Below are 72089 nucleotides of genomic sequence, written 5' to 3'. Positions count from 1 at the left end.
AGCTGAAGAAAAGTGACAGTTGGGTGTTGAGCCGGTATGCGGAGAGGTAGATGGTAAAGGGACCCCAGAGAGATGATATACTGGAGAACACCTCTGTGTCCAATCTCCAGTCGCTGGTGTCTGAAAGATATCGTGACCCCCAGTCCGCTTGAACGTTGTGCAGACCAGGTAAGTATTCCGCGTGGACCATCAGGTTCTGTTCCAGGCAAAAGTCCCAAAAGTCTTTCGCTAAGGTGGCCAACACTGCCGACTGCGTATCTCCCAGGTGGTTGACATACCTCACTGCTGAGACGTTGTCCATGCGGAGTCGGATGCAAGTCAGGGCTCGGTCCCTCACGAAGCTGCGGATGGCGAAGGAACCTGCTAGGAGTTCCAGCGCGTTGATGTGCAGCCGGGATTCGGATGCCGACCAACGGCCTCCTGTTGAAACTCCCTCGCAAAGGGCCCCCCAGCCATGGAGACTTGCATCTGAGTCGATCGTGAACTCTGGCAGAGAGCCGAAGATCGCTTTGCCGTTCCATGCGGACAGGTTGAGAATCCACCATCGCAATTCATCCCTCTTTTCGTTGTCCAGTGACACCAGGTCCGTGTAGGATGCACCGGCTCTCAGGTGCGCAATCTTCAGGCGTTGCAGTGCTCGGTAGTGGAGCGGGCCTGGAAACATCGCCTGTATCTATGAGGCCAGTAGGCCGATGAGCCGTGCAAGCTGTCGCAAGGTGAGCCGGGGCCGGTTGAGGGCCCTGCGTAGCTCTTTGCGGATGGAACGAATCTTGGACATCGGCAGGCTCAGAGTCACCTCCCCCGAATCCACGAGGAATCCTAGGAACTCCATGTGAGTGGCGGGGGTTAGGCACGACTTTTCCCAGTTGATAACGAAACCCAAGCGGGAAAGGAGGCTTATGGCCAGCCGTAGTTGGGTAAGGAGAGTGGAGCGGTCCTGAACCATGAGGAGGATGTCGTCTAGGTATACGATTAGACAAACTCCCCGACTGCGTAACCAGGCCATCACAGGTCGTAGAAGCTTAGTGAAGCACCACGGTGCCGAGGAGAGGCCGAAAGGTAGGCAGGTAAACCGCCAAGTCTCGTGTCGCCAGTGAAATGTCACCGAAATCGGTACCATCAGGTATGCGTCTTTGAGATCTAACTTCGCTAGCCAGTCTCCGTGAAGGAGAAGATCTCGTAGCAGGTGAATACCTTCCATCTTGAAATGGCGGTACCGGACTATGGCATTGAGGGGGCGCAGATTTATGATGGGCCTCAGTTGACCGCCTTTCTTTTTCACCAGGAAAATGTTGCTTATGACATCTGCGGGGTTAAAAGGCGCCCGTTCTATAGCCCCTTTGATAAGAAGGGTGGAGAGTTCCTCGTTGATCAGTCTGTGATCCTGGAGTGAAAAGCAGATCGGTCGAGGAGGGGGAATGTGTATCAGGTGTTCTATTAGTTCTATGTGGAAACCCCGAATAGTGGCCAACACCCAGGGGTCTGATGTTATTTGTGACCAAGCTGGGAAAAAATGTCGGAGTCTGCCCCCTACACAAACAGGAGAAGAAATATGAGGTATGAGGTAACTCACCATAGGGTCGTCTGGAACTGGAGTGGCCCGGAAACCTCTGGATCGCCACGGGCATCCGCGTGACGGGAAAAAGGTGGGACGGGGATTAGTCTCCTGGTACTGTGTACGCTGTTGGAAGGAGCCTCTTCCCGTGGCACGGGATTGGAAGTAGTTACGGCCGGACAGACGGCTCCTGAATCTGCCGGCCCTGGTGGAGACCCGCCCCTGGAAAACTCGCCTCATGGAGGCTTGGGCCTTATCAAGGGCAGTAAATGCCCCAACAAAATGCCCTAAATCTTTAATAAAGGAATCGCCGAAGAGTAGACCTTGGGCATCCTTACCAGCTTCTGTGAGGGCGAGATTGGCCAGTTTAGGTTCGATCTTAAATAAGATGGCTTTACGCCGTTCAATCGAGAGGGAGGTATTAACGCTCCCAGCAATACAGATCTGGACCCAACCACGTAGGTCTTCAGGGTCAACCATGCGGTTCTCCGCTCTGGCGTCTTCCGCCAAGTCAAATAATTTGTCCAGAGGGCTGAATATATCCAGGTGTTTATCCTGGCAAGATTTTAAGGCAGATTCAAGCCCCTTACGGGGTTCCAGCCTAATTTTGTGAGAAATTGTGTCATCTTGGGGTCTACCTCAGGAGTGTTGCAGACTTTATTGGGCACTACAGGCCTTGGACATTCCGCCCTCAATTTGTTGCGGGCCACTTTGCTAAGAGGGCGCCGTACCCAATTCTCTAGATACGTGGCAACGTGGTCAGTCGGGAGCCACTCTGCCGATCTCGGATGGTGTAAGTCATCCGGGTCGAAGAGTGGGACACCCGACGGATCCACAATGGTGGACCCCGCAGTCGCGGAGTGCCTAGTCCCTGTATCACCTCCGGGTGTCTCTGCATGAGCAGAGGAAAGGAGGTCAAAGCCTCTATCAGCGGCATCCACATCAGAGTCACTGTCCGACTCAATCTTAGCCTCCTCACTTGACCCGATTTCTGTGTCAGAGTCGCTCTCTAACTGTGCTCTGGCACATTTCCATAGCCGCGCCCGTTCTGCCTGACGCGGAAAGGCTCTTTTGCGTGGGTGGGACACGCTTTCTGGGGCGACCTTAGGTATGCCAGTCATGGTGTTTCTGGAGGCAGAGGGGTGTTTAGACCTATGGGTAGCCTTCTTGGGTGTTTCTCCCTGTGGGTCCACAGTAGGACGTGACAGAGGCATCGTGGAGCCCGAATAGTGCTCGTCCGAAGGACGTGGCAAGAGGGCCTGAGAAATAGTATGGGAGAGGGTATATGACATGGACCCCATGGCCGCCATAATGGCGTCTGTCACCGAGCGCTGTAGCGCTAAGAACTGTGCCCCATCAGAGTGGGTAGTTCTGTCTGTCAGAGTGGGTGAATTGCCCGAGGTGACAGGGGCTTCACCTCTACTGAGTGGGGTATCAGACTCCCCAGAGGGAGGGGAACCAGAAGTTAGTCTGGGTTTAGGCATGATAAATATATCAGGGTTTTAATAAGGATAGCAGGAATTAATCCCTAATAAGCTAGTAGGAATAGTATGGGTTAGTCACCCAAAACAGAAGCAACAAGAAAAAACGATCTCACTAGGGCCCAGACCAGTGGCACACTCAGACACAGGAAGTCAGAAAATGGCCGCCGGTAATCTCGCGAGATTCGCGGCAAAAAATGCGAAGTTCGTTAATGATAGAAGAAACCGAAAGTTCGGCAGATAAAAGAAGCGAATTTGCGGGGAAAATAGGTAAGTATAAGAAAAAACTTAAAACAGGCGAACTAGCCGTTCGCGTAAATTAAGCGAATGCGGCAAACAGGCGAATGGCGCTATCTGCCGAATGGTGAGCGGTATGTATGCGTGACGAATCAGCCGAATGGGCTTAATTCGTGCGCGCATACAGCTAAAAATCTGAGAAAAAAACGTGCGCAAAATGGCGCTGAGGGTTACAGGGAGGATAAGAGGAAAAAGGATTCAGAGGTAAAAGGGGGAAATAAGCAGAATAGCATAACAGGGGAGGTCTGGATCCTGGGCACAAGAAGTAAACATCTAGAAGTAAAAAGCAAGAAAAACTCTAAATAAAATAGCATCAACAATAGATAAAGTTATACCAATATAATACCAGTTATTAATAAAATAAAGCTATATAGTATAATACCAGTTAATAATAAATATCAATAATAATAAAATCAATAAGGAATAATAGCATGAAACAATATCAATAGTAAATAACAGGACAAAAATGTGACATTTACTTATCTTTGTGTCGGAGCAACAAAGAAAGAGGGAAATGGAAGGGAAGTGCTGCCTATTATACTGGGTCCTGAGCGGGGAGGGGCCTATGTTACTGTATGTTCATTATTTTTTCATTCTGTTTGTATTCTTTGCTGCTATTGGTGGACAGTAAAGAAAGGGATATGCAATATGAGCCTCCGTGTCTTGTTATAAAATCAAACTTTCTCTGCACAACATACTTTTAATTGTTATATATATCTGCCGACCTAGAATACTCATAGTCTGCAACCTCACGCTCCTCTTCTTTGAAAAACTGTACAAAGCTTTTATCTGCATACCTTGTGTTTCCCTTATTGGCGAAGCTAAATAATGTAAGTAATGCAAGTAGTAATAATGTAAATAAAACAAAAATTTAGTAAACAACTTACGTTCTTTTGCAGCCACTGCATTGATAGATGTACTTATAGTGTATTTGATAATTGTGGTACTGAGTAATTTTTGGAAGCTCTGGATGGAGAGCAGTAGCTTTCATGGCATAATATTTCCATATTAAGCCGTGACCGTTGGGGACTTTATTAATCAACCATGCAGCCGCATGACAGACCTCATGGATCAATGTATCCCGAACACGATCTGGAGGTTAGAAAATATAATTCAGTCAAGTAGAACAGAATAAAGTAAACACCACCAACATGGCATGGTATAGTAAGTATCTTACCTGCAGAGTCACAGACTTTGTCTGACAGTTGTATAACAGAGTAGCGTCCCGAATAGGGTTTATTAATGGCATCATTTTTACATAAACCAGCAGTTTTCGTTAACCTCTTATTCCATTGAATTTCTAGGTCTTCAGGAAGCTGAAACAAAAATGACCGTACTTGGTCAGTACAATGCCTGATGTTTTTGTTCAGAACCAGCCACCAAGTTCTATAAGTGCTTTTTTCACAGCATATAGAATAGTTATAGGTTAATACTAATTAATGCACCTAGTTGGTAAATTTTCATAAGAAAAAACAAAACAACACCTGGTCATTGAAAATGGTGCGATTATAGTAAGCATAAAGCTTTCTTGACAACTCTTTTTTCTTTCTTTTGAATTTTTTCACATAAACAGAGTTGGGTGAGGAGAGGTCTGCTAAGAAGCAGTTAGCATCTCCACAATGAACCTTCCTATAAAAGAAGGAGAAACAGTGTTAGTCAATCAAACAACTACCTACTGAAAATGACACTACTAATAAAAATGTTACACTTGAGATTATATTATATCAGTCCTTTTAAATGATAATGCTGTACTGAAAATACAATTGCATTGCACATAAATTACACACCTATCAGAATCAAATCTCAATATTTAAATATTTGATGCCAAATGATCCATGTTCATAGAAGCTGTCATGCTTTTAAGAGTAACTGAAAGGGACATTCTAGGCACCTAGACCACTTCAGCTAATTGAAGTGGTCTGGGTGCTGTGCCCCTGTTGCACTTAGTGCTACAATGTAAAACATTGCAGTTCCAGAGAACTGCAATGTTTACATTGCAGCTCTAAGTCTGCCCTCTGTGGCTGTCTGACAGACAGCCACTGGGGGTGCTTCTGGATTCGTAACGGACTTTCGGTCCGTTATCTGATGCTGGACGTCCTCTCAGACCTTCAGCGTTAGATTTTCCCCCATAGGAAAGTATTGAATAATGCTTTCCTATGGGGAGGACTAATGCACACGTGGTCTCCCCTGCCGGCTGACGTCGACGGGGAGGAGTGTGGGCGGAGCCTTACCCAGCGCCAATGGACATCAACGCTGGATTCAGGTAAGTAGCTGAAGGTGTTTTAACCCCGTCAGCGACATGGGATGGGGGATGGGAGGGGTGGGGCACTCCAGGATTCTCTAGTGCCAGGGAAACGGGTTTGTTTTCCTGGCACTGGAGAATCCCTTTAAAAGTAGCTAGTCCCACTAGACCAATCCATTTATGTTATTTGCAAATTAAGCTCATTAAGTTATGATTGCTGCATCAACACTATGGGCTTCATGTAATATTTTTGGCTAAGCTTTTCAAATAATTTTGTATTTTTGCATAAACTTTTAAAATAATGTCACATTTAGATTTTGTTCGATATATTAATATATTTGAAAATCATTTGAAACTTTCATCCAAAAATATGAAATCATTTGATAAGCTTATCCAAAAATATTAAATCAAGGTGTATAATAGAGCATCTCAGAGGTGATTAGAAATGCAGCGCCACATCAATGTAAAAACATATACAGAGAAAATAAAATAGTAAGAAGCAAAATTGTATAAGTTAAATGATAAAATGTGTGATAAACTTACATAGTTGGTTTGTATAAATTCCAATTAATTAATTAATAAAAGAGATCAATAGCACAGAGTCGCCAAACAAACTCTCTCACACGAGAAATCACTTTGGCACTGATTTAGGTTATACTCTGTCTTGTGCTGTGATGTCATATCAATAACCAAGATTGCATAAGACCTACAGAGTGATGTAACAATAGATATCACAGAGAGTATAGCTGAAACCGGAAAAAAATCTCCATTACCCTTAAGGTGTTCATTAGGCAGTTTCATTAGGTCAAAAGCGATGCTTATATAGCCCTTGAAGATGGCATGTAATGTTGTCTGGATAAAATAAAGGACAATGGGTCCAATGCAAAAGGTCTGTGAAAGACATCAGAGAAAAGACTCTTAAATTGTAAAAAGTACCTTTCAGACAACAGGTTCTCCAACATAAATCTATTGGAGTCCTCTCCATATTGAGCAATATCTTGAGTATTTGTTCTTGAGTTTTGCACAATCTGAAATTCCACCATAGGACTGCCACAGTCATTTCTTCCCATATGTCCACCTCCAACATCTTGTTACGGTCATGTTCCTATTTTTGGCAATATTGAGATCCCCCAATCCCCTCACACAAGCAAAATACCTTATAAATAAGGGTAATAAGACCCGTCTCCCCTGCACCTCAATTGCAAAGTGCTACATAAAAGGTCATCTGTACCTGGGATTCTCTCATAATGTTATCTTGAAGCAAATAGCAAAATAAATCAATATGTGACAAGGAAGCCTTATTCAGGTCAGCAAAACTAATAACTGAGCTCCCTTTATACAGCTGATAGTACCTCTGCAAGCCAGCTTTTACCAACCCTCTAAAATTTTAGGGGACAATATTTTCATAACAAAGAAGTAATAGGGGACAAAGGTGACTGGAGAGCAAACTTATACTTTAGCTTGTCCCACTGCCCCAAAGAATGTCATATGACACAATCCTAACGAGAGCCCTGTGAAATTTATCCAGAGAGAGAGACACACACACTCTCTCTCTCCCTCTCTGTCTGTCCCTCTCCCCCCTGTTTTGGGCTTACATTTGAAATCTACTTTGAATTCACTTTTATTTTCCTTTTTGTATGATCTTTATGATTTAAAAAAATATAAATACAATCTTTTACATTAAATATTGCGTGATAAGTGTACTTTAACATATAAATACATATAGAGTATGTATTATATACATTAACCATTAAGAAGCATAAATCATGAAACAAATGTATTTTTGGATATAATTATATCAAAATCCTTATAATCTAAACAAACAAACAAAAGGCAAAATGATAGACTATAGCAGTGGTTCCAAAACCTTTTAGATTCAAGGCGCCCTTAATATTTCAAGATTTTTCCAAGGTGCCCCAAGTAAAAACATTTTTTAGGGGTTCCGTGTGTGTGGGAGGGGGAGGGGGCAGGTTGTGTGAGGGGTACAGTGTATGTGTTTGGGGGCCAATGTGTGTGTATCGTGGGGTAATTTTATGTATTGGGGCAGTGTGTGTGTATGGGGGGTGTAATTGTGTCTCTGTGGGGGTAGGAGGGCAAATTCATAAATATATTAAAAAAAATTTTTAATTAAAAATAATTATTTTAATATCCCCCCTCAATGCTTACCTTTGCCTGGGCGTACTGACATTTCCTGCAATCCCTGGTGGTCTGGTGGGGAAGCCCTGGCGGTCCTAGTGGTGACAGTGAACTCTAGCAGCCTCAGGAGCTCTTTACTCTTGTGAGATTTGGAGCATTGCCACGGTAACCACGGCAATGCTCCGAGCTTGCAAGAAGAGAATTGTTTTACGGATTTGCTAGGTTTCTACAATAGATTACAACTGCTTTAATTTCCTTATTATATAATCTATAAGAGTAACATTATATAGTTCTGCCTTTCTTATATAGACCACCTAAAATGAATTCCTATGAAAAATATTTGACCTTTCCTTACAAATATAATCGTTTGTATTCCACTTTATTTAGCAGGAATCTCATTTTTCTATATCACATTGTATAGTTAGCAGATTTAGTATGGTAGATTTAGGCTAGTATGGTACCATTGGAGATTTCCATTTTTTGTAATTAATACCGAAACATCAGACAAAATGTGATTTTTTTTTTTTTTTTTTTAAACCCAAGTGTAAAAGAGCCCTTTCAGGTGTTGAATTCCAATCAAATCCGAATCTTTTAATTAAACTCTGAGATATATCTATCCATACTGGTTGTATTTTTGTCCATTCCACCATATATGTAAATAATTAGCATGTGGGAAACCACATCTCAAACAATCTTGAGAAATATTTGGATATATTTTATTAATTACAGAGGGAACTCTATACCAATGATTTACAAGTTTATATTGTACTTCATTAAGGTTCAAACAATGTACCGATTTATAGCACACACATAATGAACTATTCTATTCATCTGGATTAATCGTAACCTGTAGGTCCTTTTCCCATCTAGTTATTATATATATCAGCGGAGTATCCTTTTTACTAATTCTAATCATTTCTAGGCGATGGTTATAATCAGTTTGGATGAGATTTTTATTAAGAGTGTCAATAAGTTTATGATTCTCATTAAAGATTAGATTACTATTTAAAAACCCTTTAATGCTATGATATTTCAATATCTCATTGTCCGATTATATTCAGATTATATTTCGGTTGAACCCTAAAGAAAGATTTAACAGTCCTTCATTATATTAAGTTCTTGATTTGCACAATCTGTTTTTCTGACCAGGGTATTACACCTATAGTTTCCATTAATCTGTTAACTATTTATTGAGGGCAAACATGGACAAATTTTATCGATAGCTTATTTTATTTTTTTAAATTTCAACCAATTTAACAAAATATGGTTAACGGGACACTATAGTCACCTGAACAACTACAGCTTAATGTAGTTGTTCAGGTGAGATCTATAGCTCCCTGCAGGCAATCTAATGTAAACACTGTATTTTCTGAGAAAACGCGCGGTAGTGCGCTCAGGACTTCATAGGGCGGCATGAATGCCGCCCTATGAAGTATGTGTGCATATTCTGCGAAGCCGCGCATGCGCACAAGGGAGCAATGGCGCTTCTGAATGGAAGCGTCTGATTGCTCCCTGCTCGTGCCCGCCTATTTCTTCATTTTGACGAAATAGAGGGCGCGTCTTCAAGAGGCTCCCGTGGCAGGAACCAGGTGAGTAAAAAGGGCTGCCTGGAGTGTCCCTTTAAGAGACAGACCCCAATCAATTTTAGTTGCAATTTCCTGGGGAATCTCTGGTTTCCTTAATTGAGTCAACATATCTTGAATCTTCGAACATTTCTCTCTATTGTATACCAATCTTTCAGATGTTGCTATACACTAGCAACATGTGTATAATCATGAAAAATTGGAATCCCCAATACTCCCAGGTGTTTGTCTGAAGCTAATACTGTAAATGTATTCTAGTTTTTTTTTTCCCTGCCCATATAAAACAAAGTCTGAATCATACTAAGCCATGATATCAGAACTTCTTTGTTTTTTTACAATAAAAAATTGATAATTAACACCTTAAAAACGGCATATATCATTTTCCGCCAATATTACTCAAAAGATCTGATTAGAATGTAATTGGAAGTTGAAAAAAAACTTTCTCTTTTACGTTTTGTGTAGAGGCTACATAGTTCGATAGGTTAATGTGTCCATCAAGTTCAGCATTTCTAACATCTGTTTTTTGCTGTTGATCCAAAAGAAGGGAAAAAAACTGTTTGAAGCACTTCCAGTTTTGCAACAAATTTGGAAAAAAATCCTTCTTCAACCAAGAATGGCAGTCAGATTTATCCTTGGATCATAGGTTATAAATCTTATGATTCAAGTTGTGAAAACTAGCACCTTTCTCCATTTCTAATCAAAACACTAGTTGTTTTCTAACTAGGCTTTGGTAATAAATCACAGATTGTTTCCAGTTTCTCACTATAAGAGTTTTTGCAGCCATAAAACTGTAAATATGACAGCTCCACCAAATATGTTTCATAATTTCTTCAAATAGAACATCTGCAGAATGTTCAGAGGAGATATTAGCAAGTCTAGTTGGGACTAAATCCTGAAATGACATTATGTAATTTCTATCATAGAAATCCTTCAATGTGGTGCCGTCTATCATTTTTCCAATTCTTGAATGGAAAGTGAGGGATAAAACTTTCCAAGATTGCAGTGTTAGTACCCTCATATATTTTACCAAAAATATTAGTTTTTTTGTTTTTTTATATAGTCATCCACTGACTTATTGTTTCTAATACAAATTTGCTATTATTAACATCTATCTGTCACGCCGCCTGCCGGGTCCGCTCCTGCCAGAGAGCAGTATAGGTGCCGGCGGGCACTTCTCCACTCACAGCGGCCAGGTCTGTAATTATTAGAGACGCATGCCGCTGCAAGTAGGAACCTTTTAAGGTTCTTGCTAAACCCTATGAGTGCTTAACTTTGGAAACATGTGTGTAACGTCTCACACACAAATGTTCACTGTCACATGCTACCCTGCAGCCAAGGCTATTTAAACCTTTTCCCTTCATTTCTCTGTGCCCTGTTGTGGTTTTCATTCTGGTTATCCGAGTGTGCGTTTCTGGTATTGTTTCTTGTGTCATTTGACCTTGGCTTTCTTAAAGACTATTCTGATCTCTGCATCCCTTGAACTTTGGCTTGGCTCCTGACTATTCTGACTTCTATATTCCTTGACCTTTGGCTTACATATCGTTTACGTAATATCTGTATTCTTGACCTCAGTCTGTCTTGTGCTTTTCTTTTTATATGTTAAATCTGCTAAGGCCCGGTAATATGTCTTAGGGTTTTCTTTATTTTTACTTAGGTTCTGCGTGTTATGCATATTAGTGTATCCTGACACTATCCATAACAAATTCTCGAGATTTCTTTCCTTTGCATACTCTAACTCCCAACTTATACCAAGCTTCTTTTTTTGAACTTTCTCTTTGAAATGTATGTATGTATACAAGCATATTAGCTTTAAAAAAAATCTCCTTTATCAGTGGGTATCCCAGTCCTCCCTGGTAGCCCTTCTATGCTATTATAAAAGTGCTTATTTGGGGTCTTTTGCCCCACCATATAAATGCTGTAAGACTTGCTTGTATCAGATCCAGTCAGTTGTTATGCTTTACAAGGGGTATCATTTGAAAAAGGTAAACCCATTTAGGTATTATGTATGACTTAATTATGTTAATCCTACACCACCAAGATTCACTATATCTCCTCCATTCTTTGTATTTTATTTGTATAATTTAAGAGGTTCGAAATGTTGGTTTCCATCATTTCCATGTTACCTTTTTTTTACCTGTTATACCCAAATATTGAAAAAAATATTGAATGCACTGTAACCTATATTTATCTTATAGGCTCAACAAATCTTTTTCTGTAATATGTTTTGGTTTAGACTATAGTTTTGTCAATTATTTAGCTTCTAAATGGAAACCGAATTGCAACATGTTTTATTTTTGTCATTTTCAATAAAGAATCTAACGGTTTCGTAATTGTAATAAGCACGTCATCTGCGTATAAACAGATTTTAAGATTGTCCGTTTTTGTTACTATTCCTTCAATAGATTTGTTTTGTTTCTGATATTAACTGCTAGTGGTTCTATAGAAATAATATGTAAAAGAGTAGACAATGTGTATTCTTGCCTGGACAATGGGAACTAGCCTAGTGCAGTTGGAAAGATGGAACAAATTTGAACAAAAATTAAAACCAGTGACTCTAGCAGATCTTTCTAAATAACCCCATCCAACCCTGTTGAAAGCTTTCTTGGCATTGATCAACAGGGTCAGAAGGGGGCGAGAGACTCAACTTCCGCCACTTCTATTATATATATAATTCTGCACGTATTGTTACAAGATGACCAGATTGATCTGACTGTATTACTGATGAAACAATTGGTTTAAGTTTCTCCACCAGGATGGAAGTATATAATTTGATATTTACATTGATTAATGAAACTGGGCAATAATTAGAGACTTCAATTGGAGATTCTCCCTGCCTTGTGATTGGAACTATATTAGTGCTCAATAACTCATGAGAGGCTCTGTCCATCCCTGCAATCTAATTAAAATGGGGGGAAATAACTTTTTTAAAACTCTTATACAAAAGATTGGGATTTCCATCTTGTCCAGGAAACTTGTAATTATTAAGTATATTAATAGCATTTCCAACTAGTTCCAATTCAAACTGTCAATTTAAAATATATCTTTAAATATGGATATCTTGGATACATTGGAGTTAAGCAGATATTTGTTAATTTTGTCCAGGGACGCCTTTACTGGGAGGTTATCTAATTTTTCTTAAAAGTTCCCAAAAATGTTTCCTATGTCTTTAGAGGTGGAATATACATTCTCCAATATATTATCCTCTATCAATTTGGAAATTTTGTTTTCCTTTTTACCTTTTTTAAATCTTTCTGTCAATAATTTATCTGACTTATTATTTTTCTGATAATATATATACGAAGTTTGTGGAGATTATTTTCCATTTTTTTTCTCTTAGATATGTATTAATTTGTTCTTTGTAGAATTAAATATATGTGTTTTATATCTTACCGCTTTTTTTTTCTGATTAGTGAGTTTAATCCAGTAACCTCTAGTTACTGCCTTTTAAGAACCCCATAATGTGTCTTTAGAAATTTTGTAAGAGGAGTTAAAAAAAAAATAATAATAATAATTCAGACATCTTGTTTATATACGTTCTGTACTTTTCTTAATAGATTAGAGATTTAAATAATTTTCATGGAGACAGACATTTCTTATCATGTTCTTTCGACTCTATGATTAAAATCATGGTCAGACCATTTATTATCTCTTTTAATGATCTTATTATTGGAATTAATTTAATTGAGATCCCTACAACTCATTTCAATCTTTGCAGATGATCCATGGACTTTTGATCCGTGAGTGAAATCTCTAACATTAGGATGAAAAAGTTTCCAACAATCGTTTAAATCATGGCTTTTACTAATTTTTTGTTTTTTTTAATGACGCAGATTTTTTATTTTTATTTTATATTTTGCAGCATTACAAAATTTAGACTGTCCCCCCCCCCCATAAATACATTGAAAACAAAATTTATGAAAGCTTGCAATTGTGTATAGCAACCTTTCTACCACACAATCATACACACAAAAATACAATAGATGAGAAGTACTGGACAGTATTAGATAACGTTCATAGATATATATTTATAGTGATTTAATAAGTATTCTGGGTTGAAGGCCCACTCAGCAGTCAGGTTATTTATGGCCTTCTACATCATGAACGAAAAAAAAAGAAAAAGAGAAGAACAAAACGTTGGGACTCATGTGGGGGTAGAGGAATCTAGAATCTTATTCCACTTATCCCATGTTTTATACCTATAAGGGCTAATACAAAACACATATGCAATGCCTCTTTCCATTTTGCATTGCCATTTGATGGCTTCTAGAATCTGGGGCCAAGTATCTATTGCTGTTTTTTTTTCCCAGTTTTTGGTAATGGAGATCTTAAAGGCCATCAGAGCATGGGTCAAAACCATTTTGTATCTTTTGGTAATTGAGGTAGTTTTAAGCATAACAATGCCATTTCTGGGAGCCAAGATTGTGTCAGACCTAATAGATTATTAATTTCGGCATTCTTAATAAAGGGGCAATACCACCATAGATGCATCTCATTTGTCTCAACTGAGCCACACCTCCAGCACTAGTGGAGAGAATTTAGCCATTTTAGCCAAAGTTAAATATTACCTGTTCATTAACTTAGAGTGAGACTCCATTATATTTAGACAACCAGAGAGTTAACAGATTGTAATGCGGCATACCATTCTTTCACATCAATACGAATGTGTAAATCCTTTTCCCATCTAGTTTTAACACTGGTATTACATGGCTTTTTATGGATCTGAGCATATCTGCACACTTCATAGCTTAGTAATTTTGTCATTTTTAATTGTCTCATTTAATTGATAAACTGCTGTTGATATAGTTTGATATTGTACTGTGGCCAGAAGGTTGCTTTTTATTCTAATATAAGTAAATTTCTGTTCAGTCGGTAACATTAAAGAATGTTGAATATCCTGAAAAGACATTAACTTAGAACTCTTTAAAATATCTGATATTATTTTAATGTCCTGCCTTGCCATATTCTTAGATCCAAGTTTTCGATCAAATCTTGATCGTTTTTTTATAGACTCGGTGGGCAAAATTTGATTCTTCATATGCAGTTGTTTTTCAAAATGCCCCCAGAATCTAATTGCAGGATTCTAAATTAGATGATTAATCTGTCCTGGCTTATTTATGTTTTTTTGTGTTTTTTTTTGCTCTAGTTGGACTGAGTAGAATGAAAACATTAGGTGGTTCTCCAATATCATTTGACTCTATCTCGTACTTACTTTCAGTATTATTATCCTGTTTAATTGTTATAATGGTGTGCCTTAAAAGAGCAGCCTGATGGTATAAGAAGATATTTGTGAAGCCTATCCCACCCTGTTTTTGCTTTAGATATAAGAGATGAATTCTGTTTTTTTTTAAAGCCATGTATAGTTTCTTAAAATTGTATTTATAGTATTTAACCATAAAAGAGGTATAGCCATTGGACTCATCATAAGAATATAAAAAATGTTGGGAAAGATATAAGATTTTACAGAATTTACTCTGCCCCACCAGGATAGTGAGCTCCTCTGCTTTAAAAGGAGACTGACATCTCTTACCAATGGCATTTAATTGGCCTTTATTATATTGGTGGGATAATATGAAATAGTTTTACCCAAGTATTTAAATATTTTCTTTTCCCATTTAAAATCGTATTGCTCATTTAGTTAATAGTTATCTTTTATTTTAAAGTACATTGGTAGTACAACGTTTTTGAACATTCAACTTATATTTGGAAAGAAGACTATATTGATGTATACCAGACATTATTTCTGGCACAGAGGAGACCGGATCTGCCAGGGTTACCAGAGGTCCTGGTATACAGAAGAAACAAATGTGACAACAGACATATTAAAAACCTATTTGGACTCATTATTCCAAAAGATAAAATCTGAAATTTAAATTAAAACAAATCTGAAGTCAAGGAAGAAATTGCAATATTTACCAAAGATGTGAAAAACCTTGAAGTAGAGATGGAATGCTTGGTGATGGAGGTAGAGACTCAAGAAGAGAAAGAAAAACTGCACTTAAAACAAATTAACCCTGGAAAATAGACTGGTGGATATTATATATAAATCAAGGCAAAGCAATCTGCGCATTAGAAATGTCCCTGAAGATATCACACAAAACAAGTTTCCTAGGATTCTTAGAAGAGTTTCTTAAAGAAATAAGAGTGGAAATGGATAAAAATAAATTATTTGAAAGATATCATAGAATAGAAAAACCTAAAGGAATTGCGAAGGACATTCCAAGAGACATAATAGTCTGCTGCCACTCCTACCTGATGAGAGAAAAAAAACCTTAATGCATCCAGAGATATAAGAGAAGGAAAATACTCTAATCTATAGATATATCATATCACACAAGAAAAATAAGAAAATCATTTTACCCAGCCACAAGTATCCTAAGAAAACAGAACATTAAATATAAGTGGGGATACAAAAGTACTCTACTAATACCATATGAGGAAAAAATTTAATCTTTAAATTCTGTAAAATCAATTATGAACTGGTTGACAAATAAAGGTTTACAGTAAGTCAAGAAGATTAAGAAAAATAATTGAAGAGGAAAGAGAAGGGAGGTAGATGAAAGAGGAAGAAAAATACTTATTTTTTTTCTTAATACACAAGTGACCCATGAAAAACACACTATGGGACATTAAAAGAAAACGTATGAATCTGTCGCAAGCAAGACGCGTAAGTTAAAAAAATGGATACATCAAAAATAAGTTTGCAATAAGATGGAGTTATTAATTTTTTTTGTTCTTCTCCTTTTGGAATGGAGGTAGTTAAAAAAACACAAGAAACAATATAAAGGATGGTTTGAGAAATATAACCGAACAAACATTGGGTAAATGATACATATTAATAAGTTAGAGAAAGGAAATTAAAAATAAAAAATGTTCTTTTTCTCCTTCCTTTAAAAATCACTATAGGTAAAATTGTTTAAAATCAGAGGAACGTATATTATATTATGAATTATTATTATATTATTATATTATACTGTTATAAAAGTGCTTTTTCTGGGTCTTTTGCCCCGCCATATAAAGTTTGTAAGACTGGTTTGAATCAGATCCAGTCAGCTTTTAGGTATTATAAAGGGTATCATTTGGAAAAGGTAAACCCATTTACGTATTATGTATGCCTTAATTATGTTAATGCTATCCCACCAAGATACACCATATCCCCTTCATTCTTTGTGTTTTATATGTATAATTTAAGAGGATCCAAATGTTGGTTTCTATAATTTCCATGTTTCTTATTTTACCTGTTATAGTAATACACAAATATAATTTTATTTTTGTTTTTTTAGTCCACTGGAACATATATTTATCTTTCAGACTCAACAAATCTTTTTCTGTCACATTTTTGGTTTAGACTATAGTTTTGTCAATATTTAGCTTATAACTAGAAAACGCAATGTAAAAATTAAATTCCTACGTAAATTTTGATAAAGAATCTAACGGTTTCATCATCTGCGTATAAACAGATTTTCAGATTGTCCATTTTTGCTACTATTCCTTTACTAGATATGTTGTTTCTGATATTAACTGTCAGTGGTTCTATAGAAACAATATATAAAAGAGTAGACAGTGGGTATCCATTCCTAGTGCCATTGGAAAGATGGAACAAATTTGAACAAAAATTTAAACCAGTGCCACTAGCAGATGGTGATAAGTAAAGAGCACCAGTTGCCTTATGGATCCAACCTTCGAAACCAAATGCCAACAAAGTTATTTCTAAATAATCCCATGCAACCCTGTCAAAAGCTTTCTCTGCATCAATCAACAGGGTCGGGAGGGCAAGAGTCTCAACTTCTGTCACTTCAATTATATCTATAATTCTATAGTTACAAGATGACCAGATTGGTATGAAGCCAATCTGATCTGAATGTATTACTTATGAAACAATTGGTTTAATCTTATATCTTCCTTGATAATGAAATTGGGCTATAATTAGAGACTTAAAATTGGAGGTTTTCCCTGCTTTGGGATTGGAATAATATTGGTGCTCAATAACTCAAGAGAAGCTCTGCCGTCCCTGCAATCTCATTGAAAAGGAGGAAATAACATTTTTAAAACTCTTATACAAAAGATTGTGATACCCATATTGTCCAGGAGACTTGTAAATGTCCAAGTCTATTAATAACCTGTTAAACGTCTTCCTATTCAAGCTGTCAATTTAAAATATATCTTTAAATATGGATATTTTGGATACATTGGAGTTAAGCAGATATTAGTTAATTTTGTCCAGGGAAACCTTTACTGGGAGGTTATATATTTTTTCTTAAAGTTCCCAAAAATGTTTCCTATGTCTTTAGGGGTGGAGTATACAGTATTCTCCTCTACCAATTTGGAAATCTTGTTTTCCTTTTTAGTTTTTTTTTATCTTTCTATCAATTTATCTGACTTATTATTTTTCTAATAATATTTTATACAAAGTTTGTGGAGAATATTTTCCATTTTTTTTCTCTTAGATATTTATTAATTTGTTCTTCGCGTTCTTCAATTTTACTCAGATTATCCAGTGTAGGATAGTCAGCAGACAATTTGTATAATTGAATATATGTCTTTTTTCCTGAGTAGTGAGTTTAATCCAATAACCTCTAGTTACTGCCCTTTAAGAATGCCATAATGTGTCTTTAGAAATGTCAGAGGAGTTCACAATAAAAAATAATTTAGACAACTTGTTTATATACTTTCTGCTCTTTTCTGAATAGATTAGAGATTGAGATTATTTTCATGGAGACAGACATTTCTTCTCATGTTCTTTCATCTCTGTGATTAAAATCATGTTTAGACCATTTATTATTTCTTATTATGATCGTATTATTGGAATTAATGTAATTGACATCCTCACAGCACATTTCAATTCTTGCAGATTATTATTATTATGGACTTTTGATCTGTGAGTGGAATCTCTAATGTTAGGATGAAATAGTCTCCAACTATTGTTTAAATCATGACTTTTACAAAAGATTTTAATGAAGCAGATCTGTTTTGTTTTTTATACATATTTTTTTATTTTAATACTTTTTAAATAAAATGTGCAGACTCCCCATCCCCCCTTTCCACCCCAATACATTGAAGACAAAATATATGAAAGGTTGCATTTGTGTATAGCAACCTTTCTACCACACAATCATACACACAAAAATACAATAGATGAGAAGTACTGGACTGTATTAGATAACGTGCATTGATATATATTTATAGTGATTTACTAAATATTCTGGGTTGAAGGCTCACTCGGAAGCCAGGTTATTTATGGCCTGCTACATAATGAAAGAAAAAGAGAAGAACAAAACATTGGCACTCGTGGGGGCAGAGGAATCTAGAATCTTAATCAATTTATCCCATATTGTATACCTATAAAGGTTAATACAAAATACAAATGCAATGCCTCTTTCCATTTTGCATTGCCATTTGATGGCTTCTAGAATCTGGGTCCAAGTATCTGTTGCTGTTTTTTTCCAGTTTTTGGTAATGGAGATCTAAAAGGCCATCAGTCAATGGGTCATTGGTCATAAACATTTTATATTTTATGGTAATCAAGGTAGTTTTAAGTGTAACAATGCCATCTCTGGGAGCTATGCCTGTGTCAGACCTACCAGATTATTAATTTCGGCATTCTTAATAAAGGGGCAATACCACCATAGATGCCTCTCATCTGCCTCAAAAGAATGTTGAATATCCAGAAAGGACATTAACCTAGAGTCCTGTAAAATATCTGATATTATGATGTATCATGGACAGGATGGGTAAAATTTAGTTTTTCATATTCACTTGTTTTTTCAAATGCCCCCAGAATCTAATTAAAGGATTCAATATAGATTATTAATCTGTCCTGTTTTATTTATGTTTTTACTTTAGTTGAACAGAGTAGAATGAAAACATTAGATGGTTCTCCAAAATTATTTGACTCTATCTCATACCAACTTTGTTTAATCGTTATAATGACGTGCATTAAAAGATCAGCCTGATGGTATAAGAATATATTTGTGAAGCCTATCCCACCCTGGTTTTGCTTTAGATATACGTGATTAATCCCTACTCTGGGGGTCTTGTTAAGCCATATATCGTTTCTAAAAATCGTATTTAGCCATGGAAGAGATATTACCATTGAAATCATCCTAAGAATATAAATAATGTTGGGAAAGATATAATATTTTACAGAATGTACTCTTCCCCACCAGGATAGTTCCAGTGAGGTCCATTGTTTTAAAAGGAGACTGACATATCTTACTAATGGTGTTACATTGGCCTTTATTATGTTGGTGGGATAATCTGAAATATTTTTACCAAAATATTTAAATCCTTTCTTTTCCCATTTAAAACCATAATGCTTATTTGGTAAATAATGGTCTCTTTTTTAAAGCACTTTGGTAGCACAACAGTTTTTGAACATTCAACTAATAATTGGAAAGAAGACTATATTGATGTATAACAGTCATGACTTCTGGCACAGAGGAGAGAGGATCTGCCCGGGTTAGCATAGTGTTATCTGCATACTGACTAATTTTAAGTTCTTTATTGTTGATTTCAAAACCCTTTATTTTCAAAGTGGTTCAGATTTCAAAAGCCAGAGGTTCGGCAACTAAAATATATAAAAGAGGGCAATTGGGTGAGAGGATGTATGTGTTTTTGCCACGCACTCCAATGGAGCACAACACCAGGGAACTAGGTGGGGCCAATCTGAAGTAGCCCGAAGGAGTAATCTAGAGAAACCCCAACAGAGACTGGAACCTCTGAAATATGAAGATGGAATTGTAAGTCGGAAAACTTATACACGACCCATGACTTATGACCCACCTTGCTGCCGAATAGCAGGATCAGTAGAAGTGGAGAGCTTACAATTCCATCTTCATATTTCATAGCTTCCAGTCTCTTGCGAAGGGCATTCCAAGAGACATAATAGTCTGCTGCCACTCCTACCTGATGAGTGAAAGCAATCCTTAGTGCATCCAGAGATATAAGAGAAGGAAAATACTCTAATCTATAGATATATCATTTCACACAAGAAAAAGAAGAAAATCCTTTTACCCAGTCACAAGTATCCTAGGAAAACAGAACATACAATAAAAGTGGGGATACCCAAGTACTCTACTAATACCATGTGAGAATAATAGAGAATATTTTGATCCTGTAAAATTAATTATGAACTGGTTGATAAATAAAGGCCTACTGTAAGTCAAGAAGGTTGAGAAAAAATAATAGAAGGGAGGTAGATGAAAGAGGAAGAAAAATACATTTGTTTTCTTAATACAGAAGGGATCCATGAAGAACATACTTTGGGACATTAAAAGAAAATGTATAAATCTTGCGTAAGATAAAAACGTGGATACATCAAACAGAAGTTTGCAATAAGTAGGAGTTATTAATTTTTTTTTTTTATATTGTTCTCTTCCTTTTGGAAGGGAGGTAGTTTAAAAACCACAAGAAACAATACAAAGGATGGTTTGAGAAATATAACAGAACAAACATTTGGGTAATTGATACATATTAATAAGTTCAAGAAAGAAAATTGTAAAAAAGAATTTTTTTCTCCTTCCTAAAAATCAATAAGGGTAGAATTGTTTAAAATCAGGAGAAAGTATAACAAATGGGTATGCAGTAACATATATTATTAAAGGTTGCTATTTGATGCACATTAACCCCTTAAGGACACATGACATGTGTGACATGTCATGATTCCCTTTTATTCCAGAAGTTTGGTCCTTAAGGGGTTAATTAGCAAAGGGTTATTAGCACTTACATGGAGGAAGAAGAGGAGATAAGAAGACAAAGTAAATAAAGTAACTATTGTCTTGGATATATAAAATAGAAGAATTAAGAAACTGATAAGTGATATTGATGGCCAATGTAAGCGTTCGTATTTGTTTGTGTGTGAAAAATCAAAAAAACTAATTTGAACGCTAATTTTGGCCAGTATGTGTGACTAAGTGGCTACTAAAAACGAATGGACATACCCCATTTGCAATACCTTGGGTTGTCTACTTTTGCAAATGGTATGTCATCATGGTTGTAATTCTAATTCCTGGGCTACCATACGGTCTCAAAGGGAACATAACCAAATGTAAAAAAAATGGAAATGCAAGCCTGTTTTACTTGAGAGACTTCACTGAACACAAATATTAGTGTTTCAAAAAAGCAAAACGTATCACAACAGTTATATCGTCAGTGAAAGTGCCATTTATATGTGAAAATTGCAAAGAAAATGGCACGTTCACTGACAATATCATCCTTGTGAGTATGTTAAACTCCCCCCCCCCCCCCCATGTACAGGTTTTTTTATGTCTTGGAAAGTTACAGAGTTAAATATAGGGCTTGCGAACCAAATTCTCTGGACTTTCTGCCTGGGTTGTCAGGCAGGTCCCTCAAATTTTGATTAATAAAATGACTTAATTATGTCAAAGTATTATATAAATATATATGTATAATTTAAATATATATGCAAATATATATATATATATATATATATATATATGTATAGTTAATACAATGTTAAACAAAAGTCTGCACACCAGTCAAGCAGTAAGACTTATTTTTCCCACAGAAATTATTAATAATTTTTAAATATATATATATATATATATATATATATATATATATTTGATATTTGATATATATATATATATATATATATATTATTTTTTCAATTTTTTTTCAATTAATCTATTGACTATTTTTATTTCATATATATATATATATATATATATATACACAGATGAAAAGAGTGCACTCGAAAGGTCTTCTTAAAGATATAAACAATTTATTGTGCCAAACTTCAAAGACATACAAGTCGACGTTTCAGTCCTCGTGGGACTTTTTTCAAGACAATGAAAGGCGGAAAAAAGTGATTTAAATATACCTTACAGGTGATTTGATTGGAGAGAAGGTTATATGAAAGAGAGGCTGTGCAAACGTGAAAGTGATTACTCAACTTTGAAATAGGGATTAACCCCTTAAGTGCCTAATAGAAAGGCCTGGAGGTGAGTGTGGTTACGGCCAAAAGTCTAATAATCTGCACTCGCAGACATATTAAAATTCAAGGATAAGAAATATCGAAGCCACCTTAGATTGACTAAGTGTTTAAGACTCTATTTGAATATTTAAACAAATTTGTTAAACAAAGTTAAACAATACCTTACGATTGCTACATTTTTAAATTTTTAAACAATAGCATAAGGTGGCTACGTTTTTACATTGGAATTCCAAGTGCCAAGTGGTTGCAGACCTAGTTATAGACACATTGTAGAAAAAAACTTCAAAGTATATTTGAATAACCCTAGGGATACTATGTATATACTTACTTAATTGTATTACAAACTAACGGCCATACAGTCTATGGAATATAACAGGAGCATCTATAAGCTAACATACCCAGCTAAATAAAAATTAATATATAATTAATATATAATTGATTTAACAAAAAGTCTCATGAGTTAATCACCAATAATGGTTTTTCTGTGACCTTTAGTACAGATATGTATCCGTTACTATTATTTACGAAACTGTGGCTTCTTTATCTTTTCGGGATGAAGCAGCTGAGTGGGTTGATTTCATTAAGTCCCCCCGGGGACAAAGTTCCTAATGTGAAGATCCAAAAGGCTTCTCTTTGAAGCAGTAGGACATCTCTGTCACCCCCCCTGTTCGGGGCCGGAACATGTTCAATGCCCATAAATTTCAATGTGGGCAGTGTGTGCCCTATTTCCAGAAAATGTTTGGCTATGGGGGTGGTTGCTGTGCCGCTAGATAACGCAGTCCTGATGGTAGATCTGTGTCCCCTCATGCGCTCCCTGAGGTCATTAGACGTTTTGCCGATGTACATGAGTCCACATGGGCAGGTGATGCGATAGACTACGTGTGTAGTGGTGCACGTGATCCTTTGCCGTATCCTGTATTCTTTACCTGAGCGAGGGTGGTAAAACGCTTTACCCGGGGTCATACTATTGCAAGCCATGCACTTCAAACAACGATAACAGCCTGGACTTTGAACAGACTGATGCGCCATAGATGTATCTGTATGAACCAGATAATCTCTCAGGTTCCTGTTTCTCCTATAACTAATCATAGGGGTATTTTGGAATATCGTCGGTAGTGTCTTGTCTTTTTTAAGAACCTCCCAGTTGTGTCTTATTTTCTGGGACATCTCGCCCGATAGTGAATGGAACGTTTGGGGGAAGATCATTCTATTTTGGTTGCTTTTAATTTTAGGGCCATCAGTGTAGTTTTTGAGTGCTTTTGAATATGCACTCTCCAGCATCTGTCTTGGATATCCACGTTGTGAAAATTTTTCAAACATTTCTTGTACCTGGTTTGCTGCTTTTATAGAATCAGAGTTGTTCCTCAGTATTCTCATAAATTGAGATACCGGTAAAGATTTTATGAGATTGGGTGGGTGGTGACTGCTGGCGTGTAGTAACGTATTGCGGTCAGTTTCCTTTGCAAATAAAGTATACCCCAGCTTGTTATTTTCTATAAAGATACGAAGATCCAGGAAGTCGATTTGTTTGTTGTTAATTTGGTGTTAAACTTTGTTTAACAAATTTGTTTAAATATTCAAATAGAGTCTTAAACACTTAGTCAATCTAAGGTGGCTTCGATATTTCTTATCCTTGAATTTTAATATGTCTGCGAGTGCAGATTATTAGACTTTTGGCCGTAACCACACTCACCTCCAGGCCTTTCTATTAGGCACTTAAGGGGTTAATCCCTATTTCAAAGTTGAGTAATCACTTTCACGTTTGCACAGCCTCTCTTTCATATAACCTTCTCTCCAATCAAATCACCTGTAAGGTATATTTAAATCACTTTTTTCCGCCTTTCATTGTCTTGAAAAAAGTCCCACGAGGACTGAAACGTCGACTTGTATGTCTTTGAAGTTTGGCACAATAAATTGTTTATATCTTTAAGAAGACCTTTCGAGTGCACTCTTTTCATCTGTATATATTGAAGGCTGAGGCAGCACCGAGGCAAGCACAAGACCGGTACATTGAGTGCGGGACATTTGCAGTTTGTATTGATTACGGAGAGCTCGTCAAGCCAGGGCTCAATCCACGCACCAGACCCAGGAGAGTCATATCGTTTTCAAGGATTTGATTTATGGAGGAATTCCTGACTAGAGCCGGAGCGTATGCAGACCACGCAGAGGTGCTGCAATACACAGAAGCAGAAGCCGCGGCGATTTTGTGGCCGCAAACGGACTCGGACCTACCAGTATCTACTGAACCTCGGGACGTCATTAGAAATTTGCTTAAACTTAAACAAAGACAAATTGATCTCGAACTACATGCCACCTACTTATCCGACTATTACCGCATGAAAAAAATCCCTAGAGGTTTTCGGATTAAAAACGTTCCAACTATTGGAAGAAACAACCCTGAAGTGTGTCGGAAGTGGATTGGTATACTAAACAAGTGTTCCCTGGACCTGATGCTGGTGGTGATCGAGGAGGTAGGTCGTGAACTAAAAATCACTAAATTTAAAATCTCAAACTATGAAGTATTGCATACAACTACTATTACAGCACCCAACTGTGACACATTGATTCAGAAACTAACAGAAGACCTGAAACAATATAAAAACGATTTGGTCAGGTTTAAAAGAGAAAAACTTACCAAAGTACAAGCAGATTACTCAGAGCATAGAGTATACAGGTGGCTATCAGGAGATAACACCAGACCCGCATATAGAACCTACAAGCCTAGGATTAGAAAACCCATTGCATCTACTGTCGACTTTACCTCTGGAGAGTCGGCATCTGACTCTGATTACAAGGATTCGCAAAGAGAGGGGGCTTATTCTAATACCACAGCATCATATAATACGTCTTTTTTAGAACCGGGACTTGGCCTGGTGAGAGAAACAACAAGTGGGAACCACCAAGGCACAGAGCGCCCCCCAAACATCAAAACTACACCAGGAGGGGACAGAAAGGGAAAAGGCACTGGACACAGGGGACGACCGCCAAGGAGACGCTAGTTAACCCTATCATTAATCTATCCGCTAGAAACCTCACCACTACAGAAATTATGCTTCTAAATAAAGGACTTTCATTTGTTCCGACTGCTAATATTAACAAATTCCAATGGGAAATTGAGCAATTTCAATTTAACAGAAAACTCCGTTTAGCAGATTTCTTTAAAAATTCTAATCAACAACATCAAATTGAGGAGAACAGCGAAAAGTTTAAAATGAGAAGCACCTTTGACCCCTCCAACTTAAACCCTACATTAAAAACATTTTCACAAATGTTAAAATTTGATACAATGAAGGTTACAACTACCCGGAACCAAAGACGCCCGAATTTATCAAAAGATGAAAGAGAAGCCTTAAACAGCCTGGCTAAGGATATGTCCATTACCATACGTCCAGCGGACAAGGGGGGCGCTATAGTCGTCCAACAATACGACGACTATAAGGAGGAAATCCTTAAACAACTAAAAGATACCAGAGTCTATGAATACACGCTAATAGATCCCACCTATGAATTCAGTAAAGTTGTTCAACAGACACTGCAAAGGGGTTTAGAAGCAGGTTTCCTCACCACTACGGAATATGAGTACTTATTTGAAACCCACCCTCGGTGCCCGATCATATACACAGTGCCTAAGGTTCACAAAAACCTGGAGCGCCCACCAGGACGACCGATAGTATCGGCGATCGGGGGATTGTTAGAACCCATAGGGAAATGGTTAGACACAAAATTTAAAAAACCGGTAATGTCACTACCTACCTATGTGAAAGACTCGGCGCAAGTCATAGCAGCCTTAAATTCCATAGAACTCCCCCCACAAGGAGTTTTCTTAGCAGCCATTGACGTAAGCAGTTTATACACCATAATTCCCCACGAGGAGGGAATCCAGGCGATGCGCCAAGTACTAACACAGTACCAAGAACGTATAGAGCCCCCGATTGAATATATACTTGAATTATTGGAATTATGTCTTACACTCAATTATTTTCGATTTGAAAAAGCATTCTACATACAAATATCCGGGACATCGATGGGTGCCCCTATGGCACCCATGTATGCTAATGCATTCATGCATGCATATGAACAGGTACACATTCTCCAAAAATATGGTCATCATATTCTGAAATACCTGAGATATATCGATGACGTGTTCATCATATGGACGGGTGAGGAACAAAGTCTACATGACATGATAGGGTCACTTAATCAATTGGATTCACCAGTAAGACTTACCCACCAAATTAACAACAAACAAATCGACTTCCTGGATCTTCGTATCTTTATAGAAAATAACAAGCTGGGGTATACTTTATTTGCAAAGGAAACTGACCGCAATACGTTACTACACGCCAGCAGTCACCACCCACCCAATCTCATAAAATCTTTACCGGTATCTCAATTTATGAGAATACTGAGGAACAACTCTGATTCTATAAAAGCAGCAAACCAGGTACAAGAAATGTTTGAAAAATTTTCACAACGTGGATATCCAAGACAGATGCTGGAGAGTGCATATTCAAAAGCACTCAAAAACTACACTGATGGCCCTAAAATTAAAAGCAACCAAAATAGAATGATCTTCCCCCAAACGTTCCATTCACTATCGGGCGAGATGTCCCAGAAAATAAGACACAACTGGGAGGTTCTTAAAAAAGACAAGACACTACCGACGATATTCCAAAATACCCCTATGATTAGTTATAGGAGAAACAGGAACCTGAGAGATTATCTGGTTCATACAGATACATCTATGGCGCATCAGTCTGTTCAAAGTCCAGGCTGTTATCGTTGTTTGAAGTGCATGGCTTGCAATAGTATGACCCCGGGTAAAGCGTTTTACCACCCTCGCTCAGGTAAAGAATACAGGATACGGCAAAGGATCACGTGCACCACTACACACGTAGTCTATCGCATCACCTGCCCATGTGGACTCATGTACATCGGCAAAACGTCTAATGACCTCAGGGAGCGCATGAGGGGACACAGATCTACCATCAGGACTGCGTTATCTAGCGGCACAGCAACCACCCCCATAGCCAAACATTTTCTGGAAATAGGGCACACACTGCCCACATTGAAATTTATGGGCATTGAACATGTTCCGGCCCCGAACAGGGGGGGTGACAGAGATGTCCTACTGCTTCAAAGAGAAGCCTTTTGGATCTTCACATTAGGAACTTTGTCCCCGGGGGGACTTAATGAAATCAACCCACTCAGCTGCTTCATCCCGAAAAGATAAAGAAGCCACAGTTTCGTAAATAATAGTAACGGATACATATCTGTACTAAAGGTCACAGAAAAACCATTATTGGTGATTAACTCATGAGACTTTTTGTTAAATCAATTATATATTAATTATATATTAATTTTTATTTAGCTGGGTATGTTAGCTTATAGATGCTCCTGTTATATTCCATAGACTGTATGGCCGTTAGTTTGTAATACAATTAAGTAAGTATATACATAGTATCCCTAGGGTTATTCAAATATACTTTGAAGTTTTTTTCTACAATGTGTCTATAACTAGGTCTGCTAGTTATGGTAGGGTGTGGAACTGCACTCTATCCCTTTAAGCAGTATGTAGCTGGGTGCAACTCAGACAGTCTCAGTACCAGAGACCAAAATGCTGAATAACAAAATAAAAAAGTCGAGGCACTCCAAGGTACAAATCAGGCAATTTTATTGAACCCACTCCATCGCAACGTTTCGACCTACACGGTCTTTGTATAACTAGGTCTGCAACCACTTGGCACTTGGAATTCCAATGTAAAAACGTAGCCACCTTATGCTATTGTTTAAAAATTTAAAAATGTAGCAATCGTAAGGTATTGTTTAACTTTGTTTAACAAATTTGTTTAAATATTCAAATAGAGTCTTAAACACTTAGTCAATCTAAGGTGGCTTCGATATTTCTTATCCTTGAATTTTAATATGTCTGCGAGTGCAGATTATTAGACTTTTGGACGTAACCACACTCACCTCCAGGCCTTTCTATTAGGCACTTAAGGGGTTAATCCCTATTTCAAAGTTGAGTAATCACTTTCACGTTTGCACAGCCTCTCTTTCATATAACCTTCTCTCCAATCAAATCACCTGTAAGGTATATTTAAATCACTTTTTTCCGTCTTTCATTGTCTTGAAAAAAGTCCCACGAGGACTGAAACGTCGACTTGTATGTCTTTGAAGTTTGGCACAATAAATTGTTTATATCTTTAAGAAGACCTTTCGAGTGCACTCTTTTCATCTGTATATATTGAAGGCTGAGGCAGCACCGAGGCAAGCACAAGACCGGTACATTGAGTGCGGGACATTTGCAGTTTATATATATATATATATATATATATATATATATATATATATATATATATAGTTCGCCAAAAAACAGCTGTTGTTTTGTTACCCTGAGGAAAGTCCCGAGCGGGAACTGAAACGTTGGTCTCTTATTTTAACTTATACTTAATAAAATATTGGAACTTTTAGAAGCCGGTGAGCAGCTGTTTTTTGGCGAACTGTACTTTTGGAGTCCAGGCTATGGCACCCGGAACATTGGAAATCTACAAAGCGTGAGTGCGGGGGATATTAGATTTATATATATATATATATATATTTAGATTTATATATATAGATTTATATATATATATATACTTAATATTCTAAGTGTATTTTAATATTAATATATATACAATAATATATATATTAAAATACACTTAATAGTTTATGTATGTGAATGTGCATATAAAAGTACTACATAGTTCTTCTATTTCATTTATAAAGTGTTTTGGCACTTTATTTCACTTTTAAAAACTTTTTTAACTGGCTTTAGGGGGACAGCCTGAGAGGTCAAGCAGTCACCCTGCAGGCACTGCACAAACCGGCTATTTTGACCATGTGATCAGGAGGACCCTGCAATCACATGGCCCGGGAGGGCCGGATCTGGCAGAGGGGGGCTGCCCAAAAAAAGACGGCATAGAAGCCCTCTGTCCCTAAGGGGTTAAATTCATTGAGAATGTAAACGATGCAAATATGTTCAGATGTTTTTTGATTCAAGCTATTATGGAAAAAGTTTCATATCCTTATAAGGAGATTTATGAGGGGATAAGAAAGTAATGTAAACAATATATATATATATATATATATATATATATATATATATATATATATATACTATAGGTAGGGGCAGGAAAGACCTCTCACTAATATAAATTCACTGAGGTGAAAATGTTGTAATACTCAGAGATTGGGAGATAATTGGGCACTTCGAAATATATAATGTAAAAAAGACACATATGAAAGATATTACGAACAACAGGATAGGACAACTAGAAGGTCCCCACTGTGACACTCAGAGAAGATTTAAGTGTCAAAGTGAGAACCAGTCGTCCTAGGCACCTAAGTGAGACTCCAGGGGTCTCTAAGGGCTTAACCCTAAAATAAATATAGACGGAAGAGAAATAATACATTGACTCTCAAACAAACATCGTATGAAAGTTGCTGTATTTCTTGGATATATCTGTAGTCCTAAGTGATTTTAATGCAAAAATTATAGGATGAAGGCAGAAAACATCCCCACAGCATGATGCTGCCACCACTATGTTTCACTGTGGGGATGGTGTTCTTTGGGTGATGTGATGTGCTGGGTTTGCGCCAGACATAGCATTTTCTTTGATGGGCGAAAAGTAAAATTTTAGTCTCATCAGACCAGAGCACCTTCCTCCATACATTTTGGGAGTCTCCCACATGCCTTTTCGCAAACTCAAAACATGGCATTTTGTTTTTTGCTGAAAGTAATGGCTTTCTTCTGGCCATTCTGCCATAAAGGCCAACTCTATGGAGCGTATGTGCAGATACTCCAGTCTCTGCTGTGGAACTCTGCAGCTCCTTCAGGGTTACCTTAGGTCTCTGTGCTGCCTCTCTGACTAATGCCCTCCTTGCACGGTCCGTGAGTTTTTGTGGGCGGCCGTCTCTTGACAGGTTTGCTGTTGTGCCATGTTCTTTCCATTTGGTTATGATGGATTTGATGGTGCTCCTGGGGATCATCAAAGATTTGGATATTTGTTTATAACCTAACCCTGACTTGTACTTCTCAACAACATTGTCCCTTACTTGTTTGGAGAGTTCCTTGGTCTTCATGGCAGTGTTTGGTTAGTGGTACCTCTTGCTTAGGTTGCAGCCTCTGGGGCCTTTCAACAAAGGTGTGTATATGTAATGACAGATCATGTGACACTTAGATTGCACACAGGTGAACATCATTTATGTGACTTCTGAAGGTAATTGGTTGCACCAGAGCTTTTTATGGGCTTCATAACAAAGGGGGTAAATACATAAGCACATGCCAATTTTCTGTTTTCTATTTCTAAAAAATAGTTTTAGGTATACATTTTTCTCATTTCACTTCACCAACTTAGGCTATTGTGTTCTGATCCATCACATAAAATTCAGATTAATAAAACATTGAACTTAAGGCTGTAATGTAACAAAATAGGTAAAAAGTCAAGGGGGTGAATACTTTTGCAAGGTACTGTAGATGTAACTGAAAAATATCAGTAAAATCACTCATAATGGAGTACCAGTAGTATGTGTGTTGGTATCCTAGAGATAGGGTATATACAGGAGGATAGTAGTAAGAAATAAGCCAGTCAAAAGTTGAGCTGGCAATAGTTCGCTAACACAGCCTCTCTCCCTGTAAAACTGGCTAGATAGGCATAGAAGGGAAAAGTAGTAAAAAGAGGAATACATGAAATTAATCAAACGTGCTTAAAAATAAACCGTGCAGTGCCCATAACCTATAAGGAAAACCGCCCAACGAGTGTTTCGGTGCAATACTAAGTGCACCTTCACTTAGTATTCGGTCTGACGAATGTGCACTTAGTTTTGCATCTAAACGCGCGTCGGGCGTTTTTCCTCATAGGTTATGGGCACTGGGCACTGCACTGTTTATTTTTAAGAACGTTTGATTAATTTCATGTAATCCTCTTTTTACTACTCTTCCCTTCTATGCCTATCGAGCCAGTCTTCCAATAAAAACTATTTGAAAAAAAAATACATCTAGAAGCAAGATATATATTGGTTATATGCAATACACAAGATAAACTCTACACAATTGTAAGTCTATATTCTTCAAATAATCAAACTATAAAATATGCAAAATAAATTAGACAAGATTAAACAAGGCCAGATTATCATAGGAGGTGATTTCAATGGTGTGGTATATTCTAAAAAATACAGAATATCAGGAGCTAGAACACAAAATAACAATACAAATATAAATGAATCAATACAGCTTTCAAAGCAGTTAAAAATAATAATTTGTTAGCTCCAAGCTGCGACCGGTAAAATCCAGTTTTCGGGCACAAACATCGTGGTTGATACCTACCCCAGTTGAGCTTCCTGAGTCCCACAGCTATGGGGAAGCGTTGAAAAAAATCTCAAGCAACACAGTCAAGCTGATCCTGGGATATCGGTGATTATCTGGCCCATGGCCTGCTGAGACCTACAACCGCGCCAGCGGAGGAACCCTCATCCTCAGAGGAACGGGAGCTGAACACCACGAGCCTGTATAACGCTTCGTCAGATGAGGAGAATGAAACTCCCTCCACCAAAGGGGACATAAAAGCGCTCCTGCAGGAGCTGAAATACATACTGGCAACTGACATGGGGATGGTCAGTAAAGAAGTACAAACACTCGGGGGACGAGTACAGGCAGTGCAGGGGGAGGTGGCGGAGCTCGCATTATTTCACACTGCTACTGCAGGAACTCTCTCCAGTCTTAGGGAGACCTTTGACTCCATACAACCTAGCACAGTCCCACAGCAGAGACAACTCCCTGCAACAATGGGACCTGATGGAATACACCCAAAGCTATTAAAAGAGCTTAGTGGTGTACTAGCAAAACCATTAACAGATTTATTTAACCAATCATTGATAACAGGAGTAGTCCCAGAAGATTGGAAGTTAGCGAATGCTGTGCCCATTCACAAGAAAGGTAATAGGGAGGAGTCGGGCAACTATAGGCCAGTAAGCCTAACTTCAGTAGTGGGGAAAGTGATGGAAACCATGTTAAAGGATAGGATTGTTGAACATCTAAAAACACACGGATTTCAAGATCAGAGACAACATGGGTTTACTTCAGGGAGATCATGCCAAACTAATCTTATTGATTTTTTTGATTGGGTAACTAAAATTATAGATCAGGGTGGTGCAGTAGACATTGCTTACCTCGATTTCAGTAAGGCTTTTGACACTGTTGCACATAGAAGGCTTATCAACAAACTACAATCTTTGAGTTTGGATTCCAATATTGTTGAATGGGTAAGGCAGTGGCTGAGTGACAGGAAACAGAGGGTTGTAGTCAATGGAGTATATTCAAAGCTTGGGCTTGTCACCAGTGGGGTACCTCAGGGATCTGTACTTGGACCCATTCTCTTTAATATTTTTATTAGTGATATTGCAGAAGGTCTTGATGGTAAGGTGTGTCTTTTTGCGGATGATACTAAGATATGTAACAGGGTTGATGTTCCAGGAGGGATAAGCCAAATGGAAAATGATTTAGGTAGACTAGAAAAATGGTCAGAGTTGTGGCAACTGACATTTAATGTGGATAAGTGCAAGATAATGCATCTTGGACGTAAAAACCCAAGGGCAGAGTACAGAATATTTGATAGAGTCCTAACCTCAACATCTGAGGAAAGGGATTTAGGGGTGATTATTTCTGATGACTTAAAGGTAGGCAGACAATGTAATAGAGCAGCAGGAAATGCTAGCAGAATGCTTGGTTGTATAGGGAGAGGTATTAGCAGTAGAAAGAGGGAAGTGCTCATGCCATTGTACAGAACACTGGTGAGACCTCACTTGGAGTACTGTACACAGTACTGGAGACCCTATCTTCAGAAGGATATTGATACCTTAGAGAGAGTTCAAAGAAGGGCTACTAAACTGGTTCATGGATTGCAGGATAAAACTTACCAAGAAAGGTTAAAGGATCTTAACATGTATAGCATGGAGGAAAGACGAGACAGGGGGGATATGATAGAAACATTTAAATACATAAAGGGAATCAACACAGTAAAGGAGGAGACTATATTTAAAAGAAGAAAAACTACCACAACAAGAGGACATAGTCTTAAATTAGAGGGACAAAGGTTTAAAAATAATATCAGGAAGTATTACTTTACTGAGAGGGTAGTGGATGCATGGAATAGCCTTCCAGCTGAAGTGGTAGAGGTTAACACAGTAAAGGAGTTTAAGCATGCGTGGGATAGGCATAAGGCTATCCTAACTATAAGATAAGGCCAGGGACTAATGAAAGTATTTAGAAAACTGGGCAGACTAGATGGGCCGAATGGTTCTTATCTGCCGTCACATTCTATGTTTCTATGTTTCTATGTTTCTAACACCAACGCGCAATCTCTGAATTTCTAGAGCAAAATGTTGACAGGAAACTAACCCCCTAAATGTCAGAGGAACTGGAACAGCCCCTAACAATTGAAGAACTCGAAGTGGCTCTGAAGCTCTGTAAACCTCACCGAGCACCCTGACCCGACGGCCTCCCACTAACATACCTGCGCATATTCCGGGACATACTTCTCCCAAAACTCTTAAAAGGCCTCAACACGATCCAAACCGGTGGCCATTTCCCCAGGGATGCGCTGGCTGCCGTGGTTACGGTTATCCCCAAAGAGGGTAAAGATCCTGCAAATTGTGCTACTTACCGCCCCAGAGAGATTGTACAGGCAGAAGGCAGGATCCCCTTCAGACTATGGTTAGGTAACACTGAGGCTAATGACTGGCGCACACAAAACCCTCTGATTGATGCAACTGTTGGGGTCTGGAAGACCCTGCGATATAAGCGGCAACTCACCAGCGCACCCTCGCCTCTTACACCCATAACCAATAACCCCAACCTAGCTGACGGCTCACCTCAAGTCCAACCGACAGACTGGGTATATCTGCACCAATGGTGCACTGCCACCTAACTCAAGACCCTGACAGAGCTCTGCCCGGACAGGGGACCGACCACACTCAAGCAATTCCAATACCACCAAATTAAGTCCTATTACCAGACAATACCAGGAAAGGGACACCTGCAAAGGCCACTCATGGACTTCGAACACCTCTGCACCATTTGGAAACACCCCACATGGGGAATCTCAACCCTACACACTATGCTTACGACAACAGCAAATGTTAATACCCCTGTAGGATACATAAGCAAATGGGAAAGGGACTCAGGGACGAATCTCACCGCACAAGAATGGGACAAAATATTCACGCTGATGCACAAATGTTTTATCTGCTCTAAATACCAGGAACTAAGCTACAAGCTACTCACACGATGTTAGAGGATGACAGACGTCCTACACCATATGCACACAGAGATACCAGATACATGCTGGCGATGCGGTTCAGAGGTGGGGACAAACAACCACACATGGTGGTCGTGCCCATCCATAACTCCTTACTGGGCAATGATCTGCAACAAAATTAAAGAAATAACAGGCAACGGAATTGCACTCAACCCCCTAACAATGCTCCTGCACCATGCTACACAAACGCTGAAACTCCTTACTGGGCAATGATCCGCAACAAAATTAAAAAAATAACAGGCAACTGAATTGCACTCAACCCCCTAAAAATGCTCCTGCACCATGCTACACAAACGCTCCTCAATGCTGCAAAATCTCTTATACCCACCTCTTGGAAGCGCCCAAAGGAGCCTACCCATCAACAGTGGGTTGCAAAGGTAAAAGAAATATATGCAATGGAAACTCTGACAGCTGACCTCCAGGGACGCTCTGATAAATGCGCCTTGACCTGGTTCCCATGGGTGACATACGTCTCAGACCTGGGATATCGACAACCTAGACATTCCAACCACAACACCTGTTAGAGACTCGGGCCGACTACGCCCAGAAAATTCGACACCCTCCTGGCTTGGCTACTGGCTGGGAGACGAGGGGGAGAGACAGGGGAACTGTCCTCTCCCCTCTATCTCTTTTTCTTTACTCCGCCTATACTCTTATACTCTATAGGACTTAGTACACCCCCCCCCCCCACATTGGATTACCACTACACTGAGCTGAGTTATGGAAGACACTGATCTTACACTACTCACCATATCAGGACTCTCGCTTAGAGGGAACAAGCGACCCTTCATCTCGACACCAGACATACAAAGCCGACCTACGCACAGAGCGAGAAAACTAGACACAAACCAAACTGATACCACATCGCCCACCCTTGTCATAACGTTGTGGGGGGTGCATAGGAATACAAGATGGCACATGCTGAGGCTCATGGTGCCTCCAACAACTCTGCACAACACAAATTGCAAACCAACTCTGGCACACACCCTAAGAATTACTGATGTACCTCCTACACACAATAGCTTAGGACCAGATTTATGGCCTGAATCCTGCTAATCAGATGGCTTGCTGAATGTCCTACCATGTTGATTATATTCCTACTGCATACCTTACACTTTACGAAGCTCAAGTGTACCAGTTATTTAATGTTTTCAGTTAACCTACGATACATTTGCCTCACTGTACCGTTTATATAATATGTCTAAATAAAGATTGCCAGAAAAAAGAACAATTACATGAATTAAATTCTCCTTTCATAGTAAAAGATTTTCCACTTTTTCTTTGCTTTCATTATCTCTTTTTCCTAACACTGATATGTCCTTTTTCAGATCTTGCATATTTAGTTGAATTTCTTGTTTGATTTTTTTCAAACTGGAAATCAAGTGCTGTTGCAAGATGTTCTTGTTATACAGATTGATCTTCCATAGATGTTATTTTAGCCTTCTCTAAATCATCTGAAGTTTGTAGTGTTGTTTCCTCTGATTAATTAATTATAGATTTTTCAAGATTTGTATTTGTAATATGAGGGAAAAAGAATGAAGAGGAAAAAAAAACACAAGCAAATCTAAAATCACATAGTAACTTTGCATTGATCAAAACTTCAGTTTGTTTATATTTATACAAAAATATGTTAAACTTTGGATTTAATAAATAGTTTCTTTATGTATGAGCAAAGGAGCTATTTATTCATTTATTTTTATTTTGTAATTTTGCAGTGCATAGGAACATTACATTCAGGCTTGAGGTGCCCAAACATCAATCATCAGGCTTAATAGTATTACAATTGGCGGTACTTGTAGAAACAACCATTTGGCGAAACGTTCCACAAAGTAAAAGCACACCGATCGGGAACAAGCCGGACATTTCGGTATATTACTGTCTATGTAGTGTAAAAACTGTGGGAGAAGTTAGGGTGGTAAATTTGGCTATAATAATAAGAATAACTAGAAAAGCTAAAATTTTCTGGGAAAATTGTGTGAAGTGTTCTTGCCTCCACCAGTAGTCTACAACTGGAGTGGACGGAGTAACTGGGTGGAGTGGCTTGAGTAACTATTGTGTGGTTGGAGTGCTATATGTTTGATGATAATCAGTGCTCACAACCACTGTTTCCTGGCAATGCTCATGCCCTGTTTAATCGGGCTCTAAGTGTGTTGACGTCCTCCGTTTCCTGACAACGCTCATGCCCCATTTATGCAGGCTCTAAGCGTGTTTACAACCACTGTTTCCTGGCAATGCTCATGCACCGTTTATGCGGGCTCTAAGCGTGTTGACGTCCTCCGTTTCCTGGCAACGCTCATGCCCCGTTTTTGTGGGCTCTAAGCATGTTTACAACCACTGTTTCCTGGCAACGCTCATGCCCCATTTATGCGGGCTCTAAGTGTGTTCACGTCGTCTGTTTCCTGGCAACGCTCATGCCCCGTTTATGCGGGCTCTAAGAATGTTCATGTCCTCCTTTTCCTGGCAACTCCCGTGCCCCGTTTATGCAGGCTCTAAGCATGTTTACAACCACTGTTTCCTGGCAACGCTCACGCCCTGTTTATGCAGGCTCTAAGCATGTTTACAACCACTGTTTCCTGGCAATGCTCATGCCCGTTTATGCGGGCTCTAAGCGTGTTTACAACCACTGTTTCCTGGCAACGTTCATGCCCCGGGCTCTAAGCGTGTTCACAAACTCTGTTTCCTGGGAACGCTCATGCCCTGTTTATGCAGGCTCTAAGCGTGTTCACAACCACTGCTCAAAACACAATACACAGGATCATGATAGCTGTACTAACTGTGCAGTACTCCTGACTGGAGACAGTGCTGCACCCTGGAGATGTAAATGTGATCCAACAGTGTTTTTTTTTCTGTGGTGGCTGCCCAGACCAGTTGGGTATATCCTTTTGAGTGAAGAAGGTCAGATATTGGCTTCTTTGCTCTGGACAGAAAATCTTAATTGAAATCTCCACAGAGTATTATAGCTTGGCAATCCATTATTTCCAAAGATTCCAAGAGGCCCAGCAGGTTAGTAAGGAATTGTCCAATACTGTAATCCGGTGGCCTGTAAACAACGGCGATCAAAGCTTGTACAGGGGACTCCAGTTTGACAACCAAGAACTCCAAGTCCGTCACATTGTGATGATACTGCTTTTCAAAGGCCTTGAAATGGTTTCTGACATACAAGGTGACACCTCCACCACTTTTACTTGCAATGTCAGGAAGGTTCGCGTACGAGAGATGTCTGTTGCGTTTGAACGGGTTGTAGCCCTTCAGCTGGAGACTTTCAGCAACAGAAGAGCCTGAGAGATGAGTTTCAGTGAAACATAAAACATCTCCAAGTTTCAACTCATGGTGAGATTTGATATCTTCAATGTGAGCTGGTAATCCTTCCGTGTTGTGATGGATAATTGTTAATGTTTGCTGTTTGTCTGTTGTCTGTAGAAACTTTAAGAGGGGCATAACACTTTCCAGTGATGCATTCTTCATTGAGTCCAGGGAGGCTGTGATTTCAGGTTTAGCAAAGATCTTCTTCTCATCAAAGTCGGTTATGTGCAGTCCTTGGAGTGTAGTCGTTCTACTCAGAGCAACAAAGGCCATTCCCGATTGGAAAACCTGTGTCAATGAGACCACTGCCGACTGTATCGACATCCCCTGACACTTATTAATTGTACATGCAAAAGCCAACTTCAGGGGGAACTGCCTGCGAACAACTCCTTTCTGTCTCAGGTTTTCTTCTACCCTTTCTATGTACACCAAGTTGTCAGCATCACCAGACGACTTGTTACGGTATCTCTGTCCTGCATTTGGATTGTCCAGCACAAGCCTAAGCTTGTTTACCGTAGTAGCACTATTCTCAGTCTGGATGATTATTCTTGCAATCTTGCCAAATGTCCCGTTAACAAGCCTGTCTTCAACATCAATGTTTCTTGTGATCATGATACGGGCACCTTCAGATGCTTGCAGTGTGTCAATCAGATTGTATTTGTGTCCTTTGAAAGGTTGGTGTTGCCTCTGCATCACTCCTGTTTTAGGGTCTTTTCTGTAATCGGCGGCATCTATGTTGGTGACGTTTGAATGGAGAACAGACACAGTTGTGGCATTATGTTTGTGAACCTCTTTGTTGGTGGCAAAGATGTGCAGCACGTCATTAGGGCAGTGGGTGGAATCTGTCAAAGCCTGAGCAAACAGAGCTTTGTCATCATTGCTTAAGGTGCAAGTCTTCTGCTTCACTCTGATTCTATTTAAAAGCTCAGCAAATGAAATGTCATCCTTCTGTCGTATGAGCTCTGTCAGCATGGTCATCTGAAAGTAGTCTTTCCAGACGACATTGGTATTTTCCTCAAACATACAGAGTGGCTTACTTTTTCCCAGCGGGGGGACCTGGTAAAAGTCTCCTACTGCTAGCACTGACATACCACCAAAAGGTTTCTTATTGCCTTTCATTTGATGTAATCTCCAGTTGATGTAGGCACACAGGGGCTTTGAAATCATTGACACCTCGTCAATAACAATGATCTCTGCATTTGACAGCTGTGCCCTCACTTCATACATGTGATTTCCAAGTCCTTGGTAGGGTGGCTTCAAGCTTCTTGGCAACTTCAGCAGAGAATGCAAAGTGTTGCCTGAAATGTTGAAAGCTGCTGTTCCTGTAAATGCAGTTAGTAAAACGCTGGGCATGGATATGTCTGTATCCTCACTTAGTCTGGTAAGTTTACAGAGTATCTTTGTCGCCTCAGCATAGATGCACTTTATCAGGTGTGATTTGCCTGTCCCAGCGCCACCAGTGACAATGTTATAGAATGGGTCAGATTTTAGGCCATGCAAATGAGTAGAATGTCTGAGCTTGTGTCCAGTTAAGGTTTCTGTACATTTTCCGAAGGAAATCAGGGCACATTTGTGGGGCCTCCACAGTAAGCGCAATTCCACCTGTTTGTTTGTGACGTGTATACTCTGGAACATCATCTTGTTCATTCTCATGAAGTGTTTTCCCTTCTTTGCGTTCCTTTATACATTTCAACCTATCCAACACAGCTTTGGGGGCAAAGGTGTTCCAAGCATTTCAACAGGGCTGTTTTTTAGAAAGTCATCCAAGACTTGTTCCACAATTTTGTTGTGTTGTTCGAACTTCTTTTGGTTGCTGGTAACAATTGCAGACACTGCTCGGATTGCTTCTTCTCCTGGTAAGCTCACACAGGCGCTTTGTAAAAATCCTGGTGTGTTGGGAACCTTACAGTTTTCAATGATGACTCTGAACGGTGGGGGAGGTAGAGTTTAAGCAGTCTGCCATAGTAGTTCTCGGGGTCCTTCTTCTCTGAGAAGCGTGCGTACCTGAGGCTTCCCTCTCGTGCGTTTTTGAATCATTCCCATTTCATTCAATAGGCTGACACGCTTGGCGTCTTCCTTTTGCTTGCCATCTTCCTTTTGCTTGCCATAGACAACCCTGTAATGGGATGCAAAGTCTGCCAAACACATGGACTCAAAGTCTGGGGTTTCGGGTCTGGCTCTGTATTTGTCGACAAAACTCATCATCCACACATTAAGAGAATCGGCTGGTTTGTTCTGCAACGCACTGAATGGGAGACTCATTTTCAGTGCGTTGTCACCAGTTGGCAGAAAAACAACCTCACGTGAGCAAGACTTCATTTTCAGGCTGCACGTATGGGCCACAGACTCCTGGGCGCTGACCTCTGTGTTTTGAATAAGCCTGAAGAACTTCTTTAATTTCTTCTTGTTCTGTCTCTGTTTCTGGGCTCATTTCTTTGACTATTGTTTTGAGATAGTCACTCAGCTCGCGTTCTGGCTTGGGTATGTAGGACAATATGTACATGATGACACCATACTCATCAAGAATGTACTGGAGGTCCATGTTGGCGTTCCAGGCCGTCAGCAAATGTGGATTGTAGTTGTTCACCCAGCAGTCCTTGACATCATGCTTCATTAGAATCACGCTTGAGGAGGTCAATGCTTCAATGTACGAGTTGTACTGATTCAAAGTCATATCACACTGTGCCAGTAGCTGTGACATGTTTTCAAGCTGCACTTTCGGGTTATTAAGCAAATCCCAGACTGGTTTCAGTTTGTTTTTGGCTGCTTGTGGTTTCATTGCACGATCTCCCTGGTCTTCTGGCATCGGGTAAGTTATCCTCGTTTTTCTAACTTTGGAAATCCAAATCTGCATACTCTGTTACCTTTCTTGCACAATTTTGAATGAGATCTGCTGTGCATTTGAAGTTATGTTACAAATCTGGGAAGTAAGGCCTGTTTGGCTTCACCAGGCAGCTGGCATGAGATGTTATGATCTTTAAAGGCACACACCTTGTCATCACTGTCTTGTCCAAATATAGGAGCTCCTGCTACCCAACAGAGACAATGTATATGAGGGCTCCCTCTCGCCTGAAATTCAACCCAGTAAAAGTAGTTGATAACTTCACAGATTGGCTGTGCAGGACCCAACAGCAGCTCTCGCATCAGAGCATCAACCCGTTTGTCAAACATGTGCATGGTGGTCACTGGGTTGCCTCGAAGAATGTCACACTTTTCAGCCCAGTCTAGCTCTACAAAATCCACCATTTGACCTTGTTGCGCCTTTATTGCCGTTATTAACTCTGCAATCTGCATTCTGCAGCAGAGAAGGTAAGAAAAAAAGTTGGCTTACCCAATTGTCTGACCATGGCTAGCAAATTCTTCAGATTTTTATCCTAGTAAGCTGGACTCCCTCTCAGTGGTTGCATAAACCTTGTGGCATCTCGGTTTCGCACCAACCTCTCAACCTCACGCTTGTCCTGTAGCAACTTGTTAGATATTTTTCGTCCATCCCTGGTATTGGGTTTTCCTTTCCTTAACTGGATGGACATGCTGCTTTTGGCCATGTGTGTCTCTGTGACAAACTGTGCAAAGAAGAGGTAGCTTGTGTCTCTTGCAAAACGAGTATCCACACAAAAAAGCCTTGCATTGAAATACATGCTCGGGGACAGTTTGACTTGTCTTGCCTGGTCAAATGTATTCTGTCCATTAGGGAACTGAACAGGGAAAGCCATTACCTAAAGCCTAGGAACTTTAAAGAAGCTGAAAGGTGTGTTTACAATGCTGAATATTTCATCACCGTGTGTCAGTGCTTCCTCTCGAAGGTCAGATGGCTGCAAACAACTGTCTAGGCCAATATCAGGTCTTAGTGCATCCTTCTCATCCTCTGCATTGGGAGGTTGTTGGTCCTGGCCTTCCTGTTGCTCAGAAGCTGCCGGTAAACCTGCAGACTGTACCTCTGATAGATCACAATTTTCGATACATTCAAGTATCTCCATCATTTCAGTTTCATCACAACTGTCGAGTTCCATCCCATCATCATTATCATCATCCGCGATTGTCTCATCCACTTTGATTGAAATGTCACTGTAGTCAGGGTGTGTGTAAATGAGTTTTGACAGACCTGCTACTACATTTTTCATGTTGACATTGTGAAGTCAGACGTCGTTTCAACTTCACTCTGTGTAACTGGGATGTGTTCTGCGATCTTGGTAGAGTATTGACCGTGGTTTTCACCTCGGATGGCACACACACTACAGCGCCATGTATTGCTGCCTGTCTACCTTTGGGAAGTGTGATGAGCTTGGCAAATGGCAGTATTTTAGCCAAAAGTTGTCTTTCCAGCACATTCAAATCGCAGAGCTCTGGGGGAATGGGCGCCAGCTCCATGTTGTTAGCCACAGCGATGGATGATTTGTGTCCTGCTTTTAAATTTGAATCACAGTTGTGACAAATCGATTCTTTGGTCCTTTCATCTGGTACAGTGCATTGTTCAGGGCCTTGACAGTGATTGTTGAACACATGGACATATTTCCCTGTCAAACAGGCAACAACAATGTAGATTCTACTTGTAATTGCAAATGCAATGTTTCACTTGGTTAGGGAAAAGGGTGCGATGACACATCGTGCACACAAAAGTTGGCCCAGCTTTAATGCATTCATGGAAAGTGGATATAGCTGTCTGCATTAGGCTGTTGTCCACTGACTAGATTCCCGCATGACACGAGTCCATTGTCTGTATTTCATTATTATTTTGAAGGTACATTGCATCTTATGGGTTATGCAAAAATCTGCTTGAGTGTGACGCTTCATTTTCATGTAACTCATGCAATGTTGCAAATGACGTTCATTATGATATTTGCCGGTTGTGCATTGCTTCTGCTTTGACTTGAAACCTGCATATGTTGCATATTTTCTGGTGATGTATTGCTTCTTCTTCAAGTTAAAATTGGCATCTGTCGCATATTTGCTGGTTGTGTATTGCTTCCGCTTCAAGTTGAAATAAGCATCTGTCGCATACTTGCCGGTGATATATTGCTTCTGCTTCAAGTGGAAATTGGCATCTGTCTCATATTTGCGAATCATATATTGCTTCTGCTTCAACTTAAAATCAGCATCTGCTCCGTATCGGCTAGTGATGTATGTCCTCTTCTTATTGGTGACAGGCATCTTTGTAGCCTTGAAACCACGCCTTCTTTCATTTTTGTGTCTTATCTTTAGTTTTTGTTGTCGCTGTGCATTTAATTTGGAAAATGCCTTACTGTCCTTCCATATGCCTTGTGAGGATTTTGCATCAAGTGACCGTGGAGAATGCTTGCTGGCTGGGAATCCAGTGTGTGTTGCATCTTTGGTAATCTGTGTCACTTTGTTCTCCACATGTTTCTATAATGTGGTTTATCAGATTGCACCGGTGGGGACAGCAAACCATCTGACAGACGTCTTGCACGATGAAATGCCACTGGCATGAAGTCATACTGCAACAGGCAACAACAATGTGTAAATTCTACTTGTAATTGCGAATGCAATGTTTCACTTGGTTAGGGAAAAGGGTGCGATGACACATCGTGCACACAAAAGTTGGCCCAGCTTTAATGCATTCATGGAAAGTGGATATAGCTGTCTGCATTAGGCTGTTGTCCACTGGTTGACTGGATGCCCGCATGACACAAGCCCATCGTCTGTATTTCATTATTATTTTGAAGGTACATTGCATCTTATGGGTTATGCAAAAATCTGCTTGAGTGTGACGCTTTATTTTCATGTAACTCATGCAATGTTGCAAGTGATGTTCATTATGATATTTGCCGGTTGTGTATTGCTTCTGCTTTGACTTGAAACCTGCATATGTTGCATATTTTCTGGTGATGTATTGCTTCTTCTTCAAGTTAAAATTGGCATCTTTCGCATATTTGCTGGTTGTGTATTGCTTCCGCTTCAAGTTGAAATAAGCATCTGTCGCATACTTGCTGATGATATATTGCTTCTGCTTCAAGTTGAAATTGGCATCTGTCGCATATTTGCGAATCATATATTGCTTCTGCTTCAACTTAAAATCAGCATCTGCTCCGTATCGGCTAGTGATGTATGTCCTCTTCTTATTGGTGACAGACATCTTTGTAGCCTTGAAACCACGCCTTCTTTCATTTTTGTGTCTTATCTTTAGTTTTTGTCGTCGCTGTGCATTTAATTTGGAAAATGCCTTACTGTCCTTCCATATGCCCTGTGAGGATTTTGCATCAAGTGACCGTGGAGAATGCTTGCTGGCTGGGAATCCAGTGTGTGTTGCATCTTTGGTCATCTGTGTCACTTTGTTCTCCACATGTTTCTATTATGTGGTTTATCAGATTGCACCGGTGGGGACAGCAAACCATCTGACAGACGTCTTGCACGATGAAATGCCACTGGCATGAAGTCATACTGCAACAGGCAACAACAATGTGTAGATTCTACTTGTAATTGCGAATGCAATGTTTCACTTGGTTAGGGAAAAGGGTGCGATGACACATCGTGCACACAAAAGTTGGCCCAGCTTTAATGCATTCATGGAAAGTGGATATAGCTGTCTGCATTAGGCTGTTGTCCACTGGTTGACTGGATTCCCGCATGACACAAGTCCATCGTCTGTATTTCATTCTTATTTGGAAGGTACATTGCATCTTATGGGTTATGCAAAAATCTGCTTGAGTGTGACGCTTTATTTTCATGTAACTCATGCAATGTTGCAAGTGATGTTCATTATGATATTTGCCGGTTGTGTATTGCTTCTGCTTTGACTTGAAACCTGCATCTGTTGCATATTTTCTGGTGATGTATTGCTTCTTCTTCAAGTTAAAATTGGCATCTTTCGCATATTTGCTGGTTGTGTATTGCTTCCGCTTCAAGTTGAAATAAGCATCTGTCGCATACTTGCTGATGATATATTGCTTCTGCTTCAAGTTGAAATTGGCATCTGTCGCATATTTGCGAATCATATATTGCTTCTGCTTCAACTTCAAATCAGCATCTGCTCCGTATCGGCTAGTGATGTATGTCCTCTTCTTATTGGTGACAGATATCTTTGTAGCCTTGAAACCACGCCTTCTTTCATTTTTGTGTCTTATCTTTAGTTTTTGTCGTCGCTGTGCATTTAATTTGGAAAATGCCTTACTGTCCTTCCATATGCCCTGTGAGGATTTTGCATCAAGTGACCGTGGAGAATGCTTGCTGGCTGGGAATCCAGTGTGTGTTGCATCTTTGGTCATCTGTGTCACTTTGTTCTCCACATGTTTCTATTATGTGGTTTATCAGATTGCACCGGTGGGGACAGCAAACCATCTGACAGACGTCTTGCACGATGAAATGCCACTGGCATGAAGTCATACTGCAACAGGCAACAACAATGTATAGATTCTACTTGTAATTGCGAATGCAATGTTTCACTTGCTTAGGGAAAAGGGTGCGATGACACATCGTGCACACAAAAGTTGGCCCAGCTTTAATACATTCATGGAAAGTGGATATAGCTGTCTGCATTAGGCTGTTGTCCACTGGTTGACTGGATTCCCGCATGACACAAGTCCATCGTCTGTATTTCATTCTTATTTTGAAGGTACATTGCATCTTATGGGTTATGCAAAAATCTGCTTGAGTGTGACGCTTCATTTTCATGTAACTCATGCAATGTTGCAAGTGACGTTCATTATGATATTTGCCGGTTGTGTATTGCTTCTGCTTTGACTTGAAACCTGCATCTATTGCATATTTTATGGTGATGTATTGCTTCTTCTTCGAGTTAAAATTGGCATCTGTCACATATTTGCTGGTTGTGTATTGCTTCCGCTTCAAGTTGAAATAAGCATCTGTCGCATACTTGCCGGTGATATATTGCTTCTGCTTCAAGTTGAAATTGGCATCTGTCGCATATTTGCGAATCATATATTGCTTCTGCTTCAACTTCAAATCAGCATCTGCTCCGTATCGGCTAGTGATGTATGTCCTCTTCTTATTGGTGACAGACATCTTTGTAGCCTTGAAACCACGCCTTCTTTCATTTTTGTGTCTTATCTTTAGTTTTTGTCGTCGCTGTTCATTTAATTTGGAAAATGCCTCACTGTCCTTCCATGTGCCCTTTGAGGATTTTGCATCAAGTGACCGTGGAGAATGCTTGCTGGCTGGGAATCCAGTGTGTGTTGCATCTTTGGTCATCTGTGTCACTTTGTTCTCCACATGTTTCTATTTTGTGGTTTATCAGATTGCACCGGTGGGGACAGCAAACCATCTGACAGACGTCTTGCACGATGAAATGCCACTGGCATGAAGTCATACTGCAGTCCATCAATAGGGCCTCTGGTGTCTGTAAGAAGCAATTCATACAACTTATAAATCCTTGCCCCCATATCACTCAAATGTGTAAAAGTTATCATAACAGCTTTTCCTTTTCCAGTGGCAGGAAGTCCATCCTTATTTCGACTATGAGAATCAAACAGTCCATATCTCCCAGACGTGTCTCTGAACAATGCAATGCAATACTGCGCTACTATAAAAAGTGCATGTGTAACATCTGCATTGAGGCACTGAAGTCTTATGCAGAGGTCAACAAACCAACAATGGTTGTCACCGTCTACCGTGTCTCTCACACATCCCGATAACACTGGAGATTAAACAATGTTATACTCACATTTGTCAGTGTTGACTCTGAGGGGCAGTTCTTCCATTGTCAAGTGTTGGTGCTGATAGACATTTCTTTGTTTTAGCTGTTTTATTGTTGTGCCATACAAGGTGTTGCCCTTCTTCAGAATTTGATCAAGATCATCCTTCCTTACATCATCAAGCTCACTGGGGTATGCCAAAAATGTCAGAGCCATGTATGTACACTGTTTTTTCCTTAACCTTCCGTAGCCATGATGAAAAAACCACAAGTAGTACTTGCACTCAATCACAATAGGTGCAGGTATCTGGGTCACCTCCAAAGACCCTCAATAATATTATACAAAAAATACCAAATGGTATCGCACTCAATAGAATAGATATAACTGAATAGAAATGTATTAGCAAAAATGCACTAAGGACAAATATAAACATCATATGTTTATATATGAAAAATATATTTTCCACTATACTATAAAGTGCAAAAAAAGTGCTAAAGTGCAAAATATCACATCACCATGGTTTGCTTTAAGAGTCCCAAATCCAGATGGATATACTCTTTTGTAATGTGTCCCAAGTGTTCTCTTTAGAAACTCCCACTGGAGAACAGAGAGACTGGAGATGAATGTGTGCAGAGATGTGGATTCCTCCTAGTGACAGCAGGATACAGGCTGGAGAATTCGGGGCATAGCCATGATGACCCTGATGAAATGATGCCTGCACAGATATCTCATTTGGTTCTTGCATGCCATGGTTTTCAGAAGTGCCCATCACACTGTCACTGTGCTCTTGAACTTAACACTGAGTTGAACATGGGAATGACACCACAGGTTCACTATGTACCTCCTGGGCATGTGGGGTTCCGGATCACGAAAAGCGTGGGTCTGAAAGGTCCAGTTTAGTCCAGCGATCTCTTTCCTTTAGATGGCATGATGATATTCACACAGCTAACGATTAATAAAACGCTGACTAGTGTAAAAAAGTAATTTTAAACCTATACCCTGAAGTCTGAAGTGGTCATAGAGTGCTCCCTCTGTCATTTACTCCCGGTGTTAACAAATGCAGAGATTCTCAGGAAACATCAACAAATGCACAAAAAGTAATGATTCACAAAACACAAGAAAAAAAAATAATCTTCCCTTCTTACAGGCAACAGGTGTTGGTTAATCTCACACAGTTATTATCTCTCCTCTAATAACATTTGGCTGCAATGGAGCTCATGTGATTTGTTTTCCTAATATGTAAATGTAGCAGTGAGTCAATGTTACACTATGCACAGTCAGTCACTATTATGTGGGAGCATTCACTCACACTGAGACCGCCACCCGGCCGGGGGAGGAAGGTGACCAGTGTGAGGAAATAGGAAGTGGACAGTGTGAAGAGTGCCCAGCCGGGAGCGCGCACTGGAGGAATGGTGAGAGCAGGCCAAGAGCGCGCACTGGGAGATTGGTGAGAGCGGTCTGAGAACGTGCACTGGGAGACTGGAGAGAGCGGGCCTGGAGCGCGCACTGGGAGACTGGAGAGAGCGGGCCTGGAGCGTGCACTGGGAGACTGGTGAGAGCGGGCATGGAGCGTGCTCACAGTTATAGTGTGAAGAGGGCGCGCACGGCAGGAGTAAGGAGGAGAGGGCAGGGGCACGCAAGCAGCTATGTGTCCGATCTCCACTGCTGCCGGTAAGTGCCCGGATCACTGTGTGTACATAGACTGGGTGTGGGGTACATGTTATATGTGGTGATTGGGGAGTGACATGTATGTGGGTCCAGCACGGGGGGTAACTGTGGAAAGGTTGGACTGGGCAGAGTAACTTTATGGAGTGTTTGGAGTGAGTAAAGTAACTATTTGGAGTGGCTCTGCTGGCTGCTCACTCACCTGGGTTCCTATGGCACTCACTCTACAGCAAGGGCAGAGAAGAGCAGTTAAAAACAAACTGCTCCAAATTGCTCACTTCACTGGCGGTTGCCATCTTCAAACGTTCGTAGTTTTAAAAACTATAAATCCTACAGTGAAGAGCTTTATTTTGTGAGAATCACAAGACCCAGACCTACATTTTGATGCATAGTATGTCTATGAAATATTAAAAATGAGTTTCAATGAATGTCAATGGACGGCGTGAGTTGCAAACAAATGGTCATATTGTGAAAACTATCAGGACTATGGCTTAGCCGTGGACATTTTTAGTTGCAGCAGGGATAGCTGAACGTTTTGATATAAGATTTGTGTAGGTGGGCTTGAAAATGAGGGAGTGGTGGCAGTTTAGAAATCATGTCCTGATTTTTCAGCTCACACTCTAGCTTTTGTCAGCTCCCAGTCTAGTTTTGAACATTCTGCCATTCATTCCTATGGGACCAATTTCACCACAAAAACAACGATTTTTCGTGAACCATTCGGCGAAACGTTCCACAAAGTAATAGCACACCGATGTGGAACAATCCGCACGTTTCGGTATATTACTGTCTATGTAGTGTAAAAACTGTGGGAGGAGTTAGGGTGGTAAATCTGGCTATCATAATAAGAATAATATATATGTGAGATAATAGTAAGTGGTCTTGCCATGCAAGAACACCTAATGAAAGCCCTGTTTCTCATGAACAAAATTATATATAATAAGTGTGGGTGCATTTAATATGAAAGAGGTGAATTACCGTTGAACACATATATAGCACAAGTTAAAGGTTTTAATAACATTTTGTTTTGATCAGAACATGTACAATTGCCTCCGTCCTTAGGGGGTTAATACTTTGTCTTGAAATATGTGTTGGTATACATACACTTTCATGCACTTTGTCATGGTGAATGCTCTTAATTATATAATTATATATTATGGACTACATATATTCGATTTGCCCTTATCTGTAATCACTTTGTGCAATATATGGGGAGATTCCTGTTGGTATTATTGGAATAAGTAAAAACTCAGTTTCATGTTCTCCCTCTGATTTCTATCTCCTATGGTCCTAGCTTAGCTTTTTTTAATGTCATTACGCTCTGATTCCTCATTATGTGACCGTCTTTTTCATTGCATGTGACGTCATCATGTTTTTTTTTTTTTACTTAGTGGCTATAGGCTTGAAAAGTAAATACAAGGTGTAATGAATAACAAATAATAAAAACTGGCAGCTACATACGTTCATAGCGTCTAAAATTCAGTGATAGCTCAAAAAAAAAAAGTATGTGCGCTCAGAAATAGATATTTAGAAAATATATAAGCTGTATTTATTGAGGTAAAACTCATATACAATAAATATAGTTAAGATAAATCAAAACGGGGCGGAGCCGAACTGCCGAGGAGAGCGGTCGCAAAAAAACGGAGCTCCAGACACAACACGACGGAAAACTGCTTAAAATACACAAAACTTACCCACTAACCTCCCAAAAGGCTGCAGAGACGCCCCCAAAGCAATATGGGAAAGAAAAACAAAAAACCGGGGCCCGCAAAACCTACCTCTGGGCTGACAATCGGAGATATGTGGAGGCAAGCACGAGGCCCGACGGAGCCCAATATGGCAGCCCTTCATGGCGGCTGCTCTGATTTTTCTGATGATCTCTCTGGAGATGCAGAGGACGACTACCCACCAGCCCCAGCCATGCCACAGAGGGCCAGACCCCAAGGGACAAGTACCGACGCTGAATTGGTGACCACAGGGATGCTGAAAGCCCTACTGGCAGAACTTCAAAAGAACATACTGACTGATGTACATGCCCTCAGGGGAGAAATACAGGGCCTGACAAGCCGTATCACCAGCAGGACCTGTCATCCTTACAAAAGGCATTACAGGACCTACAAGGGCAGAACCGGCTTTATGAATGCAGGCTTGCGGCACAAGAGGACACCAGAAGAAGGCAAAACCTGAAAGTTAGAGGGCTCCCAGACGAAATAACGGAGTCAGAACTGCCGCATGTTATTCGGCGCATGATAGCAGCCATATTGCCTCATGGACAGCCTGAAGCCATCACCCCCGCGGACATATTTCGGATCCCTAAGTCCTCCAGGGCACCACCTTCAGCCACAAAAGACACCATAGTCACGTTCCGCACTGGGATAGATAAATCAGTGATCCTCATGGCCCTACGGGGCAAAACCCCGCTACAGTTTGACAACAGGGGTCTCACCTTCTTTGCCGACCTGTCTAACGGCACCTTGGCCTGGCGCAGGTCGCTTCGACCGCTCACCTCCCTGCTCCACCGAAACGGAATCAGCTACAAATGGCGGAACCCCAGGACTCTCAGTATACAACAAGGAAATGATTACCACTTGATCCACGACATCCAGGACGCACCAGACCTTCTGCGGACTCTGGGCATCCCACAGGACTCCCTCACACAAGAAGAACCTCCTCACCCGAACACATCAGATCATAATTGGGACCTGACAAAAATCAACACGTTCATCCCGAGAGGCTCAACCCCTGTGTCCTACGCTGCGGTCACTACCTGAAAATCGTGACACACCGAGGACTGTATGATCCTTAGAAACCGCTGGAACGACACCCCAGCAGACACCCCTGAGACACCTACAAAAAACCTCGATTTCTCCTTGGACTTGTAATGTATTGACCTATTTTTCTGAATGGCACCCCCCACCCTAGGGCACAGCGGGGCCTTGACCCTCCCAGACCTCACGGGACCCATAGACAGACCCACTCTCACACGAAGGGCCATATAATAGCCTTACTACCTCCCTAACACCTACCAGTGGGGACCAGCCATACCTCACCCGCGCACACCCACTTCACAACCGACCAGTCATGGGCGAGCTCCCTTCAAAGAGCTGCCGGGGGCCACGAAACATACACACTACCACACACCACGCCACACCTACCCACACACTCACACTTGATCACCCAACTTGTACACCTCAAAACACCTCCAGACACTGGCCTACCTCGCAGCAATAGGTCACTGACCAAGGGAGGACGGGACACACACCCAATGTCCAGGCTGGCGTTAGCCAGGATAGATACGGTCCCCCCTCACGCACCCTCTAGATTTACACAAGGTATGGCACAACACTTATCCCAGAGCGAACCATGACAGACCCTCCGCGATAGCGGGTGGAATTGCACGATACTGTTCCCCAACCTCCCACACTGACCAACGCAACTAAATCGCTTATACAATGTTGGAGATGTGCAACTGACTTGCCTACTCTCGTACACAGTAAGGAAGCCTCACCATGCAGTCTATTTTCTGTTAAGAGTTTTATATATATGTACATGTGTTTGTTTGTAATTTGGTTACCTAACTATCGTTTTGAGCAATGCGCAGAATAAGCCGTACCCCTTATCAGACCTTCCCTGGCCTCATCCAACGTAATACCTCGCCTAGCAGGTCTGATAGCTACCCTTAAACCGCACAATCTCTCACAAACCTAGTATAACCGCAAGCGGTAACCACTGAGGTACTCTACTGTTTAATTAAAAGGTTCGAAATCAGCAACTAGTGGGCAGCTTAAACTGTGCAAAGTACACATGGTGCCATGTAACTTGGGAAATGCTCACAATAATCCCTAAGGTGCCGCCACTCTGTCGTTACTACCTGGTCACTGCTAGTATCCAAGATCCTATCTCAACTCTTTAGTTCTCGCAAATTCACTATGTTTGGAAAGTTCCTCTGATTCTTATGTAACGATATCGGAAAACCATGCTGAAACTATCGTCTGGTGACCGCCGATGCGGTGACACGGGCCCTGATTATACTCTTACTAACCGTACGACACCAATCCTTGCACTGCCACCATGTTACCCCTCGCAGATTTACCATAGTTGACTGTAGATGCCCCCCTTACGTAGCTGGCAATGTATAGGTTGTATACACAACGTTATTACCCACTATTACAAAATACGCAAGTGTAATGTTTACCACCAAGTACCTCTCCGGGCTTCCCTTAATTGTCAAGCCCACTTAGACGCACTTTCACATCATCATCAATGATAGAGGTCGGCCCGCTCACATATACCAATGACCGTTTTAGCCGTTACGTTTCATGCTTTATACCTGTCTCTCCTCAATTGTAAAACTTTAGAATGTTACTTACATCGACGAACCATCTGGTCTTACTATAATCTGTTATAAGAGTTTAACAACTTAAAAATCTAAAATTGTGCATGCATGTCTGATCTACCCCAATGTTATACTTGTTGCAAAATGGCCTGAGGATTGCCGCCGGGGTACCTCAGGTTTATGTTATACTTTTATTTCTCTGAAATGCACTACAAAAATAAAGAATAAAAAAAAAAATTAAAAAAAAAGATAAATCAAAACACTAAATAAATAAAAATAAAAATCACAGTGAATACATGAACCCACTAATGTAAATGATGTACCAATGAACTGTATATTATAGGTATACCTATAGGAACCTACTATTATAAAGGGTATACCAATGAACTATGTATTACAAATACATGGTAAAAAAAGAGGGTATCAACACCGCTGCCTAAAAGGAGACACAGTATAAGTGAAAAAAGAAATCACAAAAGATATATGTAAAACACGAAAAAATTATAAAAAACAATAATAATAGTACCTGCCTCGGTGTGGGCCCCCCACCGAGGTATATGTAAATGGAGATCGATACTTGAAGAGAGAACAAAAATGAAAAATAAAATATGTAAAGGAGGGTGGGAATTCTGTGCAGCAAGCCTCCGACCTACTCCAAAGGGGATCCGTCAGAACCGATGATATGCACCGCGGTCGGGATCTTCAAAAAAGACCGCGGTGTAATTAAGGCAGACCACCCACAGATACGGCTGGTAGATCACACACGAGCTGGAAACATATACCGCGGTCGGAATCTTCTCAAAAGACCGCGGTACAGTTAGATGGAACAGCTAAAGGTATCTGAAAGTCCTCTACTCCCTCACTCACCGAAAAGTCAAAGACACAAATAAAAATAAAAATAAAAAATAAAAAATGGAAAACGGCACTCAAAGGCAGTCGAAGGATACTAAGTGGGTCCAGTAGCAAAGTGCAAACACGTCTACGCGTTTCGTCCCGCCCACGGGACTTTCTCAAGACTAGATAGCTGCAGGACAACCTGATTTAAATACCTTCAAGGTAATGAATCAATTAAACATGTGAGGGAAAAAAAAACCCCTAAATTAGGTAAATCAATCAAATATACTTAACAAAATTGCAAAAAATAATAATATAATACACATCTGTGAGTGAACGGTAAAAAACACTTTCCTCAAAAACAAATTAATGATATATAACAGGCACTAAAATTTAATTAACTAAACAAAATAATAAGCAAAAAATACAAAATTATATATAAATGCATAAATGGTCGATCACAACACCATTTAAAGGGACAGACCTCATTTTTCCAAAATATAATAGGAGACCCTTAATATAATAGGGGACCCTTAGTAGAACTTGGGAGGTCACTAAGAAATTATTAAACTTGATATGAGAGATTATATAAGATAATGATTTCCCCACTAGACATGAATGAAAAAGAAACTCAGGGTGGACTTGGGTACTTGTCACTCATTGGAGCAAGGGAGTAAAAAGAGCATGGGTACTTCTGGAATATCGCTACCAGTAACCAAAAAACAATATATATATGTTAATAAAATAAATTAAATATAAATAAAATAAAAGAGAGAACAGATATCCCCACCAAACATAAATGTGAAGAGAGCCCAGAGTAGACTCGGGTACTTATCACCCAAAAGGCAAAAAAGAAGGAGGATGAACATGGATATATCAGAAGAGCTCTAACTCTTTGTTCAAACCATTAGGTGTCATGGTATCAAGCCTGAAAATCCAAACTGACTCGGATTTCACCAATTCTCTTTTTTTCTTTTGGCCTCATCTTGGTAGGGGGGAATATGGGTTATCCCCATGAGCTGTATACCAGATGGATTATTCTCGTGGAAAATAGAGAAATGGCGGGCTACTGAAGACCTAGTATCGTTACGAATGATGGCTGTTCTATGCTCACGAAATCTACATTTTAGGGGTCTTGTGGTTTGGCCCACATATTGACGCACACACGGGCAAGTTAATAAATACACCACAAATGAAGTGTTACAAGTGATTTCAGATTGAACTGAAAAAATTACATCAGAATTCTTAAAAGGGCTAAACGTGGAGCTCTGATAGCAAATAAACTTGCATGTAAGACATATATTGCGACCACAACATTTATTGGGAACACCTTCTTTATACACCGCTTTGTTTATTTCACTGATATGGTGTGACTCATCTTTATGTACCCCTTTATTTTTCTCACTGGAATGATGTAATTTGGAGGGGTCCAGAATATTCTTTAGACTTGGGGCCTTTCTGAAAGTGACCTTTGGGACTTCAGAGATACAAAACGATAGCCAGGGGTCCTTAGTTAGAATAGGCCAATACATATAAAAGATATTAATGATATCGTCAAAACCTTTATTAAACGTGGTAGAGAATATAGGTGTAGAACCTTTTCCCACCTCTTTGTTACTGATATTGTACTTAGCTCTTTTCAATGTGGAGACATGGGATTTTCCCAATAGTTCAAGGATCATATAATGCTCATTTGTGTGGAATATATGTTCAGGGGTCGATGACGCTGTCAGGGTCACATTTGAGTGGCTCAAAACTTGAGACCTAGGCTCAAGTATATGGGTAGAACTAAGCACTTTCATATAGGCCTTCACAATCTTATTGGGTGGATAAGATTTTTCTATAAAGCGCTGACACAGCTTCAGGGACTCTCTCTCATAATCAGCCACAAATGTACAATTTCGCTTGATTCTGGTGAACTGCCCTAGGGGAATGTTCTGGATCCATGTAGGGTGATGGCCACTGTTGGCATGTAGGTAACCATTCACATCTACACTCTTTAGATATGTTTTGGTGGTAATACGCCCTTCAGAACCTGTAAGAGATAAGTCCAAGAAATCAATAGTGGACTTATGTTTCTTATATGTAAAAGAAAGGCCCCAACGGTTACTATTGATATAGGACATAAAATCTTCCACCTCATTCCAATCACCCCTCCAGATAATAAGGATATCATCGATAAACCTACGATAGAGAGCGAGTCGCTCCATCCAATATGGTTCATTGAGTATCATCAACTGTTCCCAGTGACCCATGAACAAGTTGGCATAGGATGGAGCAAAACTCGCCCCATCGCGTTACCCTTAGTTTGGAGAAAAAACTTTCCGTCAAACTCAAAAGAATTGTGTGTTAACATAAATTCGGTGAATCTGATTATATATTCGGACTGTTGAACTGGAAGGAGAGGGTCTGATCTTAAATATGAAGGCATATGTGGAACGTATCTCTGCAGATGGAAATCTACCCATTTAGAAATGGGTGATATCAGTGAGCCCAAGCCCGATATAATAGGGCGCCCCGGTGGATTCGTGAGGGATTTGTGCACCTTGGGGAGATAGTAAACAAATAGGGATCTCCCCTTTGGCTGAGATGAAAAAACTTCTCTCTTTTTTGTCAATAGCCCGTTCAAATATGCTTGTTCTATGAGCTCTCTCGAATCCCTCCTGAAATGTGGAGTGGGATCACATGTCAGAACCTCATAGTAATCTGTGTTACCTAGAATACGGTCAGCTTCCTTTAGATAATCCACTTTATCTAACAGGACAATACCCCCTCCCTTGTCCGCTCCTTTAATAATTAGATTATGGTTATTTTTCAAGGTGGACATAGCTGTTAATTCCGATTTCTCCAAGTTATTACAGACTTTCGCTTTTTTCTTTTTGAAAGTATTGCAGAGAACCTTCAACTCCTTTAGGACCAACTCATAAAATAGTTGAATGTATGGACCTTTGTCCGCCTGGGGGTAAAAAACGGAAGGTGGTTTAAGTCCAGATGGGATATTCGCCTCTAGAATATTTAATAGATCCTCATTAGGATCTGGAACATCTTGCTCCTCCAAAAGGGAAATCAAATTATAAAAAAATTATTTTATCTTGTGGGGCATTGAGAAACCTAGGACATTCTTCCAAACCTTTAGATCCCCTAAGATTGAAGGATCTAACTACCGTAAGTTTCCTGACAAAATGGTTAAGATCTTTGAACAAATCAATTATGTTTGGTAGTCTATCCGGGGCATATTTCAATCCCTTATTTAATAGGGAGATCTCTCCCGCATTAAGGGTATGAGATGATAAATTAAACAAACCTCTTATTAACATGCGCTTGTATAACCATATACGAAATAGAAAAGTAAATACAAGGTGTAATGAATAACAAATAATAAAAACTGGCAGCTACATACGTTCACAAGCGACTAAAATTGAGTGATAGCTCAAAAAATAAAAAAGTATGTGCGCTCAGAAATAGATATTTAGAAAATATATAAGCTGTATTTATTGAGGTAAAACTCATATACAATAAATATAGTTAAGATAAATCAAATCAAAACAAAACACAAAATAAATAAAAATAAAAATCACAGTGAATACATGAACCCACTAATGTAAATGATGTACCAATGAACTGTATATTATAGGTATACCTATAGGAACCTACTATTATAAAGGGTATACCAATGAACTATGTATTACAAATACATGGTAAAAAAGAGAGTATCAACACCGCTGCCTAAAAGGAGACACAGTATAAGTGAAAAAAGAAATCACAAAAGATATATGTAAAACACGAAAAAATTATAAAAAACAATAATATAGGCTTGAACCAAGGAGACAGACACCCAGGGTAACTTTAACTCTTTCTGTTTGATTCCAAGCACCTATTTTTCTTTTTTATACTTGTGTATCTCACCAATTAATAACACTTGTACTTAAGCACTGTGTGTTGCTGTGTATGTTATGGCTTGATAAAGGTAACGGCTTGGAAACTGTAATTAGGATTACAGTCCTACCCCAGGGCCAAGAGCACCACATCTCCTTTTTTCATTATTGGGATTTAAGGCAGTGTCCTAATATAAGGAATTCAGTCCCCTCAACTGAAATTTAGTGTAAACTGTTCCAACCATTGGCTGCCTACTGCCTTAGTTTAATGTCTCTGGCTTCCCTGACTTCCTCCCTTCACTTCAACTATTTCATGCCTGTCTTCATATGATTCCATGGTCAAATCCAACTGATGCCTGTCCCAGGCAGACATCCCGAGACCCCATATGGTGACACGTACTGCTGCATCATTGGGTGCCTTCCACCATAATTCTTGGCCTCTGACTCGCCCACTCCAGGGCCAAAGCTCCTAGTCAGCAGCATGAAGAGGAGCGCAAGCATAGTGTAATGAAGTGGAATATAATTAAATGTAGGTATGCATTTTTTATTTTATATGGCAATTTCATTTTAATATTTTTCTTTAACATAATATAATAATAATTATTGATTCACTGTATGTTTGTGTGAGAGTCTGTGTGGGTTTATAAATGTGTTTTTGAGTACATGAGTCTGTGAATGTGTATATTAGTCTGTTTGTATATATGACTGTGTTTGTGCATGTGTTTGTCTGTGCATATAAGTATGTGTGTATGCATGAATGTGTGTGAGTCTGTGTGTATATAAATGTGTCTGCATATATGACTGTGTTTATTTTTTATTTTTTTTTAATTCTTTATTTTATTCGTGCATATGATTAACAAATGGGTTTGCTTTGCCACAACAGCAGGAGCAAACTGAGCGATTAACACAAGAGAACAATATTGTGGCATTGAAGGCATTGCACATTTTTGTTAAATTATCAAGATAAGCATGTCTTAGCATAATATTGTACAGGGTGAACAAAAAGTTTAGGCGATAACTAAGCATGCAAGGTATAACTGTCTTAGCAACGCATATTGGCTGCTAATGTAATTATCTGATCTACAAGCTTAACGGAGCTTGAGGAGGAGTTCCAAGATGGAGTTATGTATTTTAAAGGCAACAGGCTAGTAACTTAATTGTACATCTCAGGACTTGCTAGGTAGCAATAAGTGAAATCGTGCTTAGTTACAATTATGAAGATCATAGGCACATATGAACTAAAAACAGTATACCCATTAGAGCACTTAGCTGACAGTGCGATTCGACTAGGCATTATAGTGTAAAGATTCCTCTACTGGGAAGTTATCATGCTAAGCTGTCAGGCTGCTGAGTACTGCAGGCTATGGGAGTACAGCTGTTTTCCTAGGGGAGTCAGCATGTCTGCAGGTATACTAGATAATTTTACTCCATTCTGTTTACTTGCACTCATTATTAGCCTCAAATATCCAACAAGTTATGCCTATTGTGCATTAGATTAAGTGCTGACGGCTCTGCGTGCGCGTCGTTGTGACGGAGGAGGAGGGGCAGCCACCAGGGATGGCGGGTTTTGATGCGGCCGCTCCGGGATGAGGTGTCCGTGCTCCCGCTTCAGCCTTGAGGAGTCATTGCGGTCTGCCGTCGGAAAATAAAGCCTTTGACGCCCTCCTGTCTCCAGCCCTGATTTGGAGCTACCCGCTCCCTTTTTTAAGCAAATGCTAAGGTAACTCACCGGAGGAAACACTCTGCCTATATGCCCTCATAAGGTTGCTGTTGCCGCTTCCCACGTGGCAAACGCTGCTCCTTCTGCCAAAGATTCATATTTTTTCTCTACCTTTGTCTATCGACATATTTCAAACGGTAATTCACACTATTAGTGTGCAACTAAACCCTATTAATAACAGCTAATTATCTTATATATTTTATATTCTCATTTTTTGGGGGGAGAACGAACAGCTGTATATTCCTATTATATTTTTTTTGTATGCCTACTTATACATCTAAGGGGCAATTGTATACACCACTGTGCAATTCCAAGTGCAATTCCAAGTTTGCATATATAATCATAATTAAAGAGCAACCATACATACTGGTGTGCAACTTCAACTCGGATTTATTTTCTCAATATGGCTTCAAGAAAATCTAATGATACCAAGACTTCATCAAGAAAGGATAAAAAAGACCTTTCTCAAGACAAATCAATGAACATTTACTTTTCACCTCAACAGAACAAAAATTCTAAATTGACAGCGAATGACATAGATTCTAGTCTTGATATTCCTGAGGCTGAGGGCAGAAAACCTGCTGAAACAGAGCAAATTACGCTTACTATATTGCAAACTACCCTCAGATCGAATCTGGATGAAATAAAGACCGAATTAGCTATGACTGCAGCAGCAATAAAAATAGAAATTAAACAAGAAATAAATGCTCTCGCTGCTAATATGCACAGAATAGAAGACCAATTCAAAGCAATGGATTTTCAAGTTAAAAGTCTTATGCAAGAAAGTACGAACGCTCAAACTAAGATCTCGGCATTAGAACTCAAAATAATTGACTTGGAAGATCGCAGCCGGTGCAGAAATCTACGCTTCAGGAATATACCTAAGACAGACCCACAAGAAGATTTAAAACAAACCTTGTTGGATTTCGCAGAAGTTCTGGGTATTGTGTTTGATCCACATGATCAAATAATAGAAAGATGTCACAGATTATTTAAACCTCACTCAATTCAGAAAAATCTTCCACGGGACATCATCGCCTGTTTTTTTTCATATGAATTTAAAGAATCAATTCTGAAGTCAGCCCGAACAAATCAAATCAACTCTGGTTGTTTTCAAAATGCACAGGTGTTCCGGGATCTCTCTTTTGAAACCAGACAGAAAAGGAAAATATTTAGTTCTGCAACCCAAATTCTTAGATCTCACAATATAAGATATAGGTGGCTATATCCTTTGAAACTATCGTTGACATATGAAGACAAAAGAGAGACTTTTGATACTAACATAGATTTAGTGGAATGGCTCAAGGGCAAGAAACTAATGTAGCAGCTCCATTAAGTGGTTAAGAAAAGAAGGCATATGGGGAGAAAAGAAGTGATATGCTATGGAAAGGGGGGAGAGGGGAAAAGGGGAAAAAAAGGAAAAAAAAAAAAAAGAAAGAGAGAAGTAGAAAGAAGACGGGGGACGGAAGAAGAAAAGGGGAGAAAAGAGGGGGGAAAAAAAGGCGAAAAGATAAGAGAAAGAAATGATAAAAGGGACATATTTAGAAAATACAAAAGGGAAAGGTCTGAACTCCCTATTAGGGGTGTAATCATTATTTTAAAAAAAAAAAAATCCCTTAAATAATTGCTATGGGCACAATGGTATTATAATATGGATAATGTACCACTCCTCAAACATAATAGTCTATATACATAAAAATGATATACTCACGGTATTCTGCTTTACTACTATTAGATAATATTGTATGATATGTTAACTTACCTTTATTCACTACTATTAAGAATGTCAAGGTTGATGGTCACATAAAGGATTCGATTATAAAGTTATTACAATTATGCCATGATCACTTAATATTTATATATAGGGGTGATGATTAGTTGATTTTGGATTTTATTCTGCTTAAGTTGAATTAGCAGAGGAAAAGAAAAGTATGAACTAAAGTTTGATGCAATATATATTTATTTATTTATCTATTTATTATTTATTTGCTTTCATAGAGTAATAATTACTCTCCTAAGTAGATTCACATTAGAAATTGTAAAAGTCACGGATAAATCTAAGCTGTTATGGCTTATAGGTTTAAGTAAGTGGATACACATTAGCAACCCTATAAGTCATGGGTAAATTAAATTGCTATGGCCTATATGTATATAGACACGTTACCAGAGGCGGCTCTAGACTTTATGAGGCCTTAGGCGAAACGCAAACATGAGACCCCACTAACAAAAAAGTGTCACATATACACATTGACGCACTGTCTACCTGTGTATGTGCCTGAGAGTGTGTCTGACAGAGAGTATCCTTGTGTGTGCGAATGTATGTCTCTGTGAGCATGTTTGTGTTTTTGTCTGAGACCCTATGTGTATGGGGTAGCTGATGGTGAGAGGGAGCGGGGGGTGTGATGGTGAGAGGGAGTGGACGGTGATGGTGAAAGGGAGCGGGGGGTTGATGGTAATGTGAGAGGGAGCAGGGGGTGATAGTAATGTGAGAGTGAGAGGGGTTAATGTGAGAGTGAGAGGGGTTAATGTGAGAGTGAGGGGGTTAATGTGAGAGTGAGGGGGTTAATGTGAGAGTGAGGGGGTTAATGTGAGAGTGAGGGGGTTAATGTGAGAGTGAGGGGGTTAATGTGAGAGTGAGGGGGTTAATGTGAGAGTGAGGGGGTTAATGTGAGAGTGAGAGGGGGTAATGTGAGAGTGAGAGGGGGTAATGTGAGAGTGAGGGGGGTTAATGTGAGAGTGAGAGGGGGTAATGTGAGAGTGAGAGGGGGGTAATGTGAGAGTGAGAGGGGGGTAATGTGAGAGGGGGGTAATGTGAGAGTGAGAGGGGGGTAATGTGAGAGTGAGGCAATGTGAGAGTGAGAGGGGGTAATGTGAGAATGAGAGGGGGTAATGTGAGAATGAGAGGGGGTAATGTGAGAGTGAGAGGGGGTAATGTGAGAGTGAGAGGGGGTAATGTGAGAGTGAGAGGGGGTAATGTGAGAGTGAGAGGGGGTAATGTGAGAGTGAGAGGGGGTAATGTGAGAGTGAGAGGGGGTAATGTGAGAGTGAGAGGGGGTAATGTGAGAGTGGGGGGGTAATGTGAGAGTGGGGGGTAATGTGAGAGTGGGGGGGCTAATGTGAGAGTGGGGGGGCTAATGTGAGAGTGAGAGGGGGTAATGTGAGAGTGAGAAGGGGGTGATGTGAGAAGGAGGGGGTGATGGTGAGTGGGGGGAAGCTGAGGGTGGTGACGGAGGGTTATGCTGAGGGTGGTGATGCTGAGGGTGGTGGGGGGTGATGCTGAGGGGGGTGACGGGGGTGATGCTGAAGGTGGTGGGGGGAGTGATGCTGAGGGGTGGTGAAGCTGAGGGTGGGGTGAGGCTGAGGGTGGTGGGGGGTTATGGGGGATGGTGAGGCTGAGGGTGGTGGGGGGTGAGGCTGAGGGTGGTGGGGGTGAGGCTGAGGGTGGGCGGGGGTGAGGCTGAGGGTGGGCGGGGGTGAGGCTGAGGGTGGGCAGGGGTGAAGCTGAGGGTGGGCAGGGGTGAAGCTGAGGGTGGGCAGGGGTGAAGCTGAGGGTGGGCAGGGGTGAAGCTGAGGGTGGGCAGGGGTGAGGCTGAGGGTGGGCAGGGGTGAAGCTGAGGGTGGTGGGGGTGAGGCTGAGGGTGGTGGGGGTGATGGTGGGGAGGGGTGATGGTGGTGGGGGGTGATGGTGGTGGGGGGTGATGGTGGTGGGGGTTAAGCTGAGGGTGGTGGGGGGTGAGGCTGATGGTGGTGATGGTGGGTGATGGTGGTGGGGAATGAGGCTGAGGTTGGTGGGGGTGATGGTGACGGTGGTGGGGGGGTGAAGCTGATGGTGGTGGTGGGTGTAGCTGAGGGTGGGGGGGGTGTGGCTGAGGGTGGTGGGGGTGATGGTGGGGAGGGGTGATGGTGAGGGTGGTGGGGGTGATGGTGGTGAGTGGTGAGGCTGAGGGTGGGGAGATGGTGGTGGGGTGAGGCTGAGGGTGGTGGGGGTGATGGTGGTGGGGGGTGATGGTGGTGGGGGTTAAGCTGAGGGTGGTGGGGGGTGAGGCTGAGGGTGGTGATGGTGGTGGGGAATGAGGCTGAGGTTGGTGGGGGGTGATGGTGACGGTGGTGGGGGGGTGAAGCTGATGGTGGTGGTGGGTGTAGCTGAGGGTGGTGGGGGTGAGGCTGAGGGTGGTGGGGGTGATGGTGAGGGTGGTGGGGGTGATGGTGGTGAGGGTGGTGGGGGTGATGGTGGTGGGTGGTGAGACTGAGGGTGGTGGGGGGTGAGGCTGAGGGTGGGGAGATGGTGGTGGGGGTGAGGCTGAGGTGATGGTGGTGGGGTGAGGCTGAGGGTGGTGGGGGTGATGGTGGTGGGGGTTAAGCTGAGGGTTAAGCTGAGGGTGGTGGGGGGTGAGGCTGAGGGTGGTGATGGTGGTGGGGAATGAGGCTGAGGTTGGTGGGGGGTGATGGTGACGGTGGTGGGGGGGTGAAGCTGATGGTGGTGGGGGGTGTAGCTGAGGGTGGTGGGGGTGAGGCTGAGGGTGGTGGGGGTGATGGTGGGGAGGGGTGATGGTGAGGGTGGTGGGGGTGATGGTGGTGGGTGGTGAGGCTGAGGGTGGTGGGGGGTGAGGCTGAGGGTGGGGAGATGGTGGTGGGGTGAGGCTGAGGGTGGTGGGGGTGATGGTGGTGGGGGTTAAGCTGAGGGTTAAGCTGAGGGTGGTGGGGGGTGAGGCTGAGGGTGGTGATGGTGGGTGATGGTGGTGGGGAATGAGGCTGAGGTTGGTGGGGGGTGATGGTGACGGTGGTGGGGGGGTGAAGCTGATGGTGGTGGTGGGTGTAGCTGAGGGTGGTGGGGGTGAGGATGAGGGTGGTGGGGGTGAAGGTGGGGAGGGGTGATGGTGAGGGTGGTGGGGGTGATGGTGGTGGGTGGTGAGGCTGAGGGTGGTGGGGGGTGAGGCTGAGGGTGGGGAGATGGTGGTGGGGTGAGGCTGAGGGTGGTGGGGGTGATGGTGGTGGGGGTGATGGTGGTGGGGGTTAAGCTGAGGGTGGTGGGGGGTGAGGCTGAGGGTGGTGATGGTGGGTGATGGTGGTGGGGAATGAGGCTGAGGTTGGTGGGGGTGATGGTGACGGTGGTGGGGGGGTGAAGCTGATGGTGGTGGTGGGTGTAGCTGAGGGTGGTGGGGGTGAGGCTGAGGGTGGGGAGGGGTGATGGTGAGGGTGGTGGGGGTGATGGTGGTGAGGGTGGTGGGGGTGATGGTGGTGGGTGGTGAGGCTGAGGGTGGTGGGGGGTGAGGCTGAGGGTGGGGAGATGGTGGTGGGGGTGAGGCTGAGGTGGTGGTGGGGTGAGGCTGAGGGTGGTGGGGGTGATGGTGGTGGGGGTTAAGCTGAGGGTTAAGCTGAGGGTGGTGGGGGGTGAGGCTGAGGGTGGTGATGATGGGTGATGGTGGTGGGGAATGAGGCTGAGGTTGATGGGGGGTGATGGTGACGGTGGTGGGGGGGTGAAGCTGATGGTGGTGGTGGGTGTAGCTGAGGGTGGTGGGGGTGAGGCTGAGGGTGGTGGGGGGTAAGGCTGAGGGTGGGGAGATGGTGGTGGGGTGAGGCTGAGGGTGGGGTGATGGTGGTGGGGTGAGGCTGAGGGTGGTGGGGGTGATGGTGGTGGGGGGTGAAGCGGAGGGTGGTGCGGGGTGATGGTGGTGGTGGGGGGTGAGGCTGAGGGTGGTGGGGGTGATGGTGGTGGGGGTGAGGCTGAGGGTGGTGGGGGTAATGGTGGTGGGGGTGAGGCTGAGGGTGGTGGGGGGTGAGGCTGAGGGTGGTGGGGGGTGATGGTGGTGGGGGGTGAGGCTGAGGGTGTTGGGGGGTGATGGTGAGGGTGGGGGGTGAGGCTGAGGGTGGTGGGGGGTGATGGTGAGGGTGGGGGGTGAGGCTGAGGGTGGAGGGGGGTGATGGTGAGGGTGGGGGGTGAGGCTGAGGGTGGTGGGGTTGATGGTGGTGGGGGGTGAAGCTGAGGGTGGTGGGGGTGATGGTGGTGGGGGTGAGGCTGAGGGTGGTGGGGGTGAGGCTGAGGGTGGTGGGGGGTGATGGTGGTGGGGGTGAGGCTGAGGGTGGTGGGGGTGATGGTGGTGGGGGTGAGGCTGAGGGTGGTGGGGGTGATGGTGGTGGGGGTTGAAGCTGAGGGTGGTGGGGGTGATGGGGGGTGAAGCTGAGGGTGGTGGGGGGTGATGGTGGTGGGGGTGAGGCTGAGGGTGGTGGGGGGTGATGGTGAGGGTGAGGGTGGGGGGTGAGGCTGAGGGTGGTGGGGTTGATGGTGGTGGGGGGTGAGGCTGAGGGTGGTGGGGGTGAGGCTGAGGGTGGTGGGGGTGAGGCTGAGGGTGGTGGGGGGTGAAGCTAAGGGTGGTGGGGGTGAGGCTAAGGGTGGTGGGGGTGAGACTGAGGGTGGTGGGGGTGATGGTGGTGGGGGTTGAAGCTGAGGGTGGTGGGGGTGATGGGGGGTGAAGCTGAGGGTGGTGGGGGGTGATGGTGGTGGGGGGTGAGGCTGAGGGTGGTGGGGGGTGATGGTGAGGGTGAGGGTGGGGGGTGAGGCTGAGGGTGGTGGGGTTGATGGTGGTGGGGGGTGAGGCTGAGGGTGGTGGGGGTGAGGCTGAGGGTGGTGGGGGTGAGGCTGAGGGTGGTGGGGGGTGAAGCTAAGGGTGGTGGGGGTGAGGCTAAGGGTGGTGGGGGTGAGGCTGAGGGTGGTGGGGGGGTGGGGGGGGTGAGGCTGAGGGTGGTGGGGGTGAGGCTGAGGGTGGTGGGGGGTGAAGCTAAGGGTGGTGGGGGTGAGGGTGGTGGGGGTGAGGCTAAGGGTGGTGGTGGGTGGTGATGGTGGTCGGGGGTGAGCCTGAGTTTGGTGGGGGGTGATGGGGAGGGAGAGCCTACCTTTCCCTGGTGGTCCAGTGGGCTCCCTGGTGGTCCGGTGGCCCCTGCTCCCGGTCTGCAGCTCCACAGAGCTGCAGACCGTGGAATCTCGCGAGATTTCAGAGCGTTGCCGTGGTAACCCGCGGCAACGCTCTGATTGGCCAATTCTCGCGAGTCACATGGTCTGCAGCTCTGCACACTGCGGAGCTGCAGACCAGTGTCTGCGGTGGCCGGCCTGGCAGCAAGGAGGGGCCTCGCACCCGGCGGCATACCGGGCAAGCCGCCGGGCCCCCTCCTGGTGTCAGGTCCTCGGTCACTGACCGAGGACCTGACACACTCTGCCAACAGGCGGTTTAGGCGGCCGCGAGGCCCCAGCCAGCGCGAGGCCTTAGGCGGCCGCCTAAACCGCCTAATTAGAGAGCCGCCTCTGCACGTTACTGTATATATAAATAAGCGTCATATTCACTCAATTTTGTTTCACTACTAAAAGATAACACTGTGTGAAAATATGAAAATAGGTATAGGGAAAAGAACGTTAATTTTTCAATGCTTAATATCCATACTTATCACTATTTGGAAGCAAATATGGAAGGATGTCTATTGGGACAGATCAGATATTAACTAGTCTATGCATATTTTTATATAAACGTGCACAAATAATTGTCACGGGCACAATGGTATTACATTTTGCACGATATTTTTATTCTTTAAATGGTAATGTTGTTGGGGATACACGAATCAAGGAAAAATAAGACAATTTTTTGGGTACGAAATATAAACCCATTGTTATTCACTGTTACTAAGAAGTGGGGGAAGATGGTCACGGATGGGATTAGATTATAAAGTTAATAAATCATGGCATGATCACTTAATAGTTATATATATTGGGGAGGTGATAAGTTGACTTTGGATTTGAGGTGGTTTAAGGGGGTTAAGCCGAATTAGATAACGAAAGGAAAAGTGACGAACCAAAGTCTGATCCAATCCATATTTATTCGTCAACATAGAATCATAATTACTTTTTTAAGTAGACCCACATTAGAATCCTATAATGTTACGGGTAAACTCAACCTGCTATGGCCTATACTTTTGATGTTGGAAATCATAGCAGACCCAAATATACCTTTATTCTGTACCTAATTTCTCTCTCTTATATAGACAACTGATTTGCATATTTAATTTTCTTCTTTTTTACATCTAAATAACGACCCTGTCTGGTTAAGTGTATTGATACTAAAATATACTGAATACGATTGGTGGGACCATTCTGGAGGTCTCTCTTTCTTCTCGACTGAAATAGAAATAGTGGATGCAAGACTCTCTGAGGCTGTTTTTAGTTTTCCTGGGAGGTTGCCCCTCTTGGTGTAGTGATACTACATTGTCTCTGTTAATTTCTAGTTCTATCTGAAATTTACAGTGTAAGAGAAAAGAGGGGGAAGGGGGAAAGGGAAAGAACTAGGGAACTATGTTCTTTAATACTTGTTATATGTTGTTTGTGGCTATTGGATCGATTTCGATTACATTTTTTTATCATGGGTAGTATATCTCTGTATTTGAGTTGTTTTTTTGTTTTTACTTTAGAGCACACGATACTTTGGAGAAATTCTTGATGGCAGTAGTTGTCCAAATCTTTGACTTTAGACGTCTGGACCAAGGACATCAAATACTTTTGAAAACTTTTTATAAAAGATATGATTAAGTTTATGTCTTTAAATGCACAAGGCTTAAATACAAATAGAAAGAGGAGAAGATTGTATGACTCCCTAGTTGAACACAATATACAACTGGCATTCATACAAGAAACCCATTGGCTAAAGGATCTTACCCAGAAATGGGGAGGGGATAAGTTTCCCACCATTGTTCATGCTTCACTAACGAATAACAAAAAAAGAGGGGTTGCAGTTATCTTCAATAGTAATACTTATAGTGTATTTGATAATTGTGGTACTGAGTAATTTTTGGAAGCTCTGGATGGAGAGCTGTAGCTTTCATGGCATAATATTTCCATATTAAGCCGTGACCGTTGGGGACTTTATTAATCAACCATGCAGCCGCATGACAGACCTCATGGATCAATGTATCCCGAACACGATCTGGAGGTTAGAAAATATAATTCAGTCAAGTAGAAGAGAGTAAAGTAAACACCACAAACATGGCATGGTATAGTAAGTATCTTACCTGCAGAGTCACAGACTTTGTCTGACAGTTGTATAACCGAGTAGCGTCCCGAATAGGGTTTATTAATGGCATCATTTTTACAAAGACCAGCAGTTTTCGTTAACCTCTTATTCCATTGAATTTCTAGGTGATCAGGAAGCTGAAACAAAAATGATCGTACTTGGTCAGTACAATGCCTGGTGTTTTTGTTCAGAACCAGGCACCACGTTCTATAAGTGCTTTTTTTCACAGCATATAGAACACAATTAATACATTTGTGAATGTAGGTTAATACTAATTAATAAAAAACAAAATAAAGGTGCGCTGTGTCTTTAAGACCCAAATATCTAAAGTGCCAAAAGTGCAATGTGTAGTAAAGTGCAGAAATTTGAAAGTGCACTTTAAGTGTTTAAACAAGATTATACATACATATATACGTCCTCTCCAATCGTAGTAAACATATAAAAGGGAGAGACAAAAAACAATAATAGTGTAAATCTATTTTAAAAAAATCCTTAATGTGGTATTTCTACACAAGGATAGAGCAGTAATAGCCTGCTCTCGCTGTATCAGCTTTTTCTGTATTTCCTTTCCAGGGAAAAAGACTGCACGGACAAGTAAATCTATTTCATATATTTTAATGCCCAGCTTTCGCTCAAGTACTCCACCTTCCTCTTTAAGCAGCGAAAAGTCCAACAAAATGGGTTGTATAAACTTCGGGGTGTCGACAAAGTCCCTCAGTGATCAGTCGCTGTTTTTTCGCCGCTGTAGATACTTCCGATTTCCGGGAGGAGGGGCTTCCAAACGTGCGTAACGTGGTGCGTGATTTGCGTAATGACGCGTTTCGCCGTGCTCACGGCTTCATCAGATCTGTCCGTTCACGTCCTTTCCAGTCCTTTATACACACCTCCGTAGGTGTGTTCAGCTGCTTAGCATCAATACTTTAAACATTGTATACTTCTTAGAAACTTAGAAATATATAAAAAAATCAACTTTATTACAATATAGAGTCTATAAAAACCTAGTACTTATAAACGTCCATTGGCTACACGATCTGGCCAATATTCATATAAAAAAAGAAAAAAATGAAAAAAATGAAATAAATGATGCACACAAATACATTTAACATTTAAAGAGACAGTACACAGACAATTAAAAACCTTATTTAGAAGTTCTGTCTTATTGCACATGTTGAAAACTTTTTTCTGGTATCTGTGTTCAATATAAAAGGTAAATATTAGTGCATATACCCAAATAGTAATATATATTTGAAAAATAAAATAAAATAAATATCTGAAAGATCTTATTAAAAATGTATTTAGTAAGAATAGAGGATTATTTATATCTTTTATCTAGGAACCTAAAAAATTACCATATTAAACTAAAAAATTAAACAAATCAAATTCTATATTGAGCCCCCTGGGTTCTAAAGTTTTTAGTCTATGGACCCATTGCATCTCTTTTTTACCTATATCTATAATATGATTACCTCCTCGCCATGACTTCTTAACTATCTCTATCCCTAAAAATATTAAGCCTTTTGGATCCTTATTATGATATTTCTTAAAATGTGCAGAAACACTGTGATTGTCGTAACCCTTAGTAATATTGTTCACATGTTCGTATATTCTTTTGTGTAGTGGGCGAATTGTTCGCCCTACGTATTGGAGTCCGCATGGACATATTAATAAATAAATTACATTTTTGCTAAAACAAGTAATAAAATCATTTATGAAGAATTCAGCCTCATTGGTTTTATTTTTAAACTTACTAATCCCTTTTAAGGTCATGTTTCTGCTGCACCTACATCCTGCACATTTATTGCATGAATAGAATCCTTTTTTATTGTCTAAAAAGGTCTTAGGAATTACTTTTTTTGGGTGATTAAAAGTTAAAATACGTTTAAAATTGGGCGCTCCTCTAAAAGTGATAAAAGGCTTCTCTGGGATGATTTTGTTAAGTTCATTATCTTTTTTCAGGACATGCCAATGTTTATTAATTATAGATCTTATTTTCTTACAGTCCTGATTAAAATAAAAAACTAGAGGTAGAAACACTTCCTTTTTTGTATTCTCATTATTTGGTTTATTTAATAGGTGACTAGGTTCTAAGCTATTTACTTCATTATATGCTTTTTCTAGAATTTGTTGTGGGTACTTTTTTTGTTTAAATTTGTCTATGATTATCTTAGCTTGTTCCTCAAATTTTTCTTTATCAGTGCAGTTTCTCCTAATTCTTTGCAACTGCCCTTTAGGGATGTTATTGAGCCAAGGAGTATAGTGGCCGCTTTTATATAGAACATAATTATTAGCGTCTAATATTTTTTTGGCTACGTTTTTCCAATAATCTTGTATTTGTGGCAGGTGAGCTTATATATTCAAAATGGCCATTGGAATAAAACTAAAGAGCCTCCAGTTTGTTTAAATGTACATGGGGATTTAGGCCAGAGCGCAGGTAACGTTCTCTTTGTTTTTACTATGTATTTTAACCCCTTAAGGACCAAACTTCTGGAATAAAAGGGAATCATGACATGTCACACATGTCATGTGTCCTTAAGGGGTTAAAGGACCACTATAGGCACCCAGACCACTTCAGCTTAATGAAGTGGTCTGGGTGCCTGGTCCAGCTAGGGTTAACCCTATTTTCTATAAACATAGCAGATTCTGAGAAACTGCTATGTTTATATTTGGGTTAATCCAGCCTCTAGTGGCTGTCTCTTTGACAGCCGCTAGAGGCGATAGCGTGCTTCTCACTGTGAAAATCACAGTGAGAAGACGCCAGCGTCCATAAGAAAGCATTGCAAATGCGTTCCTATGAGACTGGCTGAATGCCGCGCATGCGCATTCAGCCGAAGAGGAGGAGAGCTCCCCGCCCGGCGCTGGAGAAAGAGGTAAGTTTAACCCCTTCCTCTCCATGCAGCCCGGGCACCCTCAGGGCACTATAGTGCCAGGAAAACTAGTATGTTTTCCTGGCACTATAGTGGTTCTTTAAGCTGTTGGATACTAAGCTACTGCTGCTGTAAGTGCAGTGCTTTATCTTTGTGTTTGTGTATGATGTTTGTATCACACAGCTATGTTACATTGCTGCCAGCCTCCCCACGTTTGTCTTATTAAGAGTTTATAAGTATGTAGGGGCTTCCTGTCTCATCAGAGAAATTTGCCTTTTAGCTGATACCAGCAAGGTGATTTGTATGTGTTATAGCCCTATTCAGGGTTAAGTATTGTAGGGGTTTATAAAACACCCCTTCATGTCTCATTAGATATGTTTACACTTTGTCTGATACCAGCAAGGTTTATTGTATGTGTAGAAGCCCTATAAAGGGTTAAATGTGAAAGGGTTTATAAAATACCCCTTCCTGTCTCATTGGAGATTCTTGGCTGATATCAGCATATCTAATGGCTAGTGTAGGACTCACCTTTTGAGGCTTGCCTTGATGTGACAGGTGAGCATATATATTCAAATGGCCATTGGAATAAAACTAAAGAGCCTCCAGTTTGTTTAAATGTACATGGGGATTTAGGCCAGAGCGCAGGTAACGTTCTCTTTGTTTTTACTATATATTTTAAGCTGTTGGATACTAAGCTACTGCTGCTGTAAGCGTGGTGCTTTATCTTTGTGTTTGTAATCTTGTATTTTTGCATAAACTTTTAAAATGATGTCATGTTTAGATTTTTTGTTTTATATATTTGAAAATCATTTGAAAAGTTCATCCAAAAGTATTAAATTACTTGAGAAGCTTATCCAAAGATATAAAAATCAAGGTAGAGCATCTCAGAGGTGATTAGAAATGCAGCCCCACATCAATGCAAAAACATATACAGGTATAATAAAATAGTAAGAGACAGCATTGTGTATGTTAAATAAATGATAAAATGTGTGATAAACTTACATAGTTGGTTTGTAACAATTCCAATAAATTAATAAAAGATCAATAGCACAGAGTCGCCAAACTCTCTCTCAAACGAGAAATCCCTTTGACACTGACTTAGTGAATACTCTGTCTTGTGCTGTAAATTCATATCAATAACCAAGATTTCATAAGACCTACACAGTGATGTAACAATATATATCACAGAGAGTATAGCGGATACAAGGACAACCCAAATAAATGGCAAACAGGAGAA

Source organism: Pelobates fuscus, chromosome 7, assembly GCF_036172605.1.
Source record: "Pelobates fuscus isolate aPelFus1 chromosome 7, aPelFus1.pri, whole genome shotgun sequence".
NCBI classification, from domain to species: domain Eukaryota; kingdom Metazoa; phylum Chordata; class Amphibia; order Anura; family Pelobatidae; genus Pelobates; species Pelobates fuscus.
This window is presented reverse-complemented; position numbering follows the sequence as displayed.